At 42.2% G+C, this 72,089-nt stretch overlaps 1 protein-coding gene across 1 annotated transcript; it reads left to right on the top strand.

Annotated features, from left to right (window-relative positions):
• The first annotated feature begins 44,318 nt into the window (after nucleotides 1-44,318).
• Nucleotides 44,319-65,242, top strand: LOC140475950 (EEF1A lysine methyltransferase 3-like). Its single transcript, XM_072567864.1, has 4 exons — nucleotides 44,319-44,396; nucleotides 58,664-58,958; nucleotides 61,520-61,631; nucleotides 64,686-65,242. The coding sequence occupies exons 1-4, from the start codon at nucleotides 44,392-44,394 to the stop codon at nucleotides 65,096-65,098; spliced, it is 825 nt and encodes a 274-aa protein (XP_072423965.1). The 5' UTR covers nucleotides 44,319-44,391; the 3' UTR covers nucleotides 65,099-65,242.
• The last annotated feature ends 6,847 nt before the right edge of the window (nucleotides 65,243-72,089 follow it).

Below are 72,089 nucleotides of genomic sequence, written 5' to 3'. Positions count from 1 at the left end.
TGGACGGGGATTGCTTTTCAGACTGGAGGCCTGTGACCATTAGTGTGCCACAAGGATCGGTGCTGGGTCCATTTCTTTTTGTCATTCATATAAACGATTTGCATGTGGACGTAGGAGTTATAGTTAGTAAGTTTGCAGATGATACCAAAATTGGAGATGTAGTGGACAGCAAAGGACGTTATCTCAGAATACAATGTGACTTTGATCAGATCGTCCAATAGGCCAGGGAGTGGCAAATGGAGTTTAATTTAGATAAATGTGAGGTGCTTCATTTTGGAAAGGCAAATCAGGTTCTTCTAAGGTCCTGGGGAGTGTTGCTGAACAAAGAGACCTTTGAATGCAGGTTCATAGTTCCTTGACAGGTAGACAGGATCCTGAAAAAGGTGTTTTCTCTGCTTGCCTTTATTGATCAGTGCATTGAGTATAGGAGTTGAGAGGTCACATTGCAGCTCTACAGGACATTGGTCAGGCCACTTTTGGAATACTGCATGAAATTCTAATCTCCCTGCTATAGGAAGGATTTTGTGAAACTTGAAAGGGTTCAGAAAAGATTTACAAGGATGTTGCCAATACTGGAGGATTTGTGCAAAAGGGAGACACTGAATGGGCTGAGGTTATTTTCCCAGAGTGTCAGAGCCTGACGGGTGACCTTTTAGAGGTTTATAAAATAATCAGGGTCATGGGTAGGGTGAATAGGCAAGGTCTTTACCCCAGGGTTGGGGAAATAAAACTAGAGGGTACAGGTTTAAGGGGAGAAGGGTAAGATTTAAAACAGACCTAAGGGCCAATATTTTCATGCAGAGGGTGGTGCGTGCATGAAACAAGCTGTAAGAGGAAATGGTGGAGGCTGGTGCAATTACAACATTTAAAAGACATCTGGATGGGTATATGAATAGGAAGGGTTTAGAGGGATATGTGCCAAATGCTGGAAAATAGGACAAGATTCATTTAGGGTATCTCATCAGCATGGACGAATTGGACCACAGGGGCTGTTTCCTTGATGTACAGCTCTATGACTATGACTGCATTTTGAAACATTGGTTGGGTTTATTTTCTGGTTCAAAGGCTTGCATCAGGCCTCTAGAAAATCCAGCCTCCCCATCTCCATTGGCAACAACATTTCAGATGCTAGCAACTGTTGTTAATGTTGCTTCTGGCTGTAATCACCATGGGAATGCAGCATTTTAACATCTATTCCAAGATTTGAATATATTGTGGAGAGAATTCAAGCTTGGGACATCGAGAGGAAGGATTTGCAATTAGACATGAAGCAGAATGAGCAAATAGATGAAGGCAAAATAGTTGAATTATAACAAAAAGAAGCACATTCAAGAGCATATTAAAGACACATTGTCTTGGATACCAAGCCTGTGCAACAATGACAGCCATCAAAACCTTTCTATAAAAGTAAAGTGAAGGAAATTAACTGTATTTCAATAGCAATGCTAACTAACCACTAGATGTCACAGCCTCCTTTTCAACAGATAGCATACATTTCAAGCATTGAATGTCAGTGTCATGATGAATTGTGAACAGTAATATCTCATAAACACAACAATGAGACAATCTGTTGATTTTTTTTTGTTATAGAGTCATAGAGCCATACAACACGGAAACAGACACTTTCATCCAACCAGTCCATGATGATCATAATCCCAAATGAAACTAATCCCATCTGCCTGCTCCTGGTTCATAACCCTCCAAACCTTTCCTATTCATGCGTCTATCCAAATGATTTTTAAATGTTGCAATTGTACTTTCATCCATCACTCCCTCAGGAAGTTCATTCCAGATGTGAACCACTCTCTGTGTAAAAAAATTGCCCCTTATGTCTTTTTTAAATCTCTCTCCTCTCACCTTAAAAATGTGCCCTAAGGTTTTGAAATTCCCCTTCTTTGGGAAAAGACAACTGCCATCAACTCTATCCATACCTCTAATTATTTTACATCTTCTATCAGGTCACCTCTCAACCTCCTACCCTTCAGTGAAAAAGGTCCCATCCTATTCAGCCTTTCTTTATAACTGAAACCTTCCATACTCAGCAAGATCCTGGTAAATCTCTTCTGAACCCTCTGAAACTTGATAATATCCTTCCTCTCACTTGGCAACCAGAATTGGACACAGTATTCCAGAAGAGGCCTCACCAATGTCCTGTACAACCTCAAGACATAAAAGATGTGGCCTCCTATACATTGGGGAGACAGGCCGCCTACTTGTGGAACGTTTCAGAGAACACGCCTGGGATACCTGCACCAACCAACCCAACCGCCACGTGGCTGAACACTTTAATTCCCCCTCCCATTCCACCAAGGACATGCAGGTCCTTGGCCTCCTCCATCGCCAGACCATGGCAACATGACGCCTGGAGGAAGAGTGCCTCATCTTCTGCCTAGGAACCCTCCAACCACAAGGGATGAATGCAGATTTCTCCAGCTTTCTTATTTCCCCTCCCCCCACCTTATCTCAGTCACAACCCTCAGACTCAGCACCGCCTTCTTGACCTGCAATATTCTTCCCGACCTCTACGCCCCCACCCCCTCTCCGGCCTATCACCCTCACCTTAACCTCCTTCCACCCTTCGTATTCCCAATGCCCCTCCCCCAAGTCCCTCCTCCTTACCTTTTATCTTAGCCTGCTTGGCACACCCTCCTCATTCTTGAGGAAGGGCTTATGCCTAAAATGCCGATTCTCCTGCTCCTTTGATGCTGCCCGAACTGCTGCGCTTTTCCAGCAACACATTTTTAAACTCTGATCTCCCGCATCTGCAGTCCTCACTTTCTCCTATAAAATAATTTGGCAAAGTACCAGAAAACTTACCCTTCCCTTCATTAACAAGCACAATTTTGCATTCACCTGAGAGTGCTGTCTTCTCTGCTTAACATCTGCTGCCTTGGGCACAATGCCAAGCTGTTGGATCAACCTTTACAAAATGCTGTTTGCCCTGCACTAGATCTTGAACACATGACCTGTTAACACAGAAATAAAAGTGCTATTTTTCAGCCAAGGATAACCCCTATGTAATCAGTAAAGATGTGGTGATGGACACAAGAATTCAAAGTATTCCAGCTGGCAGGTACTTGCCTAACAGCAGGAGAGAGCATTACTTAAGAGTTTGGGGATATATTTGAAATTTCACAGTTCAGATGAGAAACCCATTCAAACAGAGAGGAATTGACTGGCAGGAGGAGAAGGATGATTTGTGAACTAAAAGGGACCAACAAACAAACGCAGGATATAACACAACTGCATCAGCCATAGAGACATAGAGATCGACAGCACAGGAAAAGGCCATTGGGCCCATCACACCTGTGCCAGTAAATAAAAACACCTACCTATTCCAATGCCATTTTCCAGTGCTTGACTTGTAGCCTCGTGTTGTTAACATGTGGAAAAAACACAGCAGGTCAAGCAGTATCAGAGAGTTGAGAGGATCAACATTTCAGGTGGAATACTTTGTCAGGACTGGGGAGGGAGAAGGGAGCTGAGAAATAAATAGAGGGAAGGGGTGGAGCTGGGGAAAGATAGGTGGGATAGCAATAGATGGATGCAGGTAGAAGGTGAATGGAATAGGTCAGTGGGGAGGAAGATTGACAGGTTAGTTCAGGCCAAGGGGTGGGTGGAGAGGGAGGGCAGATCTCAGATGAGGTGGGTTTGGGGAGATTTGGAAGCTGGTGAATTCTATGTTGAGCCATGAGGTTGTAAGCTGCTGAGGTGGAAGATGAGGTGTTCTTCCTCCAGTTTATGTGTGGCCTTATTTTGATGGTGGAGGAGACCAAAGATGGACATGTCATTGGGGGAGTGAGAAGGGGAGTTGAAATGGCTGGCAACTGGGAGATGGGGTTGATTGGAGCGTGTGGACCATGAACCTGAACCTATCCCTACAGTTTGCTTGGTTGCTCCGATGTAGACAAGACCACATTGGGAGCAAAGGATGCAGTAAATCAGATTAGAGGGAATGCAGGTAAATCTCTGCTGGACTGGGAAAGATTCTTTGGGGCTTTGGATGAAGGTGGGAGGGAGGTGTAGTTAAAGTGTTGCACCTTCAGCAACGTGTCAAGTGTTGATGCGTGACCTAACAAGGGAGTCACGGAGGGAACAGTCCCTACAGAAAGCAGACAGGGGTGGGGAATGAAATATATTTTTGGTGATGAGGTCAGACTTCAGGTGTTGAAAATGGTGGAAGATAATGCATTGGATTTGGAGATTTGTGGGATGGATTGTAAGGAATTATGTACACATATCAATACCACTTCAATGTTATGAGGGTTCCTGTCTCTAACACACTTACAGATAGTAAAAACCGGATTCCCACCACCTTCTGAGTGAAAACATTTTTCCTTACATCTCCTCTAAACCTTCTGCCTTAAATCTATGCCCCGGTCATTGATCCCTCCATCAAGGGGAAATGTTTCTTCCTATCTACTCAATCTGTACTCTCATAATTTGATACATTTCAATCATGTCCCACTTCAGTCTCCTTTGCTCCAAGGAAAATGAACCTAATCCATCCAACCTCTCTTCATATAACTGAAAATCAAAACAAATTAAACTAGTTCCAAATGTTAGAGCAAGATTTAATTTTGTAAGTTTCTTCTGAGCATATGCAATTGTGACGCAGTCACTAAAGTGAAGCAAATGCTTTATCGACTTTATTGACCATTCTACTCAGTGTTAGATTTGGCAATCCCATTGTTACTCCATGGCACATGGACCGCCAGTTTTGGCTCGAGTAGTTGATTGCTCATTTAGGGTAGATGGATATTAATGTACTTATGTAAGATAATAATGCCTGAGGCAATTTTAGGTAGTGTTTGTCAGGCTACTGTAAGCAACATAAAGATGTTCCAGTTAGCACAAAGTAGCATAATAAATCATTACAGGAGGTTCACCATGCAAAGATGCTTGTCCCTTGCAAGCTGAGGAGGACTGCAAATCGTGCATCTGGTCACGTGTTCCAACAGATTAGAAAGACATGAACATTGCTGAAAAATGATACAGTTTGCAGAAAGTATTTCTGTTGCACTCATCAGGGCAATTGGTAAACATGCCAGTGTCAGGGAAACCAACATTTATATTCTATGAGACAAATGACTTGTTGGCAAGTTGATTCTGATTGGTAGAGGAGCTGCCACTGACAATGAATCAGCCAATGATGACTGACAATCAACTGCCAGGTTTTGCTTAAATTTTAAACCAAGGAGGTTTCCAATGATTAGTCAAAGCATTGCCTTGAGATGTGAACCAGTGAATGGCTATCATCTATTCTGTTTAGTTGAAACAAGCACAGTGCATGTGCTTTCTGTTTGCAGAGAATAGGGTCGTGGGCATGAATATATTTATCTTCCATCACAGACAAATGAACCACATAGTAAGATCAATTGTCCATTGTAAAAGTGATCATTAGATTAGATTAGATTAGATTACTTACAGTATGGAAACAGGCCCTTCGGCCCAACAAGTCCACACCGCCCCGCCGAAGCGTAACCCACCCATACCCCTACATCTACACCTACCCCTTACCTAACACTACGGGCAATTTAGCATGGCCAATTCACCTGACCTGCACATCTTTGGACTGTGGGAGGAAACCGGAGCACCCGGAGGAAACCCATGCAGGCACAGGGAGAACGTGCAAACCAGGAAAGGCAAGGGAAAGGTTTCATTACCTACATCTTACACTGAATTAAAACAGGTGCAATTTTCCGTGGTAGTGAAATTAGTTTCAACATTGAAAAATGAGAAAAATCAGTTCAGCACAATGTCGGTGCCGAATGAAACAACTTGGTGATTGTTTATTTCCTTAGGTGGAGATGTGAAGGGTCTTTAATGTACCTTCAAGCTAGTTGTGGAGTGAATTATTTATTTCCAATGAATGACAATGGCATGCAGAAGCCACCAGTGACACAGAGCTACAATCTAGAAATGAAGCCCCACCCCATATACAAGAGTTGGTAAAAAGGAGTGGACACAAGGCAAAGAATGGGCACTTATCTGGGTTTCAATATGCCAGCATGATGTGCATTCATGGTGCGTTAGTTAGCGATTGGGAACAGATTTGTAAGAAGTCCGTCAATCTTGAAACTGGGTTAAATATGACACAACAACAGGTTAGAGTCCAATAGGTTTGTTTTGAAGCACAAGCTTTCAGAGACCTACTCCGTTGTCAGGTGGCTAGTGGGGCAGGATCATAGGACACAGAATTTACAGCAAATCTAGTTTATAGCCGATCTTGGATCTGCAACTGAAAGCAAAATGCAAGCAACTGATTACAAAGTAAAGATATCGTGCCAATTGATTGTTGCTCGCAAATTATTTATAGATTTCAAAGCAGGGAATCTTCCCTGGTAAATTCATGCCAAACCTTCAATTCATGATTTAAAGCATGTTTTGGTCAATCAATAACTTGGACAGCAGCAAGGAACCATGCACCACATGTTCCATCTCATACAGCACAGAAGAGGCTCTTCAGCCCACCAAGTCTACACTGACCTATCTCTATTAGTCCCAATTTCTAAAACTTGGCCCATAACTTTGAATGTTATAACATTTCAATGCTTACCTATGTACTTTGTTTTAAAAATTGTGCAGTTTCCAGCCTCAACTACTTTTCCAGGCAGGGCATTCCAGATTTCCACCACCCTCTGGGTGAAAAATTCCTCAGAACCCCTCGAAACATCCTACCATTCAATTTGAAATTATGCGCCCCTTTGTTATTGATTTTTCAACTCATGATTCATATCTACTTTGCCCATGTCCTTCGTAATTGGATAATTGTACACACCTCAGTCAACACCCCCTTGGCCTTCTCTGCTGTGAAGAAAACAATCTGAGACTACCTAGCCTCACTGCATAGCTAAAGTCTTCCATCCTAGTCAACATTCTGGTGAATCCCTGCACCTCTCTCCTGTGCAATCACATCCTTTCTATAGTGTGGTGACCAGAACTGCACAGAGTACTCTATCTATGGCTTAACTAACGTCATGTGCAGCTCCAACATAATCTGCTGCTCTTAAAATCTATATCATGACTGCTAAAGCCAAATGTCTCATACCCCTTCTTAACTGCCCGATTAACCTGTCCTGCTGCCTTCATCAATCTGTGGGTAAGCATCCCAAGATCACTCCGTTCCTCTGAGCTTCTTAGTGTCTTGAAATTCATTGAATTCCCCTTGGCTCATCACTTAAAGTGTCATAGAGAATGGATGTAGGCCCTTTCCATGTAAACTGGTCCATGCTGACCATGATGCCCACTCAGCTGGTTCCAGTTGTCTGCATAGTTCTCTAAACCCTTCCCATCCATATACTGATTTAAATGACTTTTTAAAAATATTGCTATTGCACCTGCCTCAACCACTTTCTCTGGCAGCCCACTTCTACCAAAGTGCCTCACATTTTTCAGGGTTACATTTCATCTGCCACTGATCTGCTCATTTGTCTATATCGTCCTGTCACCTAAAACCTTCTTCTTCACTCTTAACTACCTCGCCAATCTTTGTGTCATCCGCAAAATTATTTATCATCACTGTACCCATCCCTGTGCCCAGCCCACGCAAGCGTGCGCGCGCACACACACACACACACACACACACACACACACACACACACACACACACACACACACACACACACACACACACATTTATAATGTTTATGCATATGGTAAACACCAATGAACCAATACTGATCCCTGTGGCAATGCTGTTGATCATAATGATAGCCTGAATAGACCATCTTCAGTCTCTGACACAAGGGCTGTAGTCCTGTAGCCACTTCTACATTCTTCTTGGACACAGTTTCAAGTTGAAACCCACTGTTAGCAGCTGAGCTGTTCTATTTCACACCGAGTCAATGTCTACTCAGTGTGCAGAGAACACCATCTTCCATTTCCACAATGGTACTGATCTTCATCACTGCCTCAGTCCATCCCAGCTGAATCACCAGCCCTGTCTTATCACTTATCACTTGACTGTCCCAAGATAAAAGCAGAACACTGAAGAGATGTTGGAGATCTGAAAAAATACCAAGCAAATGCTAGAAATTCTCAGCAGGTCGGACAGCATCTGTGGAGACATGAGACAAACATCATTTGAGTTTATTTGACTCTGGTACTTTGCGCATCTTCCAGTCTTACTGACTGGAGGGAGTATCATCAGGGATGCAGGTCATGAACTTGCCTGTGAAGATTTCTTCATCTATGTCCCCTGATAAACCTCGATAAAGCCCATATCTGACCAATTGTTTTAATCAGCCTTGTTAATATTTATGTTTTGATGTTAATATATATTATAAGAGAGCTTAAGCTTTTCGAACAAAGAAAGAACAAAGAAAGTTTACAGCCCCGGAACATGCCCTTCGGCCCTCCAAGCCTGAGCCAATCCAAATTCTGTCTAAACCTGTCGCCCAATTCCTAAACATCTGTATCCCTCTGCTGCCCATCTACTCATGCATCTGTCCAGACGTATATAAATGAATCTACCGTGTCTGTCTCTACTACCTCTGCTAGCATCACATTCCAGGCACCTACCACCTTCTGTGTAAAGTACTTGCCGCATGTACTTTTCACCTCTCACCTTGAAAGCGTGACCTCTCCTTATTGAATCCCTCACTCTGGGAAAAAGCTTATCTCTATCTACCCTGTCTATACCCTTCATGAGTTTGTAGACTTCAAACAGGTCCCCCCTCAATCTCCTTTTTTCTAATGAAAACAATCCTAACCCACTCAACTTCTCTTCATAGCTAGCACCTTCCATACCAGGCAACATCCTCATTAACCTTCTCTGCACCCTCTTTTATTGAGCTTCTCAGCTCGTCGTCCTCTCCCATTCATTGTGTCTTATAGATGCGTGTACCTGTTACTGTGACAGAGGCACTTGCCTTATCGAATGGGATGAGGTGACTTTCTGGATGTAGAGCGGGAGATGTTTTGCGGAGTTGATAGACGCTCCAGGCTTTATTAAGAACAGAGGTTTGCATACCTTGGCTTTGTTGAGGCTTCACTTAAATAATGGTGGATGTCTAGGACTACCCATATTAATGCAGGTGATGGGTGAATTCAGATTCTCTAGAGTGAAATGGACAGTTTTTAGATGCTTGGTGATCAAAGGACATGATGTAAACACGAGCAAACTGAGTTAATGTACAGACTATCAGTGTGAGTGAATGAATATGGGCTAAATGACCTTTTTAATTCCATTATGTTCCCTTCAGATTGATGTGGACGCTGAAGTACCATTACATTATGGATCGCCTTAGTTTTCAGCAACAATAAAACAGAAAGAACCGCGGACAGTGGGACGGAAGGGTCTGAGGAAGGGTCACTGCATCCAAAACATTGACTCTGATTTCTCTCCATAGATGCTGCCAGACATGCTGAGCTTTCCCAGCAATTTCTTTTTTTCTGCAGCAATGTTTTGTTGGAAAGTTAATTGATATCAGTCAGTACATATTCACGCTAACAATTACAATAACCAGTACATTAACCCGGTTCACAATTTCTCAAATTCAGCAGGATGATTTCGCATGAAGTGATATTTATCTTTCTTTCTTGCCCTCACTCCTCACTGGCAGAGCAAGTCAAAGGGCAAATGAAGTGAAAGGGCTTGAAAATAGCAAGGGAACCTCACAGCACCGGCGGTATGTTCAGAGTTTAATATCCGAAAATGCAAGAAGAGGCAAATATAAACAATACTCACTCTACTTGTTAAAGTAATCCGATGATCAGATTAAAGTTTTACTTTTTTTTCCACAAATTGGTTTTACAGATGTTAGAACAGAGCAGTATGACATGCAGATATGTTTGCAACCTAGTTAATACAGCAATAGGAAGCACAAAATAATCATTTTCTCCTGCATTAAGGTAATTCTCCTTTCGCCCATCAATTTGATGTTCTTCTGAGCTGCATATCGCATGTCGAGTCCAGAATTCCTTATGATGTGGAGATGCTGGTGTTGGACTGGGGTGTACAAAGTTAAAAATCACAAAACCACCAGGTTATAGTCCAAGCACTGCTCCTTCATCAGGTGGTTGTGGAGTATAAGATTGTAAGACAGAATTTATAGCAAAAGTTTACAGTATGATGTAACTGAAGTCACATATTGAAAAAGACCTGGATTGTTTGTTATGTCTCTCATCTTTTAGAATGAACATGTTGGTTTCAGTTCTTTCATATGTTAATCACAGAACTTTTTAAAAAGTTACATTCTCAAATGAACTTTAACAATTGGTGTCATGTCGGCCCAGATAATGCATTTAAGATGTGAGGTGCCCTGTGTGAGACTGTCTGTGCCACAATGGCCTGACTGATTCTAATCTAAAAAATGGATTTACAGAATCTTACATGGATTCATGCAGTTTTTGAGCAAAATAAAATGTAATTCTGCAAGTACAAATTCACCCATAAACTTAGATGTGTATGTGGGGTGGGGGTGGGTGGGGGGTGGGGGGGGGGGGGGGAGGGGGTGGCGTCGACACTCTGACATGTCTTGCAGCATCTACTGTGACAAGGTTGTGTGGTGTTGTCCTGAAAGCCAGGCAGTTTGCTACAGACAATGATCTGTTTAAGGTTTGGTGGTTGTTTAAAAGCGAGAAGTGGAGGTGTGGGTAAGGTCTTGGTGAGGTCAGAGTGTTGACACGGATACCACCATTACACTTGGGGGCACCTCCCAACATGTACGTGGCAAGTACTTATGCAACTCAGCCAATGTTGTCTATCTCATATGCTGCAGGCAAGGATGCCCTGATGCTGGTACATTGGTGAGACCAAGCAGAGGCTACAGAAATGGATCAATGGACGCTGCACAACAATTAACAGGCAGGGGTGTTCCCTCCCAGTCAGAGAACACCTCAGTGGTCTGGCACTTTTGACCTCAGACCTTCGGGTGACCGTCCTCCAAGATGGACTTTGGGACAGGCAACAATGCAAAGTGGCCGAGTAGAGGCTGATAGCCAAGTTTGATACCCATAAGGATGGCCTCAACCGGGACCTTGGATTTATGTCACATTACAGGTGACCCCATTGCACTACACACACTCACACACATATGAAAGAACTAAAACCAACATGGTCATTCTGAAAGATGAGAGACTTAACAAACAATTCAGGTCTTTTTCAAAATATGTTTTCAGTTACATCGCACTGTAAACTTTTGCTATAAATTCTGTGTCTTACGATCTTATATTCCACAACCACGCGATGAAGGAGCAGCGCTCTGAAAGCTAGTGCTTCCAAATAAACCTGTTGGACCTGCCTGAATTGCTGTGCTTTTCCAGCACCACCCTGATACTGCAAAAATGCCATCCTGTATTCCCAATTCCTCGGCCTCCGCCGTATCTGCTCCCAGCAGGACCATTTCCACCACAGAACACACCAGATGGCCTCCTTCTTTAGACATTGCAATTTTCCTTCTCACATGGTTGAAGATGCCCTCCAAAACATCTCATAAACATCCCGCACCTCTGCCCTCAAACCCCACCCCTCCAACCGTAACAAGGACAAAACCCCCGGTCCTCACTTTCCACCCTACCAACCTTCGCATTAACTGCATCATCCGCCGACATTTCCGCCACCTCCAAACAGCCCCCACCACCAGAGATATATTTCCCTCCCCACCCCTTTCCGCTTTCTGCAAAGATCATTCCCTCTGTGACTACCTGGTCAGGTTCATGCCCCCCAACAAACCACCCTCCCATCCTGGCACCCTCCCCTGCCACTGCAGGAATTGCAAAACCTGCACCCACACCTCCTCCCTCACCTCCATCCAAGGCCCCAGAGGAGCCTTCCTCATCCATCAAAGTTTCATGTGCACATCCAACAATATCATTTATTGTATCTGTTGCTCCCAATGCAGTCTCGTCTACATTTAGGAGACTGGACACCTCCTAGCAGAGTGCTTTAGGGAACATCTCAGGGACACTTGCACCAATCAACCCCACTGCCCCGTGACCCAACATTTCAACTCCCCCTCCCACTCAACCGAGGACATGCAGGTCCTGGGCCTCCTCCATCACCTCTCCCTCACCACCCAATGCCTGGAGGAAGAAAGCCTCATCTTCCGCCTTGGAACACTTCAACCCCAGGACATCAATGTGGACTTCACCAGTTTCCTCATTTCCCCTCCCCCCACCTTACCTCAGTTCCAACCTTCCAACTCAGCACTGTCCTCATGACCTGTCCTACCTGCCAATCTCCTTTCCCACCTCTTTCTCCTATCCGCTCCCCCCTCCCCTCTGACCTATCACCTCCATCCCCACCCCCATTCACCTATTGTACTCTTGGCTACCTTCTTCTCAGCCCCACCCCTCCCACACCCCCCCTCCCTCCCATTTATCTCTCCACCCTGGAGGCTTCCTGCCTCTATTCCTGATGAAGGGCGTTTGCCTGAAACATCAATTTTCCTACTCCTCGGATGCTGCCTGACCTGCTGTGCTTTTCCAGCACCACTGATCTAAAAACCGTTGGGCTATAACCTGGTGTTCTGTGATTTTTAACAAAATCCCTTATAAATTCTGTGTCTAAGGTCTTCCTCTCTCACTAACACCTGATGAAGGACAAAGTTAAAAATTAGATAACACCAGGTTGTTGTCCAACAGGTTTATTTGGAAGTACAGTACTAGCTTTCAGCACGCTGCTCCCTCATCAGGTAACTAATGAGGCAGGATCATAAGACACAGAATTTGTAGCAATAGATCACAGTGTCATCACAGATCACAATTAAAATGATGTATTGAACAAACCTAGATTGCTGTTTAGTCTTTCATTTTTTAGGGTGGGTTACAGGTTTTGGTTCATTAATATGTAAATCCCAGAATTTCTTTTAAATCACATTCTCGAAATAACTTAAGGTTTTCTTAAAGAAAGGAGACATTTTAGTTCAGATAATGCATTAAAGGTGTGAGGTTAGAGTCTGTCTGTATCCCAATCTTGAGTCAGACTGGTTCTATTTCCAAAGTAGGATTTTATAAAATGTGATATGGTTTGACTGCCTGCAGGTTGCGTGTTTTTTGAGCAAAACAGAATGTATCTGCAAATACAATTCTGCAAATGCAAATTCACCCCATAGACTTATATGTATATGTGATGGAGGGAGAGAGTTGTGTAAGTGTGTGCGTGTGAGTGTGACTTCGCGTGAGAAAGTGTGTGCTTGCATGTCTGCCTGCTTGGTACAGTGAGTGCGTGAGTGTGACGGAGTATAAGTCTGTGAGTGTGTGTGTGCGTGCATGAGTCTTTTTTTACAAAATGAGACGTCACTTTTTTTCATAAAACCATGAGTTATTTGGAGAATGTGACTTAAAAGAAGTTCTGGGATTTACATATTAATGAACTGAAACGTGCAACCCATTCTAAAAGATGAAAGACTAAACAGCAATCTAGGTTTGTTCAATATAGGGTTTTAATTGCATGACACTGTGATCTTCTGCTGTAAATTCTGTGTCTTATGATCCTGCCCCACGAGTTACCTTGATCAGGGACCAGTGTTCTGAAAGCTAGTGGTTCCAAATGTTGGACTATAACCTGGCGTTGTGTGACTTTTTTTTAACTTTGTCCACCCCAGTCCAACGCCAGCACCTCACTAACCTGATGAAGGTGCAGCGCTCCGAAAGCTAGAGTTTACAGATGAACCCGTTGGGCTATCACCTGGTGCCGCGTGAGTTTTGACCTTGTCGAGTCAAAATGAACAGAATGACTACTTGTAGCCTCCTTCTTCCTGGTTCCAAAGGAAGGTGCTGATGGTTTTGAACTCGCTCTGTTGCACTTTACGTTTTAAAGAAGGCGCTGCAGCAAAACAGAGCCTGCGCACGGATTTCCAAAGCCGTTTCCAAAAGAACGCGGCTTTTAAACAAGAATTATGAGGCAGCCGCGTTAGGAGAGCAATCCTTCTGCTTTGTAGGGACACTCAACAACAAATGCATCCCTGTCTGCGCATTCTACTCCCAGAGATTCACACCGCGGGGTCTTGTCTGGGAATCCCCACTGTGTGCAGTGATCATTAACCAAACCATTGACAGCTCAGCTATGGTTACACACACGATCCGCGGGACTGATTGAGATCAGCAATTCCTCACATGGTGTAAATTCACAGCAAGAGGCCCGGGCGGAAGCCGCTCCTATCAACTCACAGGCCAGTAATCCCGTCTGAATAACGCACATATTTCCATTAATTCAGCCACAATGCGGTTACAGAAACAAACTCATCTCCAGCAGCCGTCACCAATGATGAAAAGCGAGGAGCACTGGAGACCTCCAAAAGCGTTGTCAGTCCAAGCACGTGTGTCATCAGGTTGATATATAGATACCAGGATTTTTTCTTTCTTGAGGAATTATTGGAATGCAAGCGATTGTTTCGAGACGACCAGAGTTCACCTATTTCGCAGATGCGCTACAGTTATATGCCCAGTCTTTTCACTTGGTGTGTTGTGAGTTATGCTGGGTTCTCCACAGTTTTTTGCCCCAAGACAGTTAGTTCCACGGCCACGGTTTGGTTCTGACTGTGGGTTACAGAGATCGACAGAATGACCCCTCCGCTGCTGGAATCAATCTGAGCCACATAAAACATTGAATATAGTACAGTACAGAACAGTACAGGCTCTTTGGCCCTCGATAAAAGGCAGTGCCGGCCTTTTATCCTACTCTAAGATTAGACTAGTATACATACCCTTCATTGGACTATCTTCCATGCGCCTATTCAAGAGTCGCTTAAATGTCCCTAATGTATTTGACTGTACCACTGCTGGCAGTCCATTCCACACACCCACCACTCTGTATAAATAACCTACCTCTGACATTGCCCCTAAACCATCTTCCAATTACTTTAAAATTATACTCTTTTATGATAGACATTTCCATCATGGGAGAAAGCCTTTGGCTATCCACTCCAGCCACGGCTCTCAACATCTTGTACACCTCTATCAAGTCACCTCTCATCCTTCTTCACTCCAATGAGAAAAGACCAGCGCCCTCAACTTTTCTTCATAAGACATGCCCTCCAGTTCAGGCAGCATCCTGTTAAATCTCCTCTACACCCTCTCGAAAGCTTCCACAGCTTTCCTATAGCGAGGTGACTATAACTGAACACATTTCAAGTGTGGTCTAACCAGGACTCTATAGCGCTGCAGCATAACCTTTAGCACTTAAACTCAATACCCCTGCTAATGAAAGCCAACACACCATATGCCTTCTTAACAACCTATAAACCTGGGTGGCAAATTTGAGCAATCTATGGACATGGACTCCAAGATCCCTCTGCTCCTCCACACTGCCAAGAATCCCGCCTTTAACCCTGTATCTGCATTCAAATTCAACTTCCAAATGGCTTCACACTTTTCCAGGTGGAACTCCATCTGCCACTTCTCAGCCCAGTTCTGCATCCTGTTAATTCCCCGTTGCAATCTACAACACTATCCACAACTGTGCCTACCTTCATGTCGTTGACAAACTTACTAACCCACCCTCCCACTTCCTCATCCATGTTATTTATAAAACTCACAAACAGCAGAGGTCCCAGAACTGATTCCTGCAGAACACTGCTGGTCACCAAGCTCCAGGCTGAATACCTTCCATCTACCACAACCCTCTGTCATCTATGGGCTAGCCAATTCTGTATCCCTGCAGCCACATTTTCCTATATCCCAGTGATACTTTCTGAATAAGGTAAAAACAAGGACTGCAGATGCTGTAAACCAGAGTTTAGATTAGAGTGATGCTGGAAAAACACAGCAGGTCAGGCAGCATCCAAGGAGCAGGAAAATCGACGTTTTGGGCAAAAGCCCTTCAGGAATAACTATTCCTGATGAAGGGCTTTTGCCCGAAACATCAATTTTCCTGCTCCTCAGATGCTGCCTGACCTGCTGTGCTTTTCCAGCACCACTCTAATCTAGACTCTACTTTCTCAATGAGCCTACCATGGAGAACCTTATCAAATGCCTTGCTGTATACCACATCCACAGCTCTACCCTCATCAATGTGTTTTGTCACATTCTCAAAGAATTCAATAAGGGTTGTGAGGCATGACCTACCCCTCACAAAGCCATGCTGATTATCTCAAATCAAACTATGGATTTCCAAGTAAGCATAAGTCCTATCTCTCGGAATCCTCTCTAATACTTTGCCTACCACTGACGTAGCACTGATTGGTCTGTAATCCCCAGAATTATCCCTATTCCCTTTCTGGAAGAAGGGAATAACATTTGCCACCGTCCAATCATCTGACACAACTCCAGTGGACATGTAGGATGCAAGGTGCAGCCATCTCTTCCTTCACTTGTTGCAGTAACCTTGTGTGCATCTCGTCTGGCCTAGGGGAGTTACCTATCCTTATGTGTTTTTCAAAATTTTAAGCACAACATCCTTCCTAACATCAACCTGTTCAAGGTCCCTATCAGTAGAGAAACTGAAGCAAAGCATTTATTAAAGACCTCCCCTACTTCCTCTGACTCCAGGTGCAAGTTCTCTCCACTATCCCTGATTGGCCCTATCCTCACTCTTGTTCCTCACACAAGTGTTAGGGTTTTCCTTAATTCGACTCACTAAAGCTTTTTTGTGCCCCCTTCTAGCTCTCCTAAATCTATTCTTCAGTTCATTCCTGGCTACCTTGCAACCCTCCAAAGCCCTGTCTGATCCTTGCCTCCTCAACCTTAAGTAAGCTTCCTTCTCCCTCTTAACTAGATGTTCCACATTCATGTCATCCAAGATTCTTTCAGCCTATCACCTCTTCCTTGCCTCAGTGGGACAAACCTGTCCAGCACTATCATCAAGTGCTTCCTAAACAACCTCCACACTTCTGTCGTGCCTTCCCCTGAGAATAGTTTAGGTGCCCCAGTTCCTGCCTAATAGCATTGTAGTTCCTTATCCCCCAATTAGATACTTTGTCATAATGTCTGCTCCTATCCCTCTCCATGAGTATAGCAAATGACAGGAAGTTGCGATCATTAACACCAAAATGCTCTCTCACCAAGAGATCTGACATCAGGCATGGTTTGTTGCCAAGAACCAAATCCAATATGGCCGCCGCTCTAGTTGGCCTATCTGTATATTGCATCAGAAACTCCTTCTGGACACATCAGACAAAAACTGCTGCATCGAAACTATATGGATTAAGGATGCTCCAATCAATATTAAGTACAGCCCAGTGAACTATCCACGCACACTGAAACTACAGTTTGTGAAGAATGTGTTGGTGATGGAAGGAAAATCTTTGCTGGAGAACTCTAAGGCAGAGTCATACAGCGTGGAAACAGACCCATCTGTCCAATTTCTCCATGCCTACCAAGTTTCCCCGAACTAAACTCGCCCCATATTCCTCGAAAAATTTCCTATTCATGTACCTGTTCAAATGTCTTTTAAATCTTGTAAGTGTACCTGCATCCACCACTTCCTCTGAAAGTTCATTCCACATACAAACCACTCTCTGTGAAAACGTTGCTCCTCGGGTCCCTTTTAAATTTTTCGCCTCTCAGCTAAAACATATGCTCTCTAGTGTTGAACTCCCCTACCCTGGGGAAAAGACCTTGGCTATTCACTTTATCCGCGCCCCCTATGATTTTATAAACCTCTATAAGAAGGACTATCCTTTGGAAACTCAAGCTGGATTTACTTAAAGTTGGACAGTCAAACAGAAGTGCGTATGCAAAGGGCGGAAGAAGTTTGCAAATGGTGCCGACACGATTGTCCATTTTAAATTTGAGTTTGCTTTTTGTTTATTAGTCAGCCCTACTAATGGGTATGAGGTTGGACACCCGCCATGAATTCGATGCGTTGCAGATTGTACACGAAGATTTAAACGGCCCACTCTCAGTCCTAAAGCAGTACAAAATCATACAATGCATAAAGCACAAAATATTTTTGACTTAACGTTCTCTTCTGGGTCTCTGCAGTTCTAAAATTATTCGGTTTCACTCCTTGTCTTTGTCGTTTCCCTGCAGTTTTGTTTTCAATCACATAACCACTCAGTTCCCCTTCTCACACCAGAGTTGAAACCGCCTCCTCTACACTCTTGGGGCGGTACATCTCACATTCTAACCATTCGCTGTGTAAGAAAAAGTTATTCTTTCTTCTCTGGTCATCACTGACTCTTAGGCCGATCTCCTCAAAGGAATAACATCTGCTTTCCAACATGTCTGCCAACGGAAGAAAGTTCGAACAAACTTCACTGTCCAGCTGGAAGTGTTCACGACGCCTCTATCAAACCACTTCCTGATCTGTTGTGGTTCTGTTCGCCGAGCTGGGAACTTGTGTTGCAGACGTTTTGTCCCCTGTCTAAGTGACAAGGATGTCACCTACTTAGCACCCGAGCTACAAATCTTCTCACAAACTTTGAACACTTCCTGATCTTTTCGATGTGGACCTTTCCAGATTTCCCGAAGTGAATTTCTTCATCACGAGAACCAATCGTTCAATCTTTCCTGCAGCTTCGGTAATGCTATCATATGGTGTCATGTCCAGAACTGAACACAGTATTCCAGGTAAGGGTCATACTATGTTTTCTACAGGTTAAACATAACGGATTTGGTTTTGTACTCGGCGCCTCCATTTATACCTCCCTGAGTCCTCGTGTATTATGAACTGCTTCCTCAGTCTGCTCTTTAAATATTTAGGCACATAAACCCTCAGAGGAGTTATTGAATTCTCTTTGGAATCATATCCTCTGCTGCATTTTGCCTCCTCTCCATCTCCCTATTAACACGAACCAATTTACACTTCTCTGCAATAACGTTCACTTGCCACAGCTACTGCCAAGTTCACAAGCTGATCTATGCCTTGAAGCTTATCACTATCTTCCTCGCAGTTTATATTACTTCCAAATTTTGCACTATCATCAAGTTTTAAAACTGTACCATATACACCGCAATCCGGGTTACGAACGTACTAACGCAGTGGTCCTTCTTCGGGTTAGGGAAATAATTATTCTCCAGTATTCTCTGTTTCTTGTCATTGCGCCAATTTTATTTCTGCGATTTTACTCCTCCTCCTATTCCGTGGGTTGCAGCTTTTCTTTTATATATATGGCCTCTTATCAAATGCCTTTTGCAGTTGTCCGTGCACCACATAAAATCACGCACTCTCTACTCCAGCAAAGTAATCAGTCTTGTTTGTTAAATATGGATAATCTTGAATTGGCTGGATTCCCACAATTAATCTGCCTTTGCCCAAGTGACGCATATTTTGTCCCTAATTATCCTTTCTAAAACTTTTCCCGCCATTGAGATATGATCGTCCAGCTTTTGGTTATTATATTTAACTTGATGCCGCCTTTTGAACCAAGCTGAAATATTGGCAATTCTCCAGCTCGCTTGCGTGACTAAAAGTCAGCAGAAAGTTTTGAATAGCACCTCTGCAATTGCGTTCTTTATTTCTTCTGCATCAGTGGGCACATCTCATTGCATGTTGACTCGTTTCGTAATTATTCTTTATTATGTTCTAGCCCATCGGTATCTCAATCATCTTTTATGATGACTTGGGCGTCGTCCATGCTTGTCGAGGATAAGTGCAAGTTATTGCCATCTCCTCCAAATATACATTCCCCTAAAGGACAACCATCCTATCTACTCTTTATTTTACCATATTTCTGCTGTTTATATCTATATAAAATATTTGGAGTCCAATTTATGTTAGCTCCCAACTTATTCTCATGCTCCGTCTTGCTTCTATATTTTTCACTTCTCATACAGTCATAAAGTCATAGAGGTTTACAGCATGGAAACAGGCCCTTCGACACAACTTGTCCATGCCACCCAGTTTTCTCAGTTAAACTTTTTACAACCTTGGTTCTGGATTGCACTATCTGCTGTCATCTGTCAGATGTACCCTTTTGCTTTGACAATTTTATCTTGTTTTCTTTTTGTTTCAGTATCCAGGCAGCTTTGCATTCATTCATCAACAACCACTTCTCTCCTCCTTTGTGCTAAGTAGGATTGCTAACCATGTAAATTCAGCACTGGTTGTAGTACTGAATCTCGAAGAATTGATAGAATGCATCTTTAATACTCTGGTGGCCTTCCTGATTACTATCCAGGGACTCATGGTAAATGGTCCATCCATGCTGGAGGGAATAGGCATACACAACAATGGTATGGGCTTCAGTGTTTGGTTTAAGTAATTATTTAAAGAGGTACTGAGAGTGGCCAAAGAGGTGCACAAACTGGAAGGGAAGGGGAAACTGCAGGACAGATAGATGTCGTATCTTATCACTTAGATATTTAACCAGTTTTGCTAATCCTCTAGTTTCCTTTGAAACTAAGATTCAAGACTAGGGGGTTAAAAAAAAGAACATTGGTCTGATTCACAAGAGCAAGGAGAGTTCCGGTCAGCTACACCAAAGGACTACTGGTACGGTGTGCAATTTTCAAATATGTACATTTTTCCTCTCTGTTAATGGAAGTATGACCATGAAAGCATAGGGACTTGGAGAAAGGAAGGTCACGCTACCTCTCATGCATAGCTGTCATAGACAGGCCTCTTCCTTATATTCAACTAACACAATGAGCTCTGGAGACCCCCTAATGATGATTGCTTGCATTTTTGCAATGGCTTTGATGGATGCAAAGAATTCCAAGGTATTACCTAACAAAATCTGACAGTGGGTCATTGATCAGAATAACACCGCCAATGCACATAAACTCCGTGAAAGAGATAGAATTCATGCAACATCTCAAAAGATACATGCAGGAAAGTGGGGAGGTGCTGCTGCAGTATTAATGTCATGAGACTAGTAACCCAGTGACCCAGACTATGTTAAGAGTCTGTTGTGTGGTTGTAATATCCCTGCCCCAGGGTCAAAAGGCCTGAGCTCAATTTGTGCAACAGGTTGATTAAAAACATCTACAATCAAGGAAGAGAGTTTGGTGGAGTGTAAGGATGGAATTCCAGAGCTTAGATCTTGAACAGTTGACTGGACAAACAATCATGAGATGAGCCAATGCTACAAACTGGTGGAATCAGTGAACTGAACCAGTGGAACTGGAGGGTATTTTAGAGGATGTTGAGATCTTTCACTCCAGAAGTTTGACCAGCAAGAGCTGACCATTGCAACGTTTCTCTGAATTTGCAAGTAACGAATTCCAGATTAGCTGAATGTTACTTTATACCATTCCTGTTTAATTCCATTCAAGAACCAAGAAAATATTATTTCACAATTAAATATGTTTATTTACAGAGCAAGCAATCGGGAGTACAGTATTACAAACAAACTACCAAGTGGCAGCGTGTAAAATTTGGTTAAGTGACGCTCCAGGAATTTACCTTGGTCTTAAAGCAAAGTCTGTAGTTTGACTGTCTGAAAACAATACACACCAACAAATACAGCCATTCACATTTTCAAACAGCCCAGATTGGGATTAGATTGTTGGCCTTGATCATTGCTCTTTCCTTGAATTTATTTTCACATTTTTGTCACTTTCTCTCACAATTCTTTGAAATCTGAATGATCTTAGACTATATAAAAACACAGACAAACCAAAACAGACAGGAAAGGAAATAATCTGAGACCAACCAGTGGAAAGAATAGTTGATATAGCTCTACTCCATATGATGATAGGAAATAAGAATAGAAATATGCCATTTGGCCCCCGGAGCCTGCTCCACCATTCAGTCGTTGAAAAGTGTGGTGGTAGAAAAAGCACAGCAGGTCACACAGCATCCCAGGAGCAGGAGAATCGATGTTTCGGGTATTAGCTCTTCATCAGCAATGTACCTGATGAAGGGCTAATGCCCAAAATGTTGACTCTCCTGTTCCTCCGATATTGCCTGACCTCCTGCGCTTTTTCCAGCGCCATGTTTTTTGAGTCTGACTCTCCAGCATCTGCAGTCCTCACCTCCACTATTCAGTAGGATGAGGCTGGTTCAACATTTGTCACATCCACTTGCCTGCCTTCTCTCTGACATGCTCAAGAATGTGCTTATCTCAGCCTTAGATATAGACAAAGACTCTGCCCACAGCTCTTTTGGCAAGCAGTTTCAAGGATTCTGAACTTCTAAGAGACAAAACCATTCCTCTCTCAGTCTTAAATTGGAGCCCATTTATTCAGAGACTGTACTGTATCACGAGGAGAATCATCCTCTCTGTATTTACTCTGTTAATCTCCTCAAGTATTCTATATATCTCAATTAGATCACCTTCAAATTCCAACGATGAGTCCCAAACTGATTAACCAGAAGACAATCCCGTCATACTGGGCTTCATCTCAGTGAACCTTCTCTGAACTGCCTCTGATATTTAACATCTATCCTTAAATAAGGAGAGCAAAACTACTCACAATATTCCAGAAGTAGTCTCACCATCAGCATCTTTCACAGATGCAGTCAGGCTTCAGTATTCTTATACTCCAAACCCATTGAAATAAGGGCTAACATTCCATTAGCTTTTCTGATTACCTAATTAGACAAGAGGCCAGCTGAAGTCTAACTGTTGTCTTACTCACGTTAAGAGTAACCTCCTTGTTCTTGCATTCTAGCCCCTAGGAATAAAGCTAAGGATACTGTAAGCTTTATTAAATGCACATGATCTACAACCTTTCTTTGACTCTATATATTAGATTAGCTTACTTACAGTGTGGAATAAGGCCCTTCAGCCCAACAAGTCCACACCGAACCACAACCCACCCATCCCAGTACATTTACCCCTTTACCTAACACTACGGGCAATTTAGCATGGCCAATTCACCTGACGTGCACAGCTTTGGACTGTGGGAGGAAACCCACGCAGACACGGGGAGAATGTGCAAACTCCACACAGTCAGTCGCCTGAGTCGGGAATTGAACCCAGGTCTCTGGCGCTGTGAGGCAGCATTGCTAGCCACTGTGCCACCGTGCCGCCCATATATATTAAAGCCAAAACCCCCCATTTCTTCAGAGCCTTAAAATACTATCCATCATTTTATACTCTAACTTTCTTTTCCTCCAAAACGTATTCCTTTGTACTTCTCCATGATAAAGTGCATTTTCTGCCTATGTGCTCAGTCCACTAACATGTGAAAGTCCTTTTAGGGTTCTACTCTTCCCCCTCACAATTTATAATGGTCCTGAGCTTCGTCTCACAAGCAAACCTGGAAATAGGTCTTAGAAATCTATATCTTTATTACTTATGAATATGTCAGGTAAACCAAATGTCCCATTACCAATCCCTTCAGAACTCCATAACAAACCTTCCTCCAGTCCTGAAAAACTCCATTAACTAGAACTCTCCATTTCTTACCATTCAATTTCATATATCATATTGCTACCATCCATTTTATTCTCTGAGTTTTAACATTGCACAGAAGTCTGTTGTGCAGCATTCTATCAATGTCTTCTAGAAGTCCATACACACCACAGCAAGAGGAACATCATTCTCAATGCTCTTTGTTACTTCTTCAAAAAAAACTCTACCAAATTAATGAAGCAAACTTCCCCTTCAGAGATTTGTACTAGCTCTTTTTAATTAACTTCCATAGGTCCATGTGACTATTAATTTTATCACAAATTCTCATTTCTAGGAGTTTTCCCACCACTGAAATTAAACTGACTGGTCTGGAATTGCTAAGCTCATCTGTATCCCTTTCTTGAACAAAAGGTCACAATTGTGATTTGGCAGTTCACTGTCTTCATGTCTGAGTCTAAAGAAGTTTAAAAATTATAGTCAGTCCCTCCAAAATTCCCACTCTCATTTCCTTCAATATCTTTGGATACATCTCATTTGGTCCTGGTGCCTTAAGTTCTTGACCCTTAACCAATACCTCCTCACTTTCAATTTTGGACCATCCGAGTAGTCTTTCTCCATCAGCGTGACCTTGGTAGCATCTGCTTCCAGGACATGTGCAAAGTATTCAGTTAATACCTCAGTCATGCCCCAGCATGTATTGTTCTCCTTTTTATTTCTTCATTGACCTACTACTATTTTTACCACCCTTTTACATCTGATATGCTGAAAGAAGATTTGGGGATTCATTCTTACTAGCTGTCAGACTCTTATTGTAATCAATTGCTTTCCTTTTGCTTTTTCATTTCCTTTCTAAACATTTGATATCCAGATTTGTTTTTGATTCTATTTTCCACTTGACATGTATCATAGAACAATTTTCCTCATTTATCTTCACTTGATTTCTTTTTTCATCCTGGTACCTCTCTATTTTTCCTACCTTTCTTGCCCTACAGGGCAACATGGTGGCTCAGTGGTTAGTACTGCTGCCTCACAGCAGTACTATTCCATCTTCGGGCCACTGTCTATGTGGAGATTGCACACTCTCCCCATGACAATGTGAGTTTTCTACAGGTACACTGGTTTCCTCCCACAGTCCAAATATGTGTAGGTTAGGTGGATTGGCCATGCCAAATTGTCCATAGTGTCCAGGGATGTGCAGGCTAGGTGGATTAGCCATGGGAAATTTAGGATTACAGGATGGGTGGGATGATCTTCAGAGGGTCAGTGCAGACTTGATGGACTGAATAGTCTTCTTCCATTGTAGGGATTCTATGATTTCTGTTTTTAAGGGACTATATCTTTATATTGGCTAAACCATCTCTTTTTTGAAGGTAGTCCCATTGTTTGACTTCAGTTCTTCCCAGCAACCTTAGGTGCCAGTCTACTAGAGTTGCGTAGAGTAGATTAGATTTTATTTGTCATTTCTACCATATACAACTGATACAGTAAAAAGCAAGACAGTGTTCCTCCAGGGCCATGATGCTACATGGACAGCACAAACTACACAATAATACAAAGAGCGGCATAAAATCATAAGAAGTGCAAAACAAACAAATTACAGTGTAATAATAAAATGATAATTCATAGGCATTGTTCAAGCAGCAATTTCAAGTCATGCAAAGAATTTCAGATGGAAAAGAGTCTGTGTTACTCTGCATTATTCATTACTCTTCCCATCAATACTCTAAACCTCATAGTGCAGTAATCAATCTTCTAAATGCTCTCCCAATGACATTTGAGCTACTTTTCTCACCTACATCATTGGTGCTCTGATGCTGCTCTGTGACATCATTTACTCTGGCACTGTAGATTTTGGGATCAGGTTTACTTCCCCAGCTATGTCTGATTTTTCCCTGAATTAATGGTTCTTCCTTCCCTCCTTTCCAGCTGAGCTACATGCAGTGCCATGGGTTTGGTTCTTGCTGCACTCTGAAAGGCACCATTACTTTCACCAGTCTCCAGAATGAAGAATTGATTAGTGAGCACACTTTTCTCTGGGGAGTCCTGCATTACCCTGCCTGGTTCTCCCGGACTGTCTGGGAATTATTCATTCCCTCTTTGCCCACATGTTCCTACCTTGCAATGGGATCACCTCCCTAACTGTGCTTCCACTCGAGCTCTGAAACCCAGAGCTCATGTTTCTGCCACTTTCTGCACAGAGCACATCTAGGTCATGTGATTTGTCAACAACTCTCTGAATGTCACAGGCTTGACATTCCACATAGCCGAGCTGTCCAGACATAACCTAAACTTACTTTTGAAATACTTACCAAAAGTTGGAGTTTTGAAAGTGGAAAGTAGAACTGTTCACCTTTTCTCATCAATCAGCTCTTTCTCATGTGCTGAAAAATTGATAGTTTAAGGTAAGGGGAGGAACCAATTCATATAACCAAAATTTTAAAAAAGTGCACCTCCTTCCAGTTCTTTGTGATCTTCTTTGGTTATCTCAGTTGGCTGGAAGTGGGTTTGTAACACAGAGTGATACGAATGACGCTGGCTCACTTCTGACACCCACTGAGATTACTGTGAAGGGTTCAGCTTCTCCAACTTCTCCTTTGCATGCTGATCCTCAGGTTAAACCACCACCAGTTGCTTTCATGTAAAGAGGGAGAAGCCTTATGATCCAGTAGAATTAAAGAGACTTTACCTTTACTGCATTATTTTAATTAGAAACTGAATTGGATCAATCATATAAATACTACGGATACATAAACAAGTCAGAGTTGGGAGATTGCCATGTGTAGCACACCTCCAGAGTTTCCAAAGTCTGTCCACTATTTACAAGACACAAGTCATGACCCAAATAGCATTGTGTGGATGGGTATCATTCAAGACGTTTGACACCAACCAGGACAAAGTAATCCACTTGAATGGTGCTGCATCCTCTCATTCAATGTCCACTCTCTTTATCACCGATGCACAGAGATCGCAATATGTAGCAACTTGAAGGTACATTGCAGCAACTCACCCAAACTTCTCCAACAGTATCTTCCGAGGCTGCAATTTCTGCTGTTTAGATGAACAAGGGTAGGATAAGAATGGGAGCATGACCATCTGCAAGGTCTCCCCCCTCAGCCAAGTTTCACACCAACTAATTTGAAACTTCGCATTGATTTGGACTTCTCACAATTCCTTCAGTGCTGCGGAGTCAAAATCTCTGAAATTTCCTCAATTGGCAGCATTGTGGGAGACCTTGCACTGCAAGGATGACCGCGGTCCATTTCCACCTTGGTTAGGGCAATTAGATAGTTACAACAAATGCTGTTCTAGCCAGCAACACTTCTCTGAACAACTGCTTTGGTGTTTGATTTCCATGGTTTCATAATTCTCTACCCTGCTGTCATTTTTCTGAGACACATTTTCAGCAATTTGGTTGAATCAAAGCATCTCTGTGCTCAGAAGTGGTGCAGATGAAGGGGGATGAGTGAGGATGTGTTCTGGTGTTGCAGTGGGGCAGTCAAACTGTGCTTGGGTGAGTAGATCTCTACTTTGCATTAATTGAACGTTAGTGCTCTGAAAGATGTCAATTATTATTTTCAGACAGATAACCTGATAGTTGGGACATAGTTACTGGCATAGTTGAGATACTACTAGAGTAGAAACCTAAAACCCTGAAGCTAATGCTCTGGAGACATGATTTCAACTTCACTGTGATAACGATCATGAAACCCTTTTTGGTTGTTCTCGGAGCAAAAAAATAACTGCTTTGTTAATGCCCTTTGTCTCTTTCTGGTCAGGGAATCTGCCCTCATTACCCTGGTCTGGTCTACATGTGACACCAGACTCACAGCAATTTCATTGACATAGCAATACACTTAATGTTAGGGTACTGGGGAGCATTGCCGAACAAAGAAACCTAAAAGGTTGCCAGTTCATAATTCCTTGATAAGGAAGCCAAGGTGAAGAAGTCATTTGGTACACTGGCCTTTAATAGTCAGTGCACTCAGTTTAGGAGTTAGAATGTCATGTTGCAGCTGTACAAGAAATTGGTTTGGCCACTTTTGGAATACTGCATTCAATTCTGATCTCCCTGCTATAGGAATGATGTGTTAAGCTTGAGAGAGTGCAGAAAAGATTTCTAAGGATATTGATAGGGTTGGAGGCATTGGAGGTTGATGGGTGACCTGATAGAAGTTTATAAAAGTCGTGAGGGGCCTGGATGTAAAAGGGACTTAAAGGGCACTTTTTCATGCAGTGGCTGGTGCATGTACGAAATGAGCTGCAAGAGGAAATTGTGGAAGCTGGTACAATTGCAATATTGAAAACACATCTGGATGAATATACGAATAAGAAGGATTTAGTGGAACATGGGCACACAGGGTGGCTATGGCCTAGTAGTATTATCCCTGGGCTTTTAATCTTGACACCCAGATAACATTCTGGGTACCCAGGTTCAAATCCCATCACTGCAAAAGGTGGAATTTAAATTCAATTTTAAAAAACTAGAATTAAGAGTCTAATGGTAACTATGAATCTATTGTCAACTGTTGGAAAAACCTATCTTGTTCACTAATGTCCTGTCAGGAAGGAAACTGCCACTTTTACTTGGTTTGGCCTCGATGTGATTCCAGAACCACAGCAATGTAGTTGATTCTTAACTGCCCTCTGGGCAATTAGGGATGGACAATAAATGCTGCCTAGCCAGTGACTCCCTCAACCCATGAATGAATAAAGATAAAAATTTTGGCTAATGGGGCTAGATTAATTTAGGATATCTGGTTGACATGGATGAGCTGGATTGAAGAATCTGTTCCCATGCTGTACAAGTCTAAGAGGTTATGACTCTTAGGCTCTCTGACATGTCCCTAGCAAGCCACTCAATTCAGATACAATAAAGAATGGGTAACAAATACTGGCATTGCTAGCAACACTCATGAATTAAGGAAAGGAGTTTGTTGATTGTGAAATTGTGATGACAGATGGATTGAGGATTTTGTTAGAGAGAGTCTGAAGATGGTAGTTTGGAAGTGAAGGCTTTCAGGCCAATAAGAGTGAGTGGCTTGCAATAGAAATGAAATGAAAGTAGACAGTAAGTAAAATGTTGGAATTTGATTGAGGAAGCAGAATCCAGACTCAGGAAAAAAATGAGCCGGACAGGATAGCAGTGTAGGAGAAAATGAGTGGGATAAGCCATCAGGAATATGGTAGGAGAAAGTGAGGACTGCAGATGCTGGAGATCAGAGCTGAAAACTGTGTTGCTGGAAAAGCGCAGCAGGTCAGGCAGCATCCAAGGAGCAGGAGAATTGACGTTTCAGGCGTAAACCCTTCTTCAGGAAGAAGGGCTTATGCCCGAAACATCGATTCTCCTGCTCTTTGGATGCTGCCTAATCAGGAATATGGTGCCAGGCTAAAGAGGCAGTTTACCTCCATGGGGTAAAAAAGACAAGTTTGCTGAACAAGTGTGGAAACAGACTCAGTCACTTGTTGCGAGAGCTGAGAGGATGGAAAGAAACATTTTGTGGTTGGAGAAAAAGTACCAGGTTGTTTTGTTTTAGTTAATCCCCAGAACATCATCCTCCTGATCATCAGCAAAGTCTCTGAACAGGATGACCCTTCAGATAGCACATGACTGGGTGGAAGTGAGAAGTCAGTATCGACAATTAATATTACTCATTCAATTATGGGATGCAAATGTTACTGGTCGTGCAAGCATAGACCACCCTCACTTAGTTACCCCTGAGAAGGTGTTGATAAGCTGCCTTCTTGAACCCATGTGCTGTATGTAGACCCACAGTGTCAAATGGCTATATATTTTCAAGTCAGGATGGCTAGTAATAGAGTCATAGAGATGTACATCATGGAAACAGATGCTTAGGTCCAACTTGTCCATGCCGACCAATCTAGTCCCACCTGCCAGCACCTGGCCCCTATCCCTCCAAACTCTTCCTATTCACATGCCTTTTAAATCCACCACTACCTCTGGCAGCTCATTCCATACACGTACCACCTCTGTGTGAAAATGTTGCCTCTTAGGTCTCTTTTATATCTTTCCCCTCTCACCCGAAACCTAAGGCCTCTAGTTCTGGACTCTCCCACCGCAGGGAAGAGACTTTGTCTATTTATCCTATCCATGTCCCTCATGATTCTATAAACCTCTATAAGGTCACCCCTCAGCCTCTGAAGCTCCTGGGAAAACAGCCCCAGCCTATTCGACCTCTCCCGATAGCTCAAATCCTCCAAGCCTGGCAACATCCTTATAAGTCTTTTCTGAACTCTTTTCAAATTTCACAACATCTATCCGATGGGAAGGAGACCAGAATTGCACGTAATATTCCAACAGTGGCCTAACCAATGTCCTGTACAGCCACAACATAACTTCCAACTCCTGTACTTAAGGGTTTATGCCCGAATCGTCAATTCTTCTGCTCCTTGGATGCTGCCTGACCTGCTGTGCTTTTCCAGCAACACATTTTTCAGCTTCTGTACTCAATACTCTGACCAATAAAGGAAAGCATACCAAACACCTTCTTCACTATCCTATCTACCTGCAACTCTACTTTCAAGGAGCTCTGAACCTGCACTCTAAAGTCTCTTTGTTCAGCAACACACTCTAGGACCTAACCATTTTCTGTGTAAATCCTGCTAAGATTTGCTTTCCCAACATGCAGCACCTTGCATTTATCTAAATTAAACTCCATCTGTCACTTCTCAGACCATTGGCCCATCTGATCAAGATCCTGTTGCAATCTGAGATCACCTTCTTCGCTGTCCAAAACTTACTAAGCATACCTTTTATGCCCACATCCAAATCTTCCATGTCCTTTCCCACAGTAAACACTGATGCAAAATACTCGTTTAGTATCTCCCCCATCTCCTGCAGCTCCACACAAAGGCTACCTTGTTCATCTTTGAGGGGCCCTATTCTATCCCTAGTTACCCTTTTGTCCTTAATGTATTTGTAAAAACCTTTTGGATTATCCTTAACTCTATTTGCCAAAGCTATGTCATACCCCCCTTTGCCCTCCTGATTTCCCTCTTAAGTATATCCTGACTGCATTTATCCTCTTCTAAGGATTCATTTGATCTATCTTGTCTATACCTGACATATGCTTCCTTCTTTTTCTTAATCAAACTCTCAATTTCTTTAGTCATCCAGCATTCCCTACACCTACCAGCCTTTCTTTCACCCTAAGAGGAATATACTGTCTCTCGTTATCTCATTTCTGAAGGCTTTCCATTTTCCAGCCATCTCTTTATCTGCAAACATCTGCCTCCAATCAGCTTTTGAAAGTTCTTGCCTAATTTTATCAAAATTATCCTTCCTCCAATTTAGAACTTCAACTTTTAGATCTGGTTTATCCTTTTCCATCACTATTTTAAAACTAATAGAATTATGGTCGCTGGCCCCAAAGTGGTCCCCCACTGACACCTCAATCACCTGCCCTGCCTTATTTCCCAAGAGTTTTGCATGTTCTCTAGTAGGTACATCTACATATTGAATCAGAAAATTGTCTTGTACACACTTGACAAATTCCTCACCATCCAAGCCCTTAACACTATGGCAGTCCCAGAGTATGTTTGGAAAGTTAAAATCTCCTTTCATAACAACCCTATTTTTTTTACAGATAACTGAGATCTCCTTACAAATTTGTTTCTCAATTTCCCGCTAACTATTAGGGGGTCTATAATACAATCCCAATAAGGTGATTATCCTTTTCCTATTTCCCAGTTCCACCCAAATTACTTCCCTGGATGTATTTCCCGGAATATCCTCCCTCAGCACAGCTGTAATGTTCTCCCTTCTCAAAAACGCCACACCCACTTCTCTCTTGCATCCTTTTCTATCCTTCCAGTAATATTTGTATCCTGGAACATTAAGCTGCCAGTCCTTCCCATCCCTGGGCCATGTTTTTGTAACTGCTATGATATCCCAGTCCTTTGATCATAACCATGCCCCTCAATTCATCTGCCTTCCCTGTTAGGCCTCTTGCATTGAAATAAATGCAGTTTAATTTATCAGTCCTCCCTTGTTCTCTGCTTTGTCCCTGCCTGCCCTGACTTTTTGACTCGCTTCTTTTCTCACCTGTCTCAGATTGATCTCCTTTCTCACTATCCCCTGGATCCTACCCCCCTCACATTAATAGTTTAAATCCCCTTGAACAGCTCTAGCAAACCTCCCTGCCAGTATATTAGTCCCCTTCCAATTCAGGTGCAATCTGTCCTTCTTGTACAGGTCACTTCTACCCCACAGAAGATCCCAATGATCCAAAAATGTGAATCCTTCTCCCATACACCAGCTCCTCAGCCATCTGCTCTTTCCTCCTATTCCTACCCTCACTAGCTAGCAGCACCGGCCAGTTGAGAATTTCTCCCTGATTCCTATTGACTCCAGGTTTGTCAATAGGTATTATACTAAAGAGTTAAACAATCAATCAAATATTCCAAACCTCTCAACAAATAGAGATTCATTGAGAAAGAAACTTTATGACAGAATGCATAATTATGGCTAACTAAAAGAGTTAAAAAATGATATCAACTGAAAGAAAGAGCATATGCTACTGCAAAGGTTATTGGTAGGCTAGAAAGATGTGAATATATTAGAAATGTGTAAAGAATAATGAACAAAATTTAAATGGTGAAATTAGAATATTAGATAAAACTAGCCAAACATATAAAAACATCAGCAAGAACATTTTCAAGTATATAAAAGGAAGCCAGTAGTTATAGTGAATGTCTGTGCCTTGAGGGTAGGAATGGAGGACTAATGGTGAGAAATAGGGAAAGGAAGAGATTTTGAACTAATATTTTCCATCTATCTTCACAAGTAAGAGTACTGTGAAAGTAGTAGAAACTCAAAGGACAAAACAGAAGGGAGGACTTAAAAGAAGTTTTATAACTGGACAGAAAATGTACTGAATAGCTAATTGAATGCTAACATTAACATAATAACCTGCACATTCTGCTTTCAGAATAAATGGATACAGAGATATTGGGTTCATTTGTTACGGGCTTCCAATATTCCACAATGCTAGAAAAGTGCCAGCCTTGGAAGTTGCAAATGTAACACACCTATTCAAGAAAGGAGAGAGATGAAATCAGAAAATTATGCATGGAATATTTCCATTTTCAGTTCATGTGTTTTGACAGTACAGATACATGGTATCTGATCAGCCATGGCTCAGAGTGACTTTTCTCATGAAATCCTCCACTCTTCATCTTATTAATTATGCAGCCAGGCTCTTGGGTAAACTTCTAGGGAATTGCATGGACAGAAATGCAGAAGATCTTGGCCCTGCTCGGAATTCCAGTGTTCATGCTATGGGTGCCTTATCTAAAACCCAGCTGTAATTACTTAAGGCTCCGTAAGTCAGAGATTGCCCCTCACACTGTGGTGTTTGACTGTTAGCACTGGGGATATGGCTCAGAGAAAAGGAAAGATAGCTCCCTACTTTATGACAGGTCACTGGATATCTTGATAAATAAGGTGGCTGAAAAGAGTACAGTCTTTATTCCACACATAGTCAGCCTGGACCCAAATTGCAGAAGGGTGATTGCTCTATCCAGGGTGAAGCAGAATGTCAGCAGTGTAGGAAGAAGGTCAATGATCTTCTGTGCTCCATGAAGGAAAATAGTACCATCTTATTTCTGCTACATAATGCTCAAAAGACCATGACTCAATCAAACTCTGACATCATGTACACTTCTCACCAAGCTATATGTACAACTCTCACTATTGCATGCATCATGCCTACTCAATGGCTCGCAGACACTTTATCCTTACATATTACTAATCCTCTGTGCCCTCATTCAAGGGAGATTGTTCACCACCTGTCCTGCTTATGTATTATGGCTAAACACTCCCTAATTCATTGTCATCACATTCATTTCCTTGGTCTCATTGTAGGAAATACAGCATTAACCCCACTCGCCCACCCTGGAATAATATCTGTACACAACTGCAACTGACCTACCTGTAATCCCTGGACTGGTTGCACTTGACCTGCAGAATTAACCATGATCTAATTCCTGGATTGTCAAGCTATAGATACCCAGAGTCTGATGGGACTAAGTGCCTTACTTACCATGATCAATCCCCTTGACTGGAATCAGATGATCTCCCTGACTGACTGTATGTAATGATACCTCCAGACTGGTTGCAGTTACCCTGCACCCCAGTAAGGACGCCTCCCTTTCAGACAAGGCACATGCTTGAAACCTAAGCTGTGTGTTTGCCACATAAACCTATAAGCATGCTGCAGGTCGAGTGTTAATGGAACATGGTGCCACACAACCACATGGCAACCCCTTTGGCAGTATAAGCGGCTGCCTCTCCCTCTGTGCTGGAGAGTAATGCTTGCCACAGAGGGCAGGCAGCCTGTAACTGAGCATTAAAAACCTTGCACACGAAGAATGCAGGGATACCTACACTAAATCATTGTTAAGCATGTGAATGCATGCGAAGAAAGCAATGAGAAGGAGAGAGAGTTTCACTGTTTCATAGTAATAGAAGCAGGGGTCGGCCATTTGGCCCATTGAGCCTGCTCTGCTATTCATTAAAATCATGGCTGATATTTCCATCGTCTCAGTTACCCCTACTTGCATTATCCCCAGAACCCTTAATTCCCCTACCATGTAAAAACCCGTCCAACTGTGTCTTGAATATAGCTAATGAAGCTGCTTCTACTGCTTCCTTGGGCAGAGATTTCCATAGATTCACTACTCTCTGGGAAAAGCAGTTCCTCCTCATCTCTGTCCTAAATCTACTCCCCCTAATCTTGAGGCTATGTCCCCTTGTCCTTGTCTAACCCACCAGTGGAAACAACTTGCCTGACTCTATCATATCTATCCCTTTCATAATTTTATATGTTCCTACAAGACCCCCTCTCATTCTTCAAAATTCTAGTGAACACAGTTCTAGGCAGTTCAACCTCTCCTCATAGAGTAACTCTTTGGCAACCCCTAAATAATCAGTGCAGAGAGTGAGTACAAGAATAGAAGCCAAGAGCCATAATATGCATCTTGTGTGGATACATGAGATATGCATGGGTTGTCCCTACACACAAAATGACACGGCAGAAGTATACAGCCTGGCGTCCCTCAGTTCCAAGGTAAAACATTGAAAGAATAACGTAGTGGCTGAGTTGATTTGAGAACAGGCATTATGATGTAGTGATGATAGGTTTTTGCTTTTGCCAAAGTGTACGGACAAAGTATGTTGTCAATGGAGCATGAATGCATATTGTTATGTAGAAGCAATTGGGTTCTGGGTGGGATAAGATTTTGCTGAGCTGAAGCTATCGCTTGCCCACTCTGATTTAGATTTCAGGAACTTATCCCAGCTATTTTCTTGGGAAAGTAGAGAAGAATTAGATGTGGTGTCTAAATAAGGTGAGTTGGGCTATTAATTAAATGCAAGTGCACGAAAATAAGGCATCTGTTGCTCAAGTGCAAGATTCTGAAATCACTATTTATAGTTGGAGGGAAAAATTGCCAAACTTTATTCTCAATGTTGACATTTTCATTTTTGTTTTGTCACAGGGTATATCCAGATTTTTCACTATTATTCATGCCATGCCAGCATGGGAAAATTCCACAGCTAAGTCAATTTGTTTAGCATCTATCATTAGGGAAATACTCAAATTTATTATTAATAAAGCACTAATAGGATATTTAGGCAATCATCATACAATCATAGAGTCACAGAGATGTACAGCATGATCCAACTCATCCATGCTGACCAGATATGCTAAATTAATCCAGTCCCATTTGTCAGCATTTGGCCCATATCCCTCTAAATCCTATGGATTCATATACCCATCCAGATGCCTTTTAAATGCTGCAATTCTACCAGCCTCCACCACTTCCTTTGGAAGCCCAATCCATACATGTACGACCCTTTCCATGAAAAAGTTGCCCAATAGGTCCTTTTAAAAACTGTCTCCTCTCCCCTTAAACCTATGCTCCCTAGTTTTGGACTCCCCTGCCCTGGGAGAAGACCTTGGTTATTCATCCGATCCATTACCGCCTTTTTATAAACTTCTGTAAAGTCACCCCTCAGCTTCCGAAGCACCAGGGAAAATAGCCCCAGCCTATACAGCCTCTCCCTATAGCTCAAACCCTCCAACACTGGCAACACCCTTGTAAATCTTTTCTGAACTGTTTCAAACTTCACAGCATCCTTCCTCTAGCAGGAAGACGAGAATTGAATGCAATATACCAAAAGTGGCCTAACCAATGTCCTGTAGAGCCTCAACATGACCTCCCAATTCCTATCCTCAAAGCACTGACCTATAAAGGCAAGCATACCAAATGCCCTTTTTACTATCCTGACTACCTGCACCTCCACTTTCAAGTAACTTTGAGCCTACATCCTAGGGTCACTTTGTTCAGCAACGCTCCCCAGGATCTTACCATTATGTGTATAAGTCCAGTCCTGATTTGACTTTCCAAAACGCAGAACCTCACCTTTATTGAAATTAAACTCCATCTGCCATTGCTCAGCCCATTGGCCCATCTGATCAAGATCCTGTTGTACTCTGAGTTAACCTTCTTTGCTTTTCAAAACTCCACCAACTTTGCTGTCATCTAAGAGCTTACTTACCATATCTCCTATATTCACATCGAAATCGTGATGTGGAGGTGCTGGTGTTTATATAAATGATGAAAAACAGTGGATCCAGCACTGATTTTGAGGCACACTGCTGGCGAGAGGCCTCCAGTCTGAAAAGCAGTCCTCCTCCACCACCCTCTGTCTCCTTCCTTTGGGCCAGTTCTGTATCAAAATGGTTAGCACTCCCTGTATTCCATATGATCTAACTTTGATAATCAGTTCAACCTTGTTGAACACCTTACTGAAGTCCATATGTATATCACATCCACCACTCTGCCTTCATCAATTCTGTTTGTTAATTCTTCAAAAAAAAGCTCAATCAAATTAGTGAGACACGATCCCCCATGCACAAAACCATGTTGACTGTCTCCAATCAGTTCTTGCCTTCTCAAATACATGTAAATGCTATCCCTCAGGATCACTTCCAACAACGTGCCCACCACTGATATCAGATTCACTGATATCAGATATCTCAACAAGGGGCCCAGCAATAACACCCCTAGCTTTCCGCAAGGTTCTAGGGTACACCTGATCAGGTCCCAGGGATTTATCCACTTTTATGCACTTTAAGATATCCAGCACCTAATTTTCAAAATGTCGATATTTGTTTCCCCATGTTCTATATAGAATCAGAGAATGCCTGCAGTGTGGAAACAGGCCATTAGGCCCAACAAGTCTACACTGATCCTCTGAAGAGTATCTCACTCAGTTATGCTACATTTCCCTTAATTAATAAACCTAACCTACACACCTTTGAACACTATGGGCAATTTAGCATGGCCAGTTCACCTAACCTGCACATCATTGGATTGTGGGAGGAAGCCAGAGCACACGAAGGAATCCCACGCAGATACTGGGAGAATGCACAATCTCCTCACAGACTGGAATTGAACCCGAGTCCCTGGTGCTGTGAGGCAGCAATGCTAACCACTGAGTCTTCAATATCCTACTCCACAGTAAACACTGATGCAGCATACTCATTTACTATCTCCCCATCACCTATATTTCCTGAAAATCAGCAAACTCTAATTTTAAGTTGATCCCAAATTTTTTTGTGGATTCCCTCTCCAGTCTCTTACCAACCTCATTAAGTTATTAACTACCTTTTAAAGTAATGTTTCAGTCATTTTCATTCTGAACCTGAGAGGAAACAACCTCAGTGCAACCTTTCCTCCATACCAATTATTCAGGTATGATTTAACCACAATGTCAGACCATTAAGCATAACTTCAATTTTCTTGAATACCAGACCCATTGAGACTTATTTCTAACATTTTAGTAGTTTTTCTGTTTTATTTTTTGAACATGTATGTTATATCCATTCTTGGCATGTGCCCATTCATTTCTCAGCTGGCAGTTATTGTCCATTCATAATGGCTATTGGTACTGAATCACCTAATTGAGCTGCTGCAGTGGTTTGGGTGCAGATACACTGACAGTGATATCTGACTGAACTTTGTGCAGGAACCTAATTTTCTGCTCCAGCACAGGCTCTAGAATTTTTGCTCTTACTGCATTCTTGAAATGATGAGACCCAAAGGACTTGTGAGTTTGTACAATGTTAACCATAAATCTTTCAGTATCAGTGGAGAAATAGTACGACATAAATTAATGGTCTAAATGTGAATAAATTACCTTGACTTGAAGACCTGTATCCGATACAGTTTTCAACAAGTTTTGATCATTCAATTTGCATTCCATTGGTCGTACAAAACTTGATAAGTATTGAATGGAGAGACAAATGCCAAAGGTTTTCATCTGACAGTCATCAGCATAAATGCAAGGATGCCAAATTTGGAATGATCACAGCAGACTCAAAAATGGGCCCAAGGCCATCCATTTCAGATCTGAGAAGGGCCTACTCTACTTCCAATTGCCCTAAAAAGGCAAAATATTTCAAAAATCTGAGCAACAGTTTCAGGGATCCATTTCATGTTACAATGCAGTGGCTAAATGTGTAATGTTTTCCAGTAACAAGATGCTGCTGTCCATAAAAAGGGCATTTTGCTGACCATGCAATTAAATAAATTCAGACATGAATTTCCATGTTGTTGCAATGCCAACTATGTAGGTCATACATTCAAACAATAGGCTGGTTGGATCAAACTCTTTGGTCCTTTGCAACAGGCAGAGTGAAGACTGCACTGTGCCAGCATGTGTTTTACAGCCCAAAGCAAAAGACATATTGTTTGATGTGATCTTGAAACTGGAGGGCATTTGCTGAACAATCCTAAGTGTACTAACTGCTAACTACAGATCAACTTAAGGTATTCATTTCAGATTGTAATGTGACTCCCACACACTTGCTAGAAGTGACTTATGGAGCAACCCATTTTGTGCAAACCAAAGGAATGGTTTAAATATTGAAACTTTCTTAAATTGCCCAGGATCATGGGGATTTTATCTTTCTCTGTTGCTTTCTTATTCCACGTCTCAACTAATCTGAGTTGACTTGCTGACCAATTCTTTTCTCCTGTAGTATAATTTGAAATTTGTCATTCTTGCATTTGTCCTAGTGAATGCAAGATGAAATGTTTCACCTCCATGTCTTTTAGACACTTTCCAAGAATCAGAATCTTTATAAGGTGTTATGTAAGAAAGGAGGAAGAGAGAAACAATGGAAGATAGGTCCTTTGACATAGCAGCAGTGGACAAATACTGTAATCCAGTTTAGAGTTGTAGGAATGGACACTTAGAAAATCCTCTGAAGAGCACCCATTATTTTTTGAATTGCCAATCTGTTTCAATTTTTCCCAGACTTAATACTGCTCTGTATTTCTTCTCGGTTCCAAGACCAATTTTCCTAGAAAGTGAAGTAGGGTGTAAATTGGTGGGGATTCTCTTAATACTTATGAGTTAGGTGGGGAAGAGGCACAGACATTCTTATGGCACTAGTTGCAGTATGAAAAATTTAAGGGTCCAGTTTGAGTGTAGTGAATGGTTGCATGTTAGTTAATGGTTGCATATTAGTGAATGGGTGAGATTATGAATCGGCAGGATGGAAAGGTGAGTTGGCGGATGCAGTAAGTGTATAAACAGGTTGGGTAGGTGAGTTAAATGGGTAGGTATCTGTGGTGTTTGAGGAAGAAGGTGGGGGTGGTGTGGTTGGGTGGGCTGAGTTGATCGGTAGTTTTGCTTGCAATTGGGTGAGTCGATATGTGGTTCTGGTAGTAGGTTGATACGCCAGGTAGATAAGGTGGTAGGTAGGTGAGGTGATACTTCTGTAGGGTGGAAGGTAAATAAGGGGTAAGTGAGTAGGTAGATGAAATAGTAAATGTGTCAGAGATATTAAGCTTGGACCTGGGAGGTTGTCGTGTTGGAGGGCAGGTAGTTGTTTGATAAAGGATAGACAGGTCAGCTCAGCACAGGTAATCATGGGTTATATTGAGTGTTCAGGAAGGGTAGGTGATCAGATAAGAGGTCAGTCAGAAAGTTGGTTTGTCTCATGGTCAGTGGTATAGGTCAGGGAGAGCTGCTAGTTGATTGAGGTGAAAGTGAGGACTGCAGATGCTGGAGATCAGAGTCAAGATTAGAGTGGTGCTGGAAAAGCACAGCAGGTCAGGCAGCATCCGAGGAGCAGGAAAATTGATGTTTTGGCCAGGAGCCCCTCATCAGTAATGATTCATTCCTGATGAAGGGCTCCTGCCCAAAACATTGATTTTCCTGCTCCTCGGATGCTGGCTGACCTGCTGTGCTTTTCCAGCACCATTCTAGCCTTGACTCTGCTAGTTGGTTGAGTTCAGTGATGGTTCATTGAGGAATCAGAGGTGGTAGTTACAGTGGTGTGGAGGCATTTGGATATCAGGGATAAAAGGAAGTGATGTACATGTGGGATTGGGGTTGTAGTTCATGTGTTGCTGGGGTTGTTGTGTGCCAGAAACTAATCAGCTTCTAACAGTGGTTAGGAGGTAATTTGGTGTCAATGGTAGGGTGGGATGCAGGTTTAATGACTACTCAGGGGTCAGGATAGGTAGTCATGGTGTCAAAAGGGAAATCAATGGTTCAGTATTAGTGAATGGGATTTACAGAGTTATATAGCATGGAAACAAATCCATTCAACTTGTCCATGCTGACCAGGTTTCTCAAACTAAATTAGTCCCATTTGCCTGCATTTGGCCCATATCCCTCTAAAACCTTTCTATTCATGCACCTGTCCAAATGTCTTTTAAATGTTCTAACTGTAACTGCACCCACCACTTCCTCTGGCAAAACGTTCCACATAAGAACCACCCTCTATGTGGAAAAAGTTACCCCTCAGGTTCCTTTTAAGTTTTTCTCTTCTCACCTTAAAAACATACCTTCTGGTTCTGAACTCCCTTACCTTAGGGACAAGATCTATTTAAGGATGTAAGTTTGCTCGCTGAGCTGGAAAGTTCATTTTCAGACATCTTGTCACTATACCAAGTAACATCATCAGCGAGCCTTCGGTGAAGCACTGGTGATATGACCCACTTTTTATTTATGTGTTTAGGTTTCCTTGAGTTGGTGATGGCATTTTTTGTGGCGATGTCATTTCCTGTTCCTTTTCTCAGAGGATGGTAAATGGGGTTCAAGTCAGTGTGTTCATTGATAAAGCTTTGGCTGGAGTGCCACACTGCTAGGAATTCTCGTGTGTGTCTCTGTTTGGCTTGCCCTAGAGTGGATGTGTTGTCTCAGCTGAAGTGGTGTCCTTCCTCATCTGTATGTAAAGATACTAGTGAGAGTGGGTCATGTGTTTTTGTGGCTAGTTGATATTCATGTATCCTGGTAGCTAGTTTTCTAGCCTGGTCATCCAATGTAGTGTTTGTTACAGTTCTTGCAAGGTATTTTTTAACTGACATAAGTTTTACTTGTTGTCTGTAAAGGGTATTTCAAGTTCATTAGCTGCTGTTTTAGTGTGTTGGTGGGTTTGTGGGCTACCAGGACGTCAAGAGGTCTGAGTAGTCTGGCAGTCATTTCCATGATGTCTTTGATGTAGGGGAGAGTGGCTCGGGTTTTTGAATGCGTTTTGTCTGCTTGTTTGGATTTGTTGCTGAGAAATCAGCAGTCTGTGTTCATTGGGTACCCATTCTTTTTGAATACACTGTATAGGTGTTTCTCCTCTGCTCATCGTAGTTCCTCTGTGCTGCAGTGTGTGGTGGCTCATTGAAATAATGTTTCAATGCAGTGGCTGTAGTTCAGTATTTGGTCTGTATGTGTTGTTTTCCTATAGACGCTGGTTTGAAGTTCCCCATTGGCTGTTCACTCTACTACAACTCTAGGAATGGCAGTTTGTTGTTGTTTTCCTCCCCTTGAGTGAATTTTATGCCAGTGAGGGTATTATTCATGGTCTTGAATGTTGCCTCTAATTTGTTTCATTTAGTGGTGACAAAGGTGTCATCCACATAGCAGACCCAAAGTTTGGGTTGGGAGTTGGCAGAGCTGTTTGTTCGAGTCTCTGCATTACTGCCTCTGCTAAGAACCCTGATATCGGAGATCCCATGGGTGTCCTGTTGGTTTGTATGTAGGTTTTGCTGTTGAAGGTGAAGTGGGTGGTAAGACATAGATCCATTAGCTTGACCATATTGTCCTTATCGTCAAGCGGTGTGTACCACCCGTGCTTCACCAGAGGCTCACTGATGATGTTACCTAGTATGTTGATAAAACGTCTGAAGATAAACCTTCCAGCGCAGTGAGCAAACTTACATCTAGAACCTCAACCTGAGTGACAAATCTTCTTAAAACTCACTAAGACATATTTGACTCTGCAGTTACCCAGGAGTTAGATTAAATATTTTCTGCCTAACATTTCCTGGGTAACATTCCATGTAATAACATCAGAATTGCTTGAAGCCTCTGAGTCTAGCTCAGAGAGATTTATGGGGTGGACCCCAGGGAGCAGGAGAATTGCCCAATGAAAATTAAAATAAAACAGACAATTCCCATGGAGATTAGCATATATGAATTGCTGGAGCTGAAAGATTTGGCACATCATATACTATTTGAAAGTCAGCCCAAATTGATGAAAAGAAAATCAGATTCAAAAACTGTGTTAGAGATTTTAGTGATGCAACCTACAACCTGGTTAAGGGGAATGAAGGAGTTAAGTGGTTGTAGTGCATTTGGAATTTCAAAGGAAATTCACCAAGGTGTTACTCAAAAGCTTGTTACACAAAATTAGAATGTAGGGCTAGGATGAAGTATTACTGTGGACAGAGGATTGATTAATTGGCAGAAAATAGAGAGTAGGAACAAACAAGACCATTCTAAAATGGCAGATTGTATCTCATAGAATACCACAAAGATCAACATTTCTACTCCAGTTATTTTTAATTTATAAGAATGATTTTGATGAGGGGAATGCAGGAACATAACCATCTGTTGCTACAAAGTTAGGTAGGACCATAAGACCATAAAACTATAAGACATAGGAATGGAAGCAAGTCCATTTGGCCCATCAAGCCCACTCTGCCATTTAGTCATGGCTGATGCGTGCTTGAATTCCATTTACCCGCACTCTCCCCGTAGCCCTTAATTCCTTGCGAGGTCAAGAATTTATCAATCTCTGCCTTGAAGGCACCCAACATCCCGGCCTCCACTGTGCTCTGTGGCAATGAATTCCACAGGCCCACCACTCTCAGGCTGAAGAAATGTCTCCTTATTTCCATTCTAAATTGACCCTCTCTAAGTTTAAGGCGATGCCCACGGGTCCTAGTCTCCCCGCCTAATGGAAACAACTTCCTAGCGTCCACCCTTTCTAAACCATGCATTATCTTGTACGTTTCTATTAGATCTCCCCTCAACCTTCTAAACTCTAATGAATACAATCCTAGGATCACCAGCCAATCATCATGGAAGGTACACTTAGGTGGTGTTAGGGGGCAATTAATCAAAGAAAGCTTTTGGAACGATGAGAGATTGGAAATTATTTGTATTTAGATCGTCTTGACTACTCTATATAAATGACTAAACATTCAGTTAGTTCCCAGGATAAAGAGATTCTCCTTCAGGAAAGATTAAGTAGTCTAGGCCCATATTTCCTTGTGTTCAGAAGGACGGCAGATAGTCTAATTGAAATAGCTAAAATTCCTGAGATATTTAGCAAAGTGGATATTGATTTTGTTCATTGTGGGGATTCTCACAGGGTCACAATCTCAGACTGAGCTCTTCGTCATTTAGTTCCGTGATAGTTCTGTGGAGAGCTGTGAATCTTTGCAATACTCTGCCGCAGCAAGCTATAGTTGCCCAATCTGAGTATATTGAAGACAGAAGTCAATAAAGCCTTTCACTAATAAGGTAACAAGTAAGGTATTGAGGAGTGCGCAGTTCCAGTAGAATTTAGCCATTAGATTACTAGATGGTAGAACAGGCAAATGGCCGACCCCAACTCGTGTGTTAAAATGTTTTGACACCCCTCACTCCGTATTAAATACCTGTTGGACTCAGCATCCAAACAGGTGGTGGATATTTGATCAGAAATTTGCGCAATAACCCTGGAATGCACGTTCGAAAATGCTGCAAGATGCAGACTGGGCAATTCTGCTTCTTAGATTCCCGCTAACCCCAATGTCGGACAACTGCCGTGACGTTACCATCTGCAGGACACTGTAGCAATCGCCAGTCAATAATTGGCAGGTATGGAAGAAGAGGGAATAACATGAGGGTTCATTGTATTTATAACTGCAATTCCTGTGATATGGCCGGTCGGAACATACTGATACCCACCTTTACACAAAGTCGCCCTGTGTGATTAAAACAAAACACTATCTGGGATTTAGGAGAAACCGATTCTGGGAGTGGCACAGACATTAAATTCAGATCATTGTTGGTTGGAGAGAAACCGTAAATCAATGAGGCTAACAACCCTTCTCATGAGGGAATGCCATCTCAAGCCCAGATAATTGGGCATGCGGCCAAGTTGAAGGCGGAATGGAGGAGGGGTGCGGCAGTCTGTTGAAATTATGGGACAGGGTCCGCTCCTTTTGGTTTGTCATCTCCATTGCGGGAAGTGTGTCGCTCTGGGACAGAATGCCTCGCCACGTCAGGCAGAGTTAAGCCAGAACTGCATCAGGGCAGAACTTGTGTGAACGCCGGTACCAAACCCGAATGAGAGAGAGTGTGAAGCAATGATGCACCAAAGGGCACTATGGTTTGATAGCACGTCCTAAGTGAAGATCGCTCTCAGCACAATGCTGCACCACTAGTTAAAGCATTGGATCCTCTCTTTTATTCTCCCCTCCCCCGAATCTTTGGAAGTGACTCTCGGTCACTTCCAACCCCTCAGATGTAAATCTAGAGGAGTGTGCTATTTATAGAGCAGCTGGCAAAACTATTAGTTTAACACGCTGCCAACCCTAGTTTGCTTGCAATCATTAACCCATTTGAAATAAACAGATTAATGACCGAATCAAAATAGCCATGACTGGAATTTAGTTCAAAAGCATTGACCCCCCCCCCCTCCCCCCGCCCCCCGCACACTAAAAATAACTGAGGACCACTTAAAAGCCATTAATGACAGCTCAGTCGCAAAAAATCAGCCGGGCTTCTGCAGGCGAGGCGACAGGACATTGTCGTAGGGGTAGGGGGAAGAAACGCAGAATTGTCCACTGCATCTTTTGCATTCAGGCAACCAGAATCTCTTGGTGGGACACAGGTCAGCATCCCTGTGACGCTGCAAGGACGCCACAAGCCGGCTTCAAACTGCCGTGTAGAAGGATGAGGTAAATGTGGAGGCAGCACACCGAGTGGAATCCACTGGACTCTCCCTCCGCTGCACGGACTTGTTTTTGTTTTAGCTGGCGATCGAGCGTTGATCGCGTGTGTTGCATCCCTTTTGCCGGCGAGTGTGTTTGCCACGCTTTGACCTGATTTAAAGTAAATAAATGGGGTGGGGGGGTTGCAAAGCAAGGCGAAGATGTCTCTGACTGGACTCTATTTGCCTGAGTCAGGTATGGCCAGTTCCATACCACCCCCTCACTTCTCTCCCACCCCAACGGACTGCTAACTGGTCCAGGCTTGACATCCCTCCATCTCGCTTCCAGATGATCTTGCAACCTATTGAGAGACAAGGCAAAAATCATCGAACCCGTTCTCTTCATTAAAAAAACAAAATGCTGTCCAACTCTGTTTCGGAGCTTAACAGCATGCGCCTAATTTTGTAAGTTTAAGTACACAATGTGCGGCCATCCTGGAGATAAAGTGTTGTACCACCCCACCATCCCCACGCCCCCTCTCCACCCCACCCCCTGCCCAACTTTAACGGGGCAAACCGAAGCCTTAATCCTCCAATTTCTCATTCATGGGAGTAGGAGGAAGGTGTTCCGGGCCGGCGGCGAGCTTTCAATGAGGTGAGTGATCATCAGAGTCAAGCTGCGCAGAAACTGGAGGTGAGTCCTTTTGCCTTTCATTGGGCAAGAAAATGCCATGTCTAAATGTGAGAGCAAAAGAACTTCATAACTTTAAAATATCTTTACAAGCTCACAATGCTTGTCAGCTTGTTATAACAAGGAGAATTCTAGTTTAGGAGCTGACGGACAAAAGATCTTTTCAAATGTAAAGTTTCAGCATTCCACTTTCCTCCGGGTGCTCCCGTTTCCTCCCCCAGTCTAAAGATAGATGTATTGGCCATGCTCAATTGTCCATAGTGTCCAGGGATGTGCAGGTTGGATAGGTTAGCTATGGGGAAATGCATTATAGAAAGATGGTAGGGGATTGGATCTGGGTGAGATGCTTTTCGAAGGGTCGGTATAGACTGGGTGGGGCGAATGGCCTGATTTCCCCATTTCCCCATTCTTATAAGTGTTGTAAGAACTACCTGCTAGGAAGCAGAGTGCTGCCCTTACGTGGTGTTCATGGTCAAACTGCACACCTAACAGGGAGAATAAACTAGTGCTCATTCTGAAATAATTGGGTAAAGCAACTACAACGGAACATTGGCCAAAGGCCACAGGGTGTAAGTTATGGGACCAATATTAAAGCTGAAAGCAATAACTTCACATTTTTTTTACAAATTACTGGAAAACACTCTGCACTGTTCTACCAATGCAATTTTAGCTTGAGATGTGTTAAAAAAAACCAAATGCTTTGCTATCAGTCAAGGATTGCCTGACCAGCAAATATCTTGGTACCTCGAAATGTTGAGCTACGGTTTAAGCGAGCGGAGCTGGCTGGGTTCTTCAGTGTTATTGGTTACCCGATAATCACGGAGATCGAGCACATCCTTTCAACCACTTAATTCCCTTGCCCTTCGGCCAACCTTCACTCTCGCCCTCCCTGCTTCGCCTGTCCTAAACTCCAGGCTCTCTTCCAACGTTAGCAATAACCTGTGCCTGAGACGCAATCAACCCCTCAGTTTTGATCCTCACTGACTGACTCTCAACTGATACTGTCCAAAAACTGCTCTCGATCCCCCTTATCTGGACAAATCACCTCTTGATAGCCCCTAGCCCAATCTTCCTTCTCTTTGCAAAGCGCTTCAACGGAATTTGCTTCCTCAAATTCATGCCGTTGTTTCCCACAACTCACTCCAATCAGGTTTCCAGGGCAATGCTTACAAGTCCATTGTAAGAAGTTGTGACAATGACCAGGATTAACAGCCTTACCTCCTTCTCAATCTGTCCACAGTATACCACCCGATCCCATTCTCTAACTGGATGAGACTGTAATGTTTTATTGGTGTCTGTCCTGCAATGACTCTCTAAATCGCCAACAATGAACATTATAGCTGTATGCGCTCCAACTTCTAGTATCGTGTTTTAATGTCTTATTGTCTGCGCTGCTTTCAGCTCCCTTAGCTCAGTCTCTGAATTCCCTCCCTAAACCACTTCACCCCTTTAAGACAAATGTCTCCTTGTATGTCTTGGTGCCAGAAAGATTTTACACTAAATGACTATTGTTAAGGGCACTGGGACATGTTCACATTAAAGAGCTTGTAAAATCTAAGCCCCAGTTGCTATTGCAGCGCTGGACGAAATGAAAACCATTGCAGTCTATGAATACATCTGACACCTGCTCTGCCTGGTCACAGCATTTTATTGAGTCAGTTATCTTTAGCTCATTATTTAGGATTTTATGACTTGTGGCCGTGCTTGGCTGAGTCGCATTTTTTAACTACAGTAGTCGTACGTAGACATTAAAGGACTAGAATCAGAATCCTACAAAATGGAAACAACATGGGTCCAACTAGTCCACGCCAGCCAGCCCAGACAACCCACTGGTTGCTGCCACCAGGGAGTACAGCCTTCCAGTTGAAATCCAATGATTGTCCAATGCAACTGCAGGTCAAACTTAGACTGAGAATGGCTCTGTCTCATCACCGTGATGTTCACTTTCCAATCACCGCTGAATGCTATAATGCACAACTCACATCTCTCATCCCTCCCTTTTCTGTTATGCATTTTCCTTCTCGCCACAAGTGATGGACGAGGTTCATACAATTAACCTCTAAAGTGCAGAGTGAGGTTGGGGGTGGGCTGGTTTCGCCCTATCACCAAGAGGTACAGGCTTCAGGGTTTAGCACAGAAACATGAGAATAAAAAGCTTCCAACACAATGCGGTGAACTGTCCGAGGTGCTGTCATTCCACTGAAACCACCAAGAAACAAAAGGCTTTTAGGGACTTTCTGTGCTCTCGTTAGTAAAAGGAACAATATCGTTAGTTTACGTGTAAAACACTTTGAAGGTTCCCTGTTGGTGCGGAAGTCACTGGGAAAGTGCAATTTTTTTTATTGATTCCTTCAAAGTGTACTTTCTCTTCGCTTCCATCGTCTCTGCAACCTGCTAGTTGACCGAAACGATACTGCCTTTTTTCTTTCGCTTCTGTGACAAAAGACGCGTTTTATATTTATTCACTCTGTCTACGAAGGATATTACTAGAATATATTACTTATCACACAAGAGGGAAAATGAATAAACTGCGCCTCCATTTGGGGAGAGAGAGACTTCGCCCCTATCTGGTGGTGGTGGTGGTGGTGGTGGTGACCTCTAACGGATATTGTCCTGATAATGTTGGAGACAAGAAGAGGGACTGTGCATTGAGGGCTAATCCTTCTTTAACATTTACTGATACAGGATGCAATATCTGTCTCGGGACAAGACTTTCTATTACCAAGGAGCACAACTTCAGATTATTCAGAGGCCTCTTTATTCATTGCATTGAATCTGCAACCTCTTGGTGATATCAACCCAACTTGTGGAGCAGACCTCACTGCCGACACCCACCCTGTTGTATGAGGCTGCCTGTCCTTTTGCTTAACTTGGGAAGGGTTTGCTGCTACCATCCTCTTTCAGGGCAGGGCTTTACAGGAGCTGCTTGGTCTAGTGTGGAGTGGGTGAAAGCCACTTTTAGGTACTTAGAAGACATTCTTGCCTTGAACAGGATGCTGTTTAGTTTGTGTTAACAACTGAGTATAAGGTAGACTGGTAGTCTCTGTAACGATGTCTCTGAGGAGGATTTGGGTGGTAGATCGATCTTACTCCTTCCGATCTCAAGCTGTTCCCCACTAACTAGGCCTCTATGACAGCATCAAGGTCTTCCTTCAATACTGATCCTGTCAGTCTCTGACCACCCTTAGAGAACAAGCACAAAAATTATTCAGTTGTAAAATTTCATCTGCCAATGTTAAGCAATAAGATTGGAGCTTCAAAATCGCTGAGGAAGAACGGGCAAAATCATAACAGGTGGAATGCAATGAGGTAAACTGTAAGGTTTGGTAGGAAGAATGGAGGAGCTGAATATTACTTAAATGGAGAAAGACTGCGGAAAGGCGCAGAACAGAGGGATTGTGCATGAATCACAAAAGGTTTATCCAAGGTCAGTGGGTAATAGGGAAAGCAAGTGGAATGTTGGTCATTGGTCAACAGGTGTGGAGTCTTAACATAGAGGAGTTGCATAATGATAACACATATCATGTTTTCTCACAGAAGCAAAAGAGAAAGGAAGGCAGTATTGGCTAGGTTAACCAGCAACTTGCAGAGGCTATGGAACCGGAGAGAAATTAGGCTTTGAAGCAATCAATAAAATGATACAAGGCACTAGCCAGAACATAGCTGGGATATAGTGAACAGTTTTGCGCCCTTACCTATGGGAAAGATAAACTATTATTAGAGGTATTCTAGAGAAGGTTCACTCAGTTAATAGTGGGTGTGGAGAAACTTTCCTTGTTGAGAAGAGGTTGATAATGAAAGAGGTTGAGTACTTTGGGCCTATACTCATACGAAATTTAGAAGGATCAGACACAACGTTTTTGAAACATGCAAGTCTCTGGAAACTTGACAGGGTAGATGCGGAGATACTGTTTTACCCATTGTGGAAGAGTCTGAGAGCAGAGAATCTCAAAATAAGGGTTTACCTGCATAAAATAGAGATGAAAAGAATTTATCTTCTCTGTGGGTAGTTAATCTGCGGAACGTTTTACAACAGAGATTCTGTGACTTCAAGTATATCTAAGGCTGAGATTTTTAATCAGTAAGGGAATTGAGGGTTGTGAGGGAAAGGCAGGAAGGTCAAGTTGAGGATTATCAGATCGGTCATAATCTCATTGAATGATAGAATAGACTTGATGGGCCCAACGTCTTCTGATCTTAAGACTCTTTGATCTCAATATCTTTTAAGAGGGTAGAAAAATGTGCAGAACCCTGGTCTGGTTAGCGAACCCAAATCAATCACCAGAACCAATATAAACAGTAGGTGATGGAGAAACTCAGGATGTCCTGCGGCATTTGCGGAAAGAGAAAGTTAACATTTCCAGTCCAACACGACTCTCCTTCCGAACTCAGGGCCATTTTTTTTGTATCTGTTAACGTTTCCTTTGTAACTACTGACCAGAGAAGACATTCTGGTTAAAATTGTGCGTCATGGGTGAAGGCTTACTTTGTACAAGAACACTGGTTGGTTAGGGACCACACTTGACCGATAGGGGCAGGTTTTCAGAAACTGACAAGAGGCCAGCAAGACATTATAGAATCTTATGAATAAAATCAAGTGGACATTAAACCAGGCAGTCAGGAGCCGTGATGATAGTGGACAATGGATGCACATTTAACGCTGACGGGAGAACCTACCCTGTATCTTCGCTTTTGAAAAGATGAAGCCGACAAATTACACCCGGATTTCAAGTGAGGCTTAAAAAGAATGACAATTTGGAGAAAGCATAAAGAATGGAAAGGGCCATGTTAGAGCTGGTCTTGTTTAAACTGGAGACTTGAATTCATTCCCTCTATGCGCGGAAACTACTGAAATGGAGCATCCTGAAAGGGAGAATGAACCAGGAACAAAAATATGCTTTGGAGAGTGGGTCTGCCTAAATTAAGACCTGATATATCACAGCGGAGGCCTGGATCCACACATAAAGCCACAGAAAGTTGTCTTTGACAGCTGCCCATGTCCCACATGGATGGAGTTAGAGGTCTCTGAATCTGAGTGGAAGGGGACATGCCAGCAGTTATAAACTGTCCTTAAACAGAGATTAGCAGACTCAGGTAGACAGACAACAATGTCTTGCTCTTCCTAGGCCGCTGTGGACAAAAGAAATTGGAGTTTCTGCTTCCTGGACTGCTGCAGGATCAGAAAAATGGTGGGTATGCGATTGGACTGTGCACTGTCGCTTGATAATCAAAAATAACAAAGCACGATACGTCAATGAAACAAAATCACACAGATGTCTGACTCGGCCATTCGGCCCATCTGGAGAATTGAATAGAAGTGCTGGACAATTATCTAAATTCAATCAATGCAATTTACTCGAAGATTTTCTGCAGCGGGGGGAAAAATGACTTTACATTTCAACAAGCTGCTCCGTCCAAGATCTTTGCTCTGCTTCACCGGACAGTACAGCGACCTGGGTCTAATATAAAATCATGGAGGTTAACAGTATAGAAGGAAGGAGAAGTGACCTTATATAAAATCATGAGGGGTATAGGTCGAGTTAATGGTAGGTGTCTTTTACCGAGGATGGGGGACTTCAAGACTAGGGGGTACATTATTAGAGTGAGGAAAGAGATTTAAAAAAAGACACGATGGGCAATTCGTTTTTACACAGAGGGTGGTTCATGTGTGGAATGAACTTTCTGAGGAAATAGTGGATGTGAGTAAAATTACAACATTTAAAAGACATTTGGGTAAGTACATGAATGGGAAAGGTTTGGAGGGATATGGGCCAGGAGCAGGCAGGTGGGACTCGTTTAGTCTGGGATAATGTTCAGCACGGACTGGTTGGACCAAAGAGTCTGTTTCTGTGATGTATTAGTCTATGGCTCTGTGATTGTACCGGTTCCAGAAAGAGCTACCCGGCTAGTCCCACTCTCCAGCCCCATCTCCATAGCCCTTTAAAACCTCTGTTACCAGTTCAACGCCATTCATCCCTCCCCATTTCTTGGGACTAGCTTTCCACTGGAAAAAAAAAGCACACACATTTTCTAGTCATTTTAAGGATTTACAGTGCAACCTAAATCTGGCGAGAAGTCGACTGATGGATACTGAGGATGAGTGGGAGTAGACCACAACAGGAAAGCTTAGCAATACCACCTCCCCATGCGCCCACCCCCATCTTCTTATGTGGTAAGAGGATTTCTGTGTAATAAGAGGTTACAGTGCCATGGAAAGGAGGCAAATATGTCTATTATCATTGATATGAAGATATCAACCAGAGTGTAATGGAAGCTATGATGGAGCAAACAAAATAATGTCACACTTCGATGTCTGATTTCTTTGAGTGGGATGATATTTCAGTTTAGTTCCTTCACAGCTGAGTAATGTGACTGGGAATTGGTTAGATACTCACTCAAGGGATTTTCTCCATTGGGATAACTGGGGACTAGCCTTGGCACTTCATTGATGACCACTCTCAGCGGCAGTCTGAGGGCTACTGTGTGTGGAGATGACTCAGGTCACACTGCGTGACAGTCCCACCATCTCTTCGATTGCACAGGAAATACATGTGATCTGCAGCAAATGATTCTTTCCACTTAATGCGGACAAAGAATTCTAGAAAATGGTGACAGCATAGAAGGAAGCCATTCGGCCCGCCGTGATCTTGCCTGCCCCATCCCAGCATGATGGATATGCTCACACCAGATGAATTGCAGTGGTTCAAGAACACAGCTCTCCGCCACCTTCTACAAGGCAGTTAGAGATGGGCAAAAGATGTTGGATTAGTCAGCGATGTCCGCATTCTAAGTATAAGTTTTAATAAGTGACAGCAATCATATGCACTCATTTATTGCTTCATCTTACTTTTCTAGTCTTCTTTTTCATCCAGAGAATATCATTTGGCACTATCTTTGCCCATTTTGAAAATATAGCTCAGGTATATAAAAATACTCTCCTCTTTTAAATGCAGGTCATTGCTCTATTAAAGTTTGGTCTGCCATTTTTCTGATTTCAATTTGCACCATGACCAATGGTTCGTTACCACTTTCCCCCTTCCTCAGATTGCTCTGAAGTTGTTTCTTTGACTCTGGGCAGGATAATGCTGTCCAGGATTCACACCTGCAGCCACAGAACTGCTTATTTCTTTTCTTAGTTGAAGTATTCTATATTGCGCCATTTTCCTAATCTGCCTTCAGTTGGTGGGCCAACCATTATGATGACTCTAGGCAGAAGTGGGTACTGCAGATGCTGGAGATTAGAGTCAAGATTAGAATGGTGCTGGAAAAGCACAGCAGGTCAGGCAGCATCCGAGGAGCAGGAAAATTGATGTTTTGGGCGAAAGCCTTTCATCAGGAATTATGGTGACTCTAGTTGTGTTTCACAGAGGAAGAATTATTCTCACCAGGATTTAGATCAGAATACTTGCCTGGTCCTCCTTGACTCAATTTTGGTCCCCCATTCCTTGTCTGCCAACATACCCTTTTGCTGCAGAGTGGTTGCATCTATAAACATGTTGGCAATGAATCCTGCAATCTCATAGGTGGACTATAGGGAGAACAGCTGCTTATGAAGCTTCAAACCTCAGAATTCAAGTTGCTGCAACCAATGACACTATCTGGGCAAGCAACTGCCACGACTTGAGCAGTGTGTTTGACTTCCCTCATTGAACAGAATGGGAAATCCACAGGACAGAGGTAATCAGTTAATAAACTATTAAGTGGCTTAACAAAAATAAATGTTGAGGCTTAAGTGAATAGTGATTATAGGGAGAGGCAGAACAGGCTGGGGCTGTTTTCCCTGGAGCATTGGAGGCTGAGGGGTGACCTTACAGAGGTTTACAAAATTATGAGGGGCATGGATAGGATAAATAGACAAAGTCTTTTCCCTGAGGTCGGGGAGTCCAGAACTAGAGGGCATAGGTTTAGGGTGAGAGGGGAAAGATATAAAAGAGACCTAAGGGGCAACTTTTTCAAACAGAGGGTGGTACGTGTATGGAATGAGCTGTCAGAGGAAGTGGTGGAGGCTGGTACAATAGCAACATTTAAGAGGCATTTGGATGTGTATATGAATAGGAAGGGTGTGGAGGGATATGGGCCGGGTGCTGGTAGGTGGGACTAGATTGGGTTGGGATATCTGATCGGCATGGACGGGTTGGATTGAAGGGCCTGTTTCCATGCTGCACATCTCTATGACTCGACGTCTTCATTAATTACAAAAGGCATATTTCCATCATTCCAAATGTAAAATTATTGCTTGAGATCAACTTCAATAGATCAAAGGACCCATGAGACTTCCTCGCTGTCATTCCATCATAAGAATATACAGTTATACAGCATGGAATCAGACACATCAGTCCATACTGAACATAAACCCAAACAAAACTAATATCACTAGCCTGCACTTGACCCATATCCCTTGAAATCTTTCTTGTTCATGTACTTACCTAAATGTGTTTTAAACACTAACTGTACCCACATCTATCACTTCCTCTGAACGTTCATTCCATACATGAACCACTCGCTGTATAAAAGAAAAATTGGCCCTCGTGTCTTTTAAAAAATATTTCTCCTCTCACCGTAAAAATATGCCACCTGGTCTTGAAATCCCCCACCCTAGAGAAAAGACACCTGGCATTCACTTTATCTATACTCCTCATAATTTCATAAAACTCTGTAAGGCCACCTCTCAACATTCTACCCTCTGGTGAGAAAAGCCCTAGCCTATCTAGCTTCTCCTTATAACACAAACCCTCCATTCCTGGCAATGTCTCTGCAGCCTAATAATGTCTCCTGCTATGTAAAATCGTCACTTGAGCATTATTTAGTCACATCCTTTTTTTTAATTCACTCATGGGATGTGGGTGTTGCCGGCTGGACAGCATTTATTGCTTATTCCTAGTTGCCCTTGAGAAGCTGCCTTTTTGAATTGCTGCGGTCCAAGTTGTACAGGTATACCCACATTTACATTAGCACAGTGGACATAACAGCAAGTAACCTGCATTTTCTTTTTCTGGATTATTGCAACAACAATTTGAAATGAGTTAGAGACTACAAAGGAAGCTTATCAGATCCAAGAAGAACATTGAACAGTGACAAGAGGCAAAACAGAGAGCCAAAAGGAAGAATCAGAAACAGCTAAAGCAAAATTCCAAAATAGGACTTGAAGGATCCAAAGGGACACCCAGAAACCAAGAGACAAATTTCAAAGTGTAGTATATTTGATGTAACAAAATATTCCTTATGTTCCCATGGTTATTAAAAATAATTCTCAAACATTCTTAAACAACATAACAGACATTAGGAATGATGGATAAATTTTTCTTCAATGAGGAGTTTCTAAAATGAGTTCAAACTGAAAAGGTTTATGGTGGCCCAGACAGTTGAAAACATGATCACCAGTAGTGGAGAGATTAAAATTGGGTGTGCTGAAGAGGACAGAATGGTAGGAGAGCAGGCACCTCTGAAAATTGAAGGGTCTAGGAAGATTACAGAGGTGGGGAGGGGTGATTCAGTAGAAATGTTTGAAAGCAAGGAGAAACATTTACATTTGTTTAATCAGTTGCCACTGGCGACCACAGGCATAAAGGATGAAGAGGTCTTCATGTCAAATAGGGGCATGGTCAGGGGAATCATGAATTAGATCAATTGATGGATGTGGCCTAGAAGATATTACTCAAGATTTTGATAACAAATACATAGGTGAGGATTTCAGCAACTGATGAGTCGAGGCCTCGGGAAGTTAGACAATGTTACACAGGCAGATGTAGTGATAGCATTGGTATATGCTTGGAAGCTACCTCAGAACCAAAGATGACACCAACATCGTGATCAGTCATTTATTAGATATACAAGTTATAGATAGCTCTTAGACTTGGATATTTGACAGTGTGAGGCCTAGAGTTGTTTGTGAGGCATTGGAGTTTGTGGGTTGTTGATGTTTTTGGCAATACCCTGTACAAATGTTTGGTTGGAGGAATGTTTTCTGCATTAGACCTTGATGCCAGACACTTGAGGCACTGGAGGATTTTCACACTCATTAAGAATGATTCCAAAGTGTAAACCTTCAGAAATTTTATGGATACAGATATTCTAGATTAAAATAATTCAGGAGAATTGCAAATACTGAGTTTAACTGCAGGTGGGTGTTTACACAGCCACCACCAGACTAAGTTGTATTCAATTCAAATTTCACTCTCTGAATGGTGGGATTCAAACCCATGTCCCCAAAATTTAAAAGCGTGGATTGCCAAAATCACCTTTATACCATTGCCACCCATTTAGTTATCTATTGTCCATTTGATTTCCCCAATTCTGATTGTCACCTCTGGGCCCAAAGATTAATTTGATGAAAATGAATGAATTCCAAGTAAACTAAAACCTCTCCTACTCCTTTCATAGCATCTGATTAATTTTAAACCACTCTCCCCACCCTTTTCCATATGTGCATTGTTTGTCTGGGTCTCCCATTTGAGTTTCTGTTCTGGATTTGCTGACTCTGTTTCCTTAATCGTTGATTCAAAAACCTAATTTTGCAGTCTCAGATTCTCTTGTTTGGACCTTCCATTTGTCCTCTTAGTGCCTCTGAATTTCTGTTCTAATCACTGATGACTGCTTTGCTGTTTCTGCTCCCAGTTTTCCTGTCTTCAATTTTTTGATTGGCTTCCTCTATCAATGCTTTGGTTTGACTCTTTTTGCCTCTTTTCTCCTTTTACCACTTCAAACTCCTTTCTCTGCCTCTGGCCTGAATCCTCAGACCTTGGTTAAGCCATGTCTAATTCTGTTTCTTCCACCTTTGATACTCCACCTAAACTCTCTGAGCCTCCTCTTGTTTCTTTGAATTTTCGTGCTCTGCCTCTGAATATTTCATTTGTTCTATTTTTCAATATATTTGTTTGTTTGTTTTCCCCCTTTTCTGTTTCTGATTCTTGTTTTTCAGTCTGTTTCTCCTCTTGTTCCTGTCAGTTCTGTTTATGAATGTTTCTGTTTCCTTTATGTTCACTGATTCCTCTTTTGAGCCTATGCATTATCCATTCAATGCTCCAGTCCCTCAGTCTGACTTTTGATTTCCCTCAAAGAGCTTTTCATTCATATTTTTATATCTCTGACCCTCCTTGTGTGGTTGCCTCATCACTGATGGTGCTTCTAATCCCATGGCAACCTTTGGACCCTTTCGTTTTCCCCTCTGCGCCTCAGTTGGCTTCTGTCTCTGATCTCTCTTATAAGATGTAGGCCTTAGCCACAGCCTGATTTTGACCCTGCTCCACAAATTGAAATATATCACTTCATCAATTGGTTCTAACAATGAAGAAACCTGATCACTTCTTATTGTATTTGCTGAATGAATGCAGGCAAAGAGTGACAGTTCAAAATCGGATGAGGTTATGTGACCTACGTAGACATTTTAGCACTCATATTACCATTCTTCTCAATGTATACCTGATAATCTGCTTTATTTTCAGACAAAGGTACAGCAGGCCAGAACTACCAATAGAATTTCAATCGTTTGGTTGGACAAAGTTTAAGACTTGCAGAAAAAAGACACATTTTATTAAAGCTATTTTTTTTCTTTTTTTTGACAACAAGTGTACAAATCTTTATTTGATTTCCACCACCAGGAAGAAAGGAAACACTAGGGTGGCCAGTGACAAGCAGTGCCCTTCTCATCAAAGGGCAATGCTGTGTGATCAAAAAAGTGAAGGGAAGGGTAGAGATTAAATCAGAATAGAGTTGGAGGGCGAAATAAAACACTCCACTCCCCGCAGTGTCCACCTCTCCCTGAACAGCTCAAGGGAGTTGGTAGACACCATGTGTTCCTTATCCAGGGATACCCAGGTTCAGACATAGCCTCAGAAGAGGGCAGGCAATTGGCCATAACCACCCCCTCCACGGCCCGCTACCTGGACCTGTTTATGGCCAGCTTGGCCAGGATCAAAGCTTTTTATCTTGTACTCAAAAACAATTTGCAATAAATACCATAGTAAAAGGAAAACAATATATTGCATGAGACATGAGCGCTGATTGGTTGACAAGTTAACTCTGTGGCAAGTGACAATGCCTGGACCAATTACAAAGAACCTAATTGGTATAAAATTTAAACTAATACTTAAAGAAAGCTTGAGACTTAATTGGCAGTCATCATTAACTGCATTCTCCATTGCAACACCTCTACTAATTATAGACCATTTGAAAACCAATCAGCAATGAGTATAAAATGTGTCTTTAAAACAATAAATAAGTCTTTTAAGCTGCCTAATATAAAATTTAACATATTTACTGAGAAATGAGTTATGTCTAATTTCAAAATGTGATTGTTCTTTTTTACAAACTGTATAATTTCTCACAAACTTTTAAGTTCTACTAGGAAAATTGTGGACACTTCACATTTGACAATCACTTTATTGAACTGAAAGGCTGCTAGCAAATTCTCAAGTTTTTTTTCCAAATGTCGCATTGATGATCCATGTTAATTAAGCTTGATGTACATGACATAGTGGGTCTTGACTTTAGTGTTATACTGACTTTTTTAAAACAAAGAAGTAAACTAGACAGTGTGCAAAGGTTAAGACAGTAGGGGAGTACAATCAATGCAAAGAAAAAAAAATAGTTGTGATTCAGCAGTGAACCACACATTTGCAAATGACATTTAAATTATATAACCTAATGCTGGGACTGTTAGTGGGGTCAAAATAGAAAACATGCATCACTTTCAGGGAAAATTACTGAAAGGGAGAAGATATTTTGGTGTTATTGTGCATAGATCACAAGAGGTTCATGATCAAAGTAGGAAAGTTATAGTTAAATGTTGTGTTCTAGTAATTGAACTTTGCCAAACAAATCAAAGTAGCACCATTTTTTCTTTGATTTGGTCAGTTTTGGTGAGATAGTGGTTTTGGAGACGATCTGAGGAAAGCTTATTACCAATATGAAGAAACCTAGCTCACTATATTGGTCCATTGACCTTGATTTGATTTACAGTGGAACTGTCTGTCCTGGTGAAAGCCTATAAAATCACTAACTGGATACCATTCCTATTAATAGATTATTTCAGTTCAGTGGCCAGTGGAAATGAATTAGAGCTATTTAAGAGTAGGGATATACTGAGTAGTTAGTTATTCCTTTTTCCACTCCTAGTGAATGGCAATCCTCTGGAATGGATGGGACATGTCTGAAGTGAGTGCTGATGGTCTATATACTTTTAAGACAGAAATGGACTCATTCTAAATTGGTGCAGGGATGCTTTCATATTGAAAGTGACTGAAATTGTCTTTCTGGATAGCATGTATTCTAAGTGATCTCTTGGATTGATTTTGATCTGTGGGTAGTGACAGACAGGTATAAGAGAGGAATTTTTTGGCGTATTTATTTGTTATTCAGCCTGATTTTTCTTTTTCTTTACTTTTCTACTCCACTATGGAGGGAAGCTATGGCAGTGGTCAGGAGTGGAGAAGTGATGTTGGAAACATTGAAAGCCGTGGTCAGATCAGATTATCCTTGCTGCTTCCTTGACATTGTGAAAGTGGGGCAGGCTTGATTAAGAACTTGGGTTCACCATGTCTATTAATTTTCTCACACTCACGTGGTTTATGACTCTTCCAGACTACAGTTTCTTCTTTTTCAATCAGACAGGCTCACTCAAGTCAAGCTCCCACTGATCCGAGTCAGAGCCGTGCTTCAGGCCAGAATCTCCCAAATGATGAGAAAACAGCCACCAGCAACCGGGAAAGTTTCAAGGAAAGGTTCAAGAGGATGGTGAAACTCCAGTGCCAGGAAAATACTGGCCGCACCTCCCAAACAATTGAATGGCTCTTTCCGCAGCCTTTCATCTCTGAGAAGCAGTTCCAATTCTGTGGACACATTTTGAACATCGCTCGATTTTTTGGCGGCGATTTGGGATTCTCCGCCTCTATCTGGGATGCTGTAAGTCACTTGGCCTTGGATGCCAATTCCATTGTATAGGCAAGAAGAAATGATCCTTGTTTGACTCTTCTGTACTTGTTTTAATGAAATGTCTGTAGGGGATTGCAATATTCTTCAACTAACTTACACCTATCCGCATTGACCATATTGAAAAGAAATGGGAAGAAGAATAGCCTATTCAGCACTCAGTTATGTTCCTCTGTTCTATTAGATTGTAGCTGGTCCAATTCCTTAATTTCATTTTCACGAACTTTCTCCATATCTCTTGATGTACTGCCTTAATAAGATTCAATGAACTCAGAATTGAGAAGTTTAATTGAATCTATATCCATTTTCAAAAATATTTTGTGATTTCCTCCACAAATGGCCAAGCCAATATTGAGATTAACCCCCTGCTTTGTTAATATCCCTGAATTAGTTACTGATTTAACAATGGGAGGCTTGACTGATTTACCTTTCATCAACCGTGTGGTACTTAGAAGAAATGTACAATCCCTGTTGTGACTAGATTTGAGATAATGCAATTTGGTTCAGATCCAAAAATTGAACCCGTGATCCTCAAAGTTCTTGTGACACTAAATGAATCTCCACTCGAAACATCATCTCTCCATCCGAGGGAACAAACAATCTTAACTTGCCTGGAAGAGATGTGGCAGTGAGTTAAACATAAATCTTAGCTCGCTCTACCTAAACATCAGGAAGACTAAACGCTTCATCATTTTGATCCATTATCAATGCAATGTATGTCTTACTGAATTCAGAACACCTCTCATCCTAGTAAATAAAAGCACAGTCAAACCAAGTTCTCCTCAGAGGATAGTCTTGCCATTTTACTATTTTTCTACTCTAAACAACCTGTATTGTTGTACACAGGCTATTGTGTACAATCACATGCTTTGAGCTGAAGAGTAGCACATCTCCCTTTGGTCACTGGCCTAGGCTAAGCTAGATGATACACCACATTCACAAGCTGAGTTTTGTTCACTTCCACCAGAAGGATTACTTCATTACATCAGGCAGAGCATAACCTGCTTCCTTTCCTATCTTTGTCACCATTAGGTCAGATTGTTTCTGACATTTCCTTCCAATAAATAGCAGCTCAGCCACAACTCTGCTACTAATTCCATAACTTAGTTGTGCATCCTCCCTGTCCATATTCATTGATATTGATGAGACAGCAGCTCTTCCCCATTCCAACATCCACTCCACCCAGCACCATCACTATGTCCTTCCAGTTTTCAAATCTTATAGCCTTACATATTCACTGTAAAGCTATAACTAACTCAGCAGTTTCCCTAACCTCCTCTTCACTGTGCTTATTCCTGTCCTTTAACCCAGCAATGCTAATGGTGCCTATTTCGTCATTATGTTGCTCTTAATCCACTGGGAAATAGAGTCATAGAGTCTTACAGCATGGAAACAGACCCTTTAGTCCAACCAGTGCATGCCGAACATAATCCCAAACTAAACTAGTCCCACTTGCCTGCTCCTTACCCAGACCTGTCCAAACCTTTCCTATTTGTATATCCATCCAAATGTCTTAAATGTTGTAATTGTACCCACATCCACCACTTCCTCAGGAGCCACCCTCTGTGTAAAGTATTTGCCTCGCATCTTTTCTAAATCTCTCTCCTCTCACCTGAAGATGTGCCCCCTAGTCTTGAAATTCTCCAGCCTAGGGAAAAAAACAACTACCATCAATTCTATCTACACCCCTCATGATTTTATAAACTTCTGTCAGGTCACTTCTCAACGTTCTACGCTCCAGTCAAAAAAGTCTCAGTTTATCCAGTCTCTCTTTATATCTCAAATCTTCCATACCTGGCAACATCCTGGTAAATCTTTTCTGAACCCTCTCCAGCTTGATAATATCTCGCACAAGTTTGATTTTTTAATTTCAAAAATATGCTTTATTTATAAAAGAACACATTGTCACAGATGTAGTTCAGTTTTCTACAGTGGCAAGTAAGCAAACAAAACACTGGACTTTGACTCGATCCAAAAATCTAAAGGCCTCTCTTATACATATAATACTAAAATTTACATGTATTTGAGACACTGGGAGGTCAGATAACTGAATGGACCCCCATTTATCTTTAGCAGGAAGACCTCAGACAGTGGTCTTTCCCCACTGTGCCTTGACAGCAGCTGCCCCAAGCTTTAGTGTGTTCCTCAGCACGTAGTCCTGGACCTTTGGAATGTGCCAGTCTGCAACACTCGATCGGGCTCCTAGTTCTGGAAGACCATAAGTTTCGGGCAGACCAAAGAGCGTCTTTCACCAAATTGATGGTCCTCTAGATGCAGTTGATGTTTGTCTCGGAGTGCTTCCTGGGGAACAGACTGTAGAGCACAGAGTCCTGCATCACGGAGCTGCTCGAAATGCATGTGTTTGATAGGTAAGCAAGACTCCCATTCCCAGCTTCATTAATGTCTACAGGGAAATGTCTATATTCACATTCCCAACACTCTCCACCCTACCCCTCACTAACAGTTACTGTAACCATTTTCATCATCATCTCAACTAATTTATTCTACTGTGACAGTCCGATTTTTCTTTCCAGGCCCTGGTGCTTTGTCGGTATTTTGAACAAGAGAAGATAAGTTTTACTGGGAAGAAGGTGCTTGAACTAGGGTCTGGAACTGGAATTGTGGGGATCCTAGCTGTTCTGTTGGGTGAGTTAAAGAATGATTGTAAACTTCGATTATCAACGTGAAAGATAATGTGCAATGGTTAAGAAAATGTATATTGCATATAATGCGCACACACACAGACATACACATACAGATACACACTCATACACATATATGTATCATGGCTGATTCTCTATCTCAATGCTCCATACCCCCACTTGTTCCCCATACCATTTGCTGCCTGTAAAATCTAAAAAATGTACCTATCTACTTCTTGTAGTTTGGTCTCCACAGCCTTTTGGGGTAGAGATCTCGACAAGTTTCACAGCCCTTTGAATGAAAAAACTTTTCAGTCTCAGTCCTAAATGGTCTGCTCTGTATATTGAGACTCCATCCACTGTCTCTACACTCCCCGGCCAGAGAAAACACCCTTCCTGTTTCTAGTCTGTTTACCCCTGTTAGAATTTTGTACATTTCAGTCATATCCTTCTAAGCTCTAGTAAATGCAGGCACCATAAAACCAAACTCTCCTCAGAAGACTATCTGACTATATAATATTGTCTTTCTATCCCAAGCAATCTACAATTCCATCTCAAGCAACCTGTGGTTTTACACACAAGCCGAGAAAAACAATGGCATGCTCCCATGCTTTGGACGTAAAATGGCACATCAGCATCCAATATCGTGGACAAGCCACGAAGGCACATTAAGTGCTGGAATCTTGTTGCCCACATTTGGGAATGCCCACAGGCATTCAGGGTGCCCAGCAGAACTATTCAAATCCCTAAATAGTTGGTTAAAGCTCTTATGTGATAGCTCTTCTGGGTTTTGGTATCCTCTATATGTTGACTTGTCATATATTAAACTGATCCACCAAGATATGGAGATGCTAGGAAGGGTTGCTCAACAGTATTTTGATTCGTGCGTAGAACTTATTTGCTCATTGTCATTTAAGGCTGCTAAGTTGTGAATTTTCATGCGTTGATTTTGATCCTGGCAAGCTGGATGTGTCTGCTAAATGGATTTTGTAGGTGTGGCTCTATTCTCTGCTGTTTTAGAAACAATTTGAAATCAGTTACTGATGAGCTGATAGGGTTACTGCATCATTCAAGGGCAATAAATTGCAAAAATGATAAAAACCAGCTGTGCTGGTGGGCGGCATGGTAGCGCAGTGGTTAGCATTGCTGCCTCACAGTGCCAGAGACCAGGGTTCAATTCCCGCCTCAGGCGACTGACTGTGTAGAGTTTGCACGTTCTCCCCGTGTCTGTGTAGGTTTGCTCCGGTTTCCTCCCACAGTCCAAAGATGTGCAGGTCAGGTGAATTGGCCATGCTAAATTGCCCGTAGTGTTAGGTAAGGGGGTAAATGTAGGGGTCTGGGTGGGTTGCGCTTCAGCGGGTCGGTGTGGACTTGTTGGGCCGAAGGGTCTGTTTCCACACTGTAATCTAATCTGGCTTCAACCAGAGGGTCTGACTGATTATTCTCCCATAGCCTCTGCAATTTCATGAAGGTGCTCATTATTCACATAGTGTGTTGCTGCTGGTGTTTTCGCTTTTTGACCATTTAGTCACTTTTAAAACCTTCAGGGTCAATAACACCTCAAATTACTTCTAACTAGGTCATATTACAAACAGGGTTAAAAACATAAGCATTATCATGTAATTAGTGGTAACACTACTTTACAATATTTTAAAATCAATAAAATGACCAGGGGATTGCAAAGTTGCACACAGTGCAATAAATAAAGGAAACAGCCTGTCAGCAATTAGCGTTCATGGCTCTCATAATTTGACAGAAGAACTGCAATGTAGGGAGTAGACACATGCACAGACATGCACACACACCTCCTTTTAGCTGGGAACGATATTGATTTGAGAAGGCCCTTTGCCAAGAAAGAAAAATACTACTTTGAGCATTTTAAATGTTTTTGGCTTTGCTTTGAACCCAGCTTTGCAGGGATGTTTTCTCAGTAGATATTAATAACACCTGCAGTAATGTTACACTACAACCTATTTAAAAATATAGTGTGACAAGGACAGCTGGGGACAACTGTCAGCACTTAAGTAAATTGTTTTCTATGTCCTTTTAACGTAACACCAAGATCATGGTATTTAATTGCAAGAGACTTAACGAACCAGCATTAGTTCTTAAATATGCGAATATTTAAATTGTTTCCTCCATCTGCTGTGAATAACTTCAAAACGCTGAATTCCTGAGAACACATTTGAGTGCTGAGTACCTCAAGGACAAGTATTGGAACAGATTCCTTCCTGGTTAATTTTACCCTGTGTTTTTGAAGAGAGTAATTAGATACAGCAGAACCAAAACATCCTGTAGTTTTAAAGGGCTTTTGCCACATTATCACTTGCAGACAATGTACACGACAGTAATGCACAAGGGCAAATGACAGTGCAGCAGTAACTGAGCTCTGCTGTCTGACAATAATTTCTGTAAGATTTGTTTTGAAAACTTTTAATTTCAGAAATCCAGAAATGCCATGCAATAGCACTACCCTGTTCTTTTGATAAAGATCTTTTTTGGACTGGGAAAAAAATCGTAAAATAAATACATACTTTACAGAAGCGGACTATTTGTTTCAGTAGGTCTGTGCTGGATTTTTGTTGGCCATCCAGCCACCCCAATTCTCCTGCTCTTTTCCATTGTTGTGCATTTTGTTGTCCTTTCCAACTACATACCAGTTGACACATGGAACATTGTGTCAACTCAAATATGTCCTCCTGTAAGTTTATGTCTACTGGTTGCTCATCGCTAGAAGAATGATTTAACAGCTTGGTTTTCCAGGCTGGCTGGCTTTTTGCCACCCAAAAGTAGGTTGTGTTTAGCTAAATCAGTTCAAATGCAAAGCTGCATTGTGAAGATAAGAGGGTCTGATTACAGCACATTTTGGCCGCCCTGACATCACAATCCCAGCATGGCACAGACTCTATGCTTCAAAACCCTATGTATAACCGACCTTGTGTGCCAGTCTCCATGACGCCGACATACAATGCACACATTTTCTCTCTGTGACCAGTTAGGTTTGGTAATTGATTTATCACATAAATGGGCACTGATAATGTTTCATTCTTTGTGCCAGGTGGAGACGTTACTATCACAGACAAAGAGAATGTGTTGAGCCAGATAGAACATAATGTCTCTGCTAACATCCCTGCTGATTGTCGGCATCGTTCAAAGGTCTGTGCTCTTTCCTGGGGTAAGGACCATATCAACTTTCCAACCGACTATGATTTCATCCTGGGTGCAGATATTGTGTACACCTCCCTCGTCTACCCCTTGCTGTTAAAGACTCTGCTGCATCTGTGCTATGAATCGACCATCATTTACCTCTCTACCAAATTGCGCAGAGGGAATCACTCTATCTCTTTCCATGAGGAACTTTTGCCTAAGTATTTCAACTGTGAACTTGTCCACAGAGTTGAGGACAAAAATATCAATGTGTACAAGCTGAGCAAGTTGAATCCAGTGACGATAGATGATGCTTTGATGTAGAATCAAAGAACTGTACAGCACAGAAGAAAGCCATTCTGTCAGTGCTGACTCTTTGATGACGTTTCCCCCACTTATTTGCTCTGTAGAAAGATGGATCTTATTTAAGAACATGGGCAGCCCTTCAAGCCTGCTGTACCATTTAATAAGATTGTGGCTAATCATCCACTTCAACATTACTTTCCGGCTCTATCTCTGTAATACGTTGATTTTAGTCTTGACGATATTTAATGACTGAACTGCTATAGCCTTTTGCAACAGAGAATTCTAAAAATTCACCTCTGAGGAAAGAAATGCCTCCTGACCACAGTGTTAAATAATCTGCCCATTTTTCTAAAGCTATCCCCTGATTTTAGAAATTCCAACTCAGGTGAAAGTATTTCCTCTATCTAAGCTGTTAATCCCTGTAAGGATTTTGCTTATGTGAATGAAATTACCTCTCATTTTTCTAAACTTGAAAGAATATAGGCCCAGTCTAGTTTATCTTTCCCCCATAGGACAACCTCTCTCTCTCTCTCTCTCGTTCACTCTCTCTCTTTCAACCCTTTTTCTCTCTCTCTGTTTTCTGTCAGCCTCTCCTGTTCTCTTTCTTCCCTGGCCTGGAAATACCCTGCTCCCCCATCCAAGGCTCTCCCTCAACTCCAAGGTTTCTTCCCCATCAATATTGACCCCAAATTTGTGCCCCTCAAATATTGCCTCCAAATTATGCCCCCCAAACCCGTGCTTCTCAAATATTGCCCCATTTCACTCCAGGAGCTAGGGTTGACTTTGTGGAATTATAAGCATTTTTTTTTGTTGACTACACCTTCTCAAATATATATGTGAAAGATATTGAGCATCCCAACATTTGACTTTCTCTGCACATTTTCTCCGTTTGTGTAGGAAATCAACACAACTGCAAAATGAGGGTAGTGTTCTCAATTTAGCTACCTTCTTGTAATTAACTTCAGCCCAACTAAGACTACATCAGCTCTGACTCATTGCTAATATCCATGTCTTTATCAGAATACTATAGATTTCAGTCCTACTTGAGCACAAACTCTTGGCTAAGGGTGTGATAGGAAATGCACTACAGTCCTACCATCTCATTGCAGAGAGAGAGAGAGAGAGAGAGAGAGAAAGAGACAACTGGGGCAGTTTAACCTAAGAATCACCACAGCTCAGGAAAGGAAGCAAGTTGAGAGGGAGAGTGCTTCATGGTAACCTCAGCCAGTATAGAAATTGAACCCATGCTGTTGGTATCATTGTGTATCAAATGTCAGCTTTGTGGGTGGCACGGTGGCACAGTGGTTAGCACTGCTGCCTCACAGCGCCTGAGACCTGGGTTCAATTCCCGCCTCAGGCGACTGACTGTGTGGAGTTTGCACGTTCTCCCCGTGTCTGCGTGGGTTTCCTCCGGGTGCTCCGGTTTCCTCCCACAGTCCAAAGATGTGCAGGTCAGGTGAATTGGCCATGCTAAATTGCCCATAGTGTTAGGTAAGGGGTAGATGTAGATGTAGGGGTATGGGTGGGTTACGCTTCGGCGGGGCGGTGTGGACTTGTTGGGCCGAAGGGCCTGTTTCCACACTGTAAGTAATCTAATCTAATCCCACTGAATTAACTAAACCCTTAACTTCGTATTGCTGAAGGCACTGCCCTTTGGACAAGACATTAAACCAAGTCTTCCCTGTCTTTTCAGATGTAAAAGGTTCAATGGAAATGTTTTGAGGAAGAGTTTAAGTATGATCCCGAGCATCCTGACAATCACTTATCCTTCAAACAATATTGCCCCGACTCTTATCTCATTACAACTTATACGAGCTTTCTCGACCTTGTGACTATAAGATGTTGGAAGAGAATTAGGCTCATTGATTTGGCCCATCGAGACTGCTGCTCCATTCAACGGTGGATCTGATAATCCCAAACTCCACTTTCCTGCCTGTTTTCCTATAACCTTTGATACTGATTAAAAATCTGTCTATTTTGGCCTTGATTATGTCTTTCAACCCAGCCTCAATAACCCTTTGTGATAAAGAACTCCACAGATTCACCATCCTTTCAGGGAAGAAATTCCTCATTTCCGTTTTAAATGCACGCCTTTTCCAGTCCTAGACTCTCCCACAAGGGGAAACAGTCTTTTCCCATCTATCCTGTCAAGTCCCCTCAGAATCCTATATATTTCAATAAGATCACCTCTCATTCTTCTAAACTCCTATGGGTACAGGGCCACTTTATCCCTGAATTTTCTACATTATGGCAATGGCTATATTCCCAAAGTAATTTATTGGTATAAAATGCTTTGTAAATGCCCAAAATGGTGAAGTGCACTATATATATAAAAGAAACAAATCTTTCTTTTACTGGAATTCTGAAACTGCATTTTAACCCTACACTTTTCCCGTTGGTATGTAACACTGAGCTGAGTGTGAGTTAAACTGCATAAATGCAATTAATGTTGTGCCATTATGATTTTGGTGTGAAATTTTATTTTTGTCTGTTCATTTGAAACCTGAATGCTCAGGAATGAAATAAAAGAATTGTTAAGCAAATAAATTACGTTCATCGTCTTTTGTTTGGTATTTCAGGCTATAACAACTCTCGAAGTGCTGTTTCCTTCACAGCATTGTAAAAATGATAAGACTTGAATACAGCGCGGGGAGGGGTCAGTCAGCCTGACACATCCTGCTGGGGTCTCTGCAAGAACTCAATTCATCCCTCACCCCTACTACTCTCATCAGCCCTGTAAATGTTTGTCATATAATTACGAAATTTGCCTTCAAAAGTCTGATTGACTCTATCCCCTCCAGTTTCTCAGTCGGAACATTCCAATCCTTAATCACATGTTATATGAAAACCATTTTCCTCATTTTTTTTGTCAATCACCTTAAACTGATATCCACTTGCTTCTCAGCCCTAAAGAGAAAAAGTTGCCTATTTGATTCGTCTGGACCCCTCAAAATATTGAATCCTTCTGTCCAATCTCCTTTCAAACTCCTCATCACTAATGTGCAAACATATCTGACAGCCATCATCCCTGGAAGCCTTCCAGTAAATTATATTTGAACTCTCTCTCATGCCTCCACAATCTTCCTAATGTGAATATCCATGATTGGTTAAAATACTGTAGTTGAAGCATTATTAGTCCTTTTAGACAGGTTCACTACAATAACTTGTTTTTGTACTCTGAGCTCTGTAGTGATTGTAACAAGGTCAGCCAAGTGGGCCTCATAGAATAAAAGTTCCCTGATTGGGGCTGTTAATCTGGTCCAATCAGGGAACCTTGGCTGACAGATATAAACTGCAGTGTAAGTGGAATGTATTATTTCCCCTTCCAACTCTATTCTGATTTAATCCCTGCCCTCCCCATCACTGTTTGATCATGCAGTATTGCCCTTTGAAACAGGCACTGCTTGTCACTGACCACTTGGGTGTTTCCTTTCTTCCTGGTGGTGGCAACTGAATAAAGATTCGTGCACCTTGTGTCTTTCACTGTGTCTCACACCTGCACACACACAACATGGGTGCTAGGGAAAAAATAGGCACTACCACAATTAGACGGTAGTGTGGGGTTAAAAAGAAAAAAAAAGCAGTGTAAGTGGAGTGTATTATTTCTCCTTCCAATTCTATTTTGATTTAATCCCTGACCTCCCCTTCATTGTTTGATCACGCGACATTGCCCTTTGAAAAGTGCACTGCTTATCACTGGCCACTCGGGCGTTTCCTTTCTTCCTGGTAGTGGAATAGAAATAAAGATTTACAAACTTGTTATTTTTTCGCTGTGTCCGACACCTGCACACACACGACATAGGTGCTGGGGAAAAATAAGCACTACCACTGTCAGGTGATAGTGTGGAGGGAAAATTTAAAAAGAGGGTGTTCAACATCCTGACACTCTGAGAGCTCGCTCTGAGGGAGCTGGATCAGTGTCCAGGACTCTAAAAAGAAAAGAAAAATAACAGGAGCGCTGGGGCTTTGTTCACTCTGAGAGCTGGCTCCGAGGAAGCTGGATCAGTGTGTGTGAAGGACTTGCCACTTTTCTGTAGAGAGGAAAGGAGAGGAACTCCTGAACAGCCTGGAACCACCCAGTCATTGTATCTTATTTACTGCCTGTTGGTGTGTTCCGACTGAGGACGAATTTATTTTGAATTTTTGTTTTTGTTTCTTTATTGGTTATTGTGATTGTTTGTTTTCTGGCTCTTCTTTCTGTTACTTCTGTTAATTTGAAGCTGTGCTCAGCTGCACAGGCAGCACCACCACTGCTGCTGCTGTTACTGACTGGGCCTGCTCCTACTACTGGAGCCTGGAGCTCGGCTGCGCCCCAGCACTGCTACTGCTGGGGGACTGCTACCACTGCTGCTGCCTGGGCCCCACTTGCACCGAAAAGAAAAAGAAAAACAATAAACAGGAATGTAAGTGAAGTGTATTATTTCCCCTTCCAACTCTATTTTGTTTTAATCCCTGTCTTCCCCTTCACTGTTTGATCACACAACATTGCCCATTGAAAACGACACGACTTGTCACTGGCCCCTCGGGTGTTTCCTTTCTTCCTGGTTGTGGAATATAAGTAAAGATTTACACACTTGTTGTTTTTCACTGTGTCCGACAACTGCACACACATGATATGGGTGCTGGGGAAAAATAAGCACTACTGCTGTCAGGTGGTAGTGTAAGAAAAGTGGAAAAAAAACCCAGGAGTCTCAGGGATCCTGTTTGAAGAAAAGGGGAAAAAAAACAGGATTAGATTACTTACAGAGTGGAAACAGGCCCTTCGGCTCAACAAGTCCACACCGACCTGCAAACCACCCAAACCCATTCCCCTACACCTAACACTACAGGCAATTTAGCATGGCCAATTCACCTAACCTACACATTTTTGGACTGTGGGAGAAAACCCAAGCTAAGAATGTGCAAACTCCACACAGACAGTCGCCTGAGAGAGGGATTGAACCTGGGTCTCTAGCGCTGTGAGGTAGCAGTGCTAGCCACTGTGCCACCGTGCCATCCACCTTACAACAGGAGTGTCAGGGATTCTGCTCTCTCTCAGAGCTCATTCTAAGGGAGCTGAATCAGGATTCTCCATGGGTAAATAAAGGGTGACATGGCGACGGGATCCCAGCCTCTGTGGAGTTACTTCAAACTCTATTGAGGCATGCCTTAATGGGGCTGCTGGATTCCCAATGCTTCAACCTCTTTTAATGGACTTTGCAGCTTCAGCCACTCTTCACTGGGGCCTTAGTGGCTGTGTCTTGAATACTGGGGCGGGGTCAGGTCTCACAGGCACATGAGGGTCAGAACCCACATTAGTTCTTACCCCCAACCTTCCAGTGGACAAATCTCTTCAAAGGTATTGGATTCCACTCATCTACAAAGCCCCCGGCCTCATTTTGTAAAGCCCATCATATACGTGTGCCTTGTCAACTCGTCTCTGAACCTGGGCTTGCTTCCTCTGAAATAGAGTCACCTGAGAGGAGATTTATTTGAGCTGCATAAAATGATCAAGCCTTTGATAGAATGGATGTAAGGGCTTAAACAGGTAGATCAATAAGTAAGAAGCACAGATTTAAATTAATTGATGGCAGACTGAGAGAAGAATTGCTGAGATGCTTTTGTTCAGCCAAAGGGAGGTGCAATTCTGTATTTTTTTCTCTGTAATGCATTCACAGCAGGAGGGCTTTGCTGACTAGGCCAGCATTTAGTGCCCATCCCTAATTGCCTAGAGGGCAGTTCAGAGTCCACCATATTGCTGTGAGTCTGGACTCAGATGTAGGCCAGACCAGGTAAGGATGGCAGTTTCCTTCCTTAAAGGAAATTAGTGAATCAAATGGATCTTCCCCTGGCAACCAGCAATGGATTCATGGTAATCATTAGACTCTTAATTCCATATTTTTATTGAATTCAAATTCCACCATCTGCAATGGTGGGATTCAAACCCAGGACCTCAGCACATTACCTTGGTCTCTGGGTTAACAGATAATACCACCAGGCCATAACCTCTATGGAAGTTATGTAGTTAACTGTGGAAGTTATGTAGTTGACTTAGCGTTGCAACGTATCATGTTACAGGGCTCCAGTAACAGATAATGATAGTGCATCGTGATAGATTAGTTAAATCACTGGGAGATGAGCTAATGCTGAAGATGACGGTGCTGTAATGCGATAGGTTAAATGTGATCGAGGGAACTAGTGTAACAGACAATGATTAGGTTACAAAGGTAAAGCAAACCAGCATGATTGGATATACTAATGCCATCAGATAGGTGCGGGAAGAATAACTGTATAAATTGCAGGAGAACAATTGTGGGGAGTCGGGAAGACATTTTGCTGGCTCCCACAGCTTTGATTTTGCAAGATTAAAGTTTAATTTCATGAAGGATTTTCTGCGTCTCCTGGTAATTTTTTAAATAGAGCATTGAGTGATTCTTCCACAACACCTCCCCCTACCGTCATTAAACTGAGTCAAAGTTCTTTGCAAGTTCAAACAATGCTTAAGTATTTACTTGCTGTACCAACAACTATAGGGCTACAGATCAAAAGTCCTGCAGTTAAGTGGATGGCACTGTTTTTATCTGGCAGAGACAATGGGTTGAACAGTTTCCTCATTACCAGGAGTGCTCTATCTTTTTAACTTGAATTGATATTGTATCTTTACTTTAGCACACTAGTGTGTTATCATGCAAAATTTGACATTGAACCTCATCACAGGATATTTTAAGATGAGGAAGACTTTGATGAGAAAGGTAAGGTTGAGGGAGTGCTTTAAAGGAACAGAGCATTCAAGAGGCAAAGAATAAGTCCAGATGAAGATAGATTCCAAAATTTCAGGCTTTGCAAGCTGAAACCAAATTGCCAAAGGTGAAGCAATTAAACTCAAGGATGAACAAGAAGGTAGGAATCTGAGTGGACGATAAGCAATGTGCATTTTAAAATATTATTGTTGTGGGGCATCAGTTTTTCCCAATGTGTGTTTCTTTAAAAAATTGCACACAATGCTTACATAGAACAGTATAGTGCTTGA

The sequence above is a fragment of the Chiloscyllium punctatum genome, chromosome 4 (assembly GCF_047496795.1).
Source record: "Chiloscyllium punctatum isolate Juve2018m chromosome 4, sChiPun1.3, whole genome shotgun sequence".
NCBI classification, from domain to species: Eukaryota; Metazoa; Chordata; class Chondrichthyes; order Orectolobiformes; family Hemiscylliidae; genus Chiloscyllium; species Chiloscyllium punctatum.
The sequence above is the reverse complement of the archived record's forward strand: the minus strand, read 5'-3'. Positions and strand labels throughout refer to the sequence as shown.

Bases quoted from the DNA above. Each gene is read 5' to 3' on its own strand.
- LOC140475950 (XM_072567864.1), top strand. The intron at 58,959-61,519 runs GTAAGTCACTTG...TTTTCTTTCCAG, and splicing joins CCGCCTCTATCTGGGATGCT to GCCCTGGTGCTTTGTCGGTA. The intron at 61,632-64,685 runs GTGAGTTAAAGA...TCTTTGTGCCAG, and splicing joins GATCCTAGCTGTTCTGTTGG to GTGGAGACGTTACTATCACA.